Raw genomic sequence first — 71,643 nt, 5'->3', positions numbered from 1 at the left:
AGGAGGTGGAGCGGCTTCATCTTGCACGGAGCTTTCGGTGGAGATGTCAAGTCATGCCTGGCCGACAGGTGCTACGATGTGTCATGCCTGGTCGGCAGGTGCTACGCACGACAGATCTTCCAGAATCTTCGCGTCTGGATGGACAAGCGCGGGGTGGTGGCGTTGTTGGAAGCCGTGCTGGCGTCGACGGATGGATAAACTGGTAAGGATGATGCGGATATCTCTTCTGAAGATGGATTAGCGGTCCGATGAAGATGATGGCGCCTAGAATGTATGCATGTGGTGTACGTTTTAGGTCTGCTGCACCGCCTGTTGGTTCCGATATGTTACGTGGATGGATTGGCGACGACATCCGATTTAGATATGGGGAGTGAGAGCACTTTATATTATTGAGTTTGGTAGGTGTGAGTGATGACTTTGAGTGGTTTGATGTATATTCTTATTAGACCTTTGTGGAACGATAACCGTATACATCGATTGATGCAGAGGCTGGGGTCTTAACCTCCTTTTCCAAAAATATATAAAAAACATGATTTCATGGTGCTTAATTAATTGACGGATCGAATTGAGGTCGATGCATGCGCCATATATACTACTTCCATGGTCGACGACGAATTTCTTCGAAGATACTTGTACGCGTACAAAACACGGAGGATCGAAATATATACTAAATTTCACATACATGTGATGTGTAGTGCGCAAAAGTAACGCGGAAACTAAGCCGTCGATGCTGACACATCGCCTCCATCGATGCCAACATGTTGTCTTCCGTTCGCACATGTATATATACCCGGCCACGCGCGCCATATTATCATCAACTGCTTTCAGGGCATACATACAAATCAAGTTACCAGATCCCAATCAGCTAGTCAGCAGCAAACATCTATTTAGCGAAAAGGAAGCAAGATCGATGAATAGTCACTCGATCATGGCGGTGTCGTCGGTGTTCGCCGCCTTCGACAAGGACGGCGACGGCAAGGTCTCCGCGTCCGAACTGCGGCGCTGCATGGAGGCCACGCTGGGCGAGAGCGTGTCCGAGGAGGAAGCGGCGGCGGTCCTTGCGGCAATTGATGCCGACGGCGACGGGCTGCTAAACCAAGAAGAGTTCTCGAGGCTGGCCGCCGGCGCCCATGAAGAGGAGGACGATGCCGACGTGAAGAGAAGGTGCCTGAGGGAGGCGTTCGGGATGTACGCGGAAGACACGACGACAACGGTGATTACGCCGGCGAGCCTGAGGCGAACACTGAGCAGGCTGGGGTCGCACGAGCTGGGCGTGGAGGAGTGCCGGGCAATGATCTGCAGATTCGACCTTGACGGCGACGGCAAACTCTCGTTCGACGAGTTCCGGGTCATGATGATGGCCTGATCATCGATCTCTCTTCTTCGCATTCTTCTAGATACATATTTTGTTCACTCTTTTTTTTGCGGAGGCTAATAGTATTCACTTAATTCATTGATCGATCACATATGTATGTACAGTCATGTTTTCATTCATTGTTTTACTCGCGCGATGGCCAGTGTGTTATGTCTACATTTATTCATTGCTTTGCTCGCACGATCACTAGAATGCTAGTACATGGGAAGTTGTGGCTTTAGTTGACAAAAAGGTTTTTGTCCCGCTCTATATATAAAGCAGCAATACGACCTGCAGGGAAAATTCCATCGGACCTGCGGCAGCTACCTATGAAGGGTGTATTTTCTTATGTCGCAATTTTACTTTTGTTATTTTTGCTTATTGTCCTAGAGAAGCAAATATAGCAGCTCATGTGATAGCTAGTATGGTGGTTGATTCCCAAACGAGTGTGTGGACGGCAGATCCACCTGAGTTCTTAGTTGATGTACTATGCATCTTTTTCCCCCAAATCAATATAATCCACCGTGGTGGCATTCCCTCAAGAAAAAGCAATACGACCGAACCGACATAAGATGACGGGAAAAACCTCTTACAAGCAGACCAAGAGATAAACAACATGAATACAAGAGTGCCCACACCCTAACAAGAAGCACCCGAAGCTACAAACAAGAAAAATCAACTACTCCTTCATGAGAGAACACCCCGACCCACACTAGGTTCGACAAAACGGCCTCATGCCGTTGCGACTCCAGGCCGAATTGTTCCATACATTCAAGAACGACACCACCATATATAACGTGCAAACCGTCGGCCCCCTCCTGTTAGCCGGCCGAGCACCCTCTATTCAGTCGGCCGAGTGCCCTCTTTTTAGCCGGCTAAGTTGTTGCACGCAAGTACCCAGGTGGGACCAACGAACGTTGCTTCTGTCAGGCGGCGGAGGGCCCCTCCTATCAGTCGTCTGAGCACCCCTCCACACTCCCGGCTGATCACCCTCTGCATAGAGTAAATTAGGTGTTTTGACCTTTTTGTGAAAGTTGAGCCAGATCTGACCAATGTTTTTTTCAAGATCTGACATTTTTCCTACCGCCGGGGTCGATGGCATAAGGGTATAGCAACCTGCCGTCGATGCCCTCTTGGCGTTAGGGGTGCACGCCCTACCGTAAATAATTTATAAGTATCACATACAGTGCTTGTACACCTACCGCCAGGCATCTCAGCGGTATGGATAGATAAAGATCTCGTCAATTTGCAGTATCTTTTGGACGCACATATCATGTGGATTTAGAGCAACACGGAGTTGAACATAGGCGACCGACCCAACGGAGTTGATCATCCTAGTTCTCTTTTGGACGGGAACGTGTATCTTGGTCAACCTGAAAAACCTAGTCACAAGTCTAAATATTTACATGGAAACACCTAACGAAATTTACCGCTCTATTTAGGGGTCAACCTGAAAAACCTAGTCACAAGCCCAAATATTTACATGGAAACACCTAACGAAATTTACCGCTCTATTTAGGGTGAGAGAGAGAGAGAGAGAGAGAGAGAGAGAGAGATGTTTGTAATAGTAGTCTCACGCATTCACAAGTACTACTAACTACTTCTATTTAGGGACTACTAGTACAGCATCGATGTTCACAACAACCAACTTATGTACCTACTACCTCATCAAGTGGATATGAAACAATGATGATATAAAAATCCACATGATATGCACCTTCCCGCCCAAAAAGGAACTGAGAATAGGACGATGCCGCGTATTTTTATAGGCACTTATGTCCATGTGAGACCGATGATATGAAAATCTAACATAAGATTACTATAGTACGTTTCTCTTCACCAGAACCAGAAAGGACACGGAAGTAACACCGTGAAAGAAGAGAATGCTAACACCAGTTAGTACTTCTGTCACACATCATTTGACCTTGACCTTGTCCTTTCATAACATCATTTTACCTTGACCTTGCCTTTACCTAGTCAGTAGGATTTTCTACAATAACTTGCCATCGAACTAGTTAAGGTTTTAGACAGTGTAAAAGCTCTCAAAAATCCTGAAAAAATACAGAACCAACACATCTATAATATAACATGATCTAACAGAGGGATTGAAAAAGTATGAGTGCATGTGTCCTGGACAAAAAGAACAAATGTTTCAATACATATTGATCCTACAGTGAGCTGAAATGCTTGGTTTTTCCGCTGAGGACACATAAATGCATATTTTCATAATCACACCATTGGATCATCTTATTATATTAGAGCGAGGCCCCCCTATTTATTTTATATTTTTCACCTACTTTTAAACCATTAAATATTTAGCAATCCTTAACTAGTTCTGTGACAAGTTATGATAAACACAATTTTACATGTCGCAGCGGTGCTGGTCGGCCGGCCGTTGACGTCCGCGTTGCCGATCGAGCTTCATTATTCGCCATCTCATATCCATCAATCCACGTGCCGTCATTAACATATCGTGGTGCTTATAATTAATTGACGCAAGGAATTGAGGTCCACGCATGTGCCATATATACTATTACCTCCATCATCAACGGTAAACTTCTTCGAAGGGACTTGTACGCGTACAAAGCACGGAGGATCGAGATATATACTAATTTCACAAAAATGACGCGGAAACTAGGGCGTCGTTGCTGACACATCACCTCCATCGATGCCAACATGTTGTCTTCCGTTCGCACGCCCGTATATATACCCGGCCACACGCGCCATATTATCATCAGCTGCTTTCAAGGCATACACCTACAAATCAAGCTCCCAGCTCCCAATCAGCTAGTCAGCAGCAACACTTATTTAGCAGCCAATCATGGCGGTGCTGTCGGTGTTCGCCGCCTTCGACAAGGACGGCGACGGCAAGGTTTCTGTGTCCGAGCTACGGCGCTGCATGGAGGCGACGCTGGGCGAGGACGTGCCCGAGGAGGAGGCGGCGGTAATCCTTGCAGCGGTGGACGCGGACGGCGACGGGCTGCTAAACCAAGAAGAGTTCTCGAGACTGGCCGCCGCTGGCACCCATGAAGAGGACAATGCCGACATCAAGCTAAGGTGCCTGAGGGAGGTGTTCGGGATGTACGCGTCGTCGTCTGCGGAAGACATGATTACGCCAGCGAGCTTGAGGCGGACGCTGACCAGGCTGGGGTCGCACGAGCTGCGCGTGGAGGAGTGTAGGGCAATGATCTGCAGGTTCGACCTTGACGGCGACGGCAAACTCTCGTTCGACGAGTTCCGGGTCATGATGATGGTCTGATCACCGACTTGATCTCTTCTTGGCATTCTTCTAGATCACATACAATGTTAACTTAATTCGTTGATCGATCACATATGTATGTACAGTCATGTACTCGTGTTCATTCATTCATTGTTTTGCTCGCACGATCCTAGTATGTCATGTCATGTGTACATTTATTCATTGCTTTGCTCGCACGATCACTAGTATGCTATAGGGAAGTTGCTGCTTTAATTCAAGGGAATGGCTAGAAATCAGTCGGCTGACTTTTTCAGTTGAGGTCAGCTGATTTCTGGGCCATTGAATTCGAAATCAAAGGCCCAGATTGCTTCTCCAACCTTCAGCCCTTGAGCCGCCAGCCACCACCGGCCGAACCGCCACCCCCCGCCTCCCGTGGCCGGCGAAGCCGCCCCACCCTCCGTGGAACCACCCCCACCACCGGTCCTCCGCCGCCCCGGCCATCCTTGTAGCCCCCCCCCCCCCCCATCCAAATTTTCTCCGCCGAATCCCCACGCCACAGCGTCACCACCGCCGCGACCATCGCCCCCACCCTGAACCCTATAAAGATACCGGGTAGAGCCTCCTCCGGCGAGCCCCCGACCCCCCCTAAAAATCGACTGACCCAAAGTTGGATCAGTTGATTGAACTGTAGCTAAATCGTTAATTCAAATGTGGGTTAATCGGCTTCAGTTGTCCAAATGAAAGGATGGTTATATTTGCAATCTAATGCAACACTTGAGCATCTTATTGTGGCGAGTGAGGACTTGATGAGGTTTGGAGCCGGAGGCAAATTTGCATTTCATATATTAAGCTGAAAATAATTGTTAGATATTGTCGGAAAGGCAATTCGGCCTGTCGTCGTAGGTTGTGCGCCCTTTTCAGCTATAGAGTTGCCAGATAATTAAACCCAAGCGGCCTCGAGCCTAAATTATAACGCTTGCAACCAAGCCAAATTAGGCTTATATTACTGATCCATTTGACCACCAAGAAAGATCGATGCACCAGTGCTAAGGCTAGGACTTGAATCTTGATGAGCTGATTCCACCAGCAAGAAGCAAACCATCTGAGCTAGGCTCAATTTGCCCTAAGAGGGTTTTGAGCTCGGCCCAACAGCTACACCTAGTACAAGGGAGCCAAAGCATTCGTTGCTTGTGGTTCTCGGAGAAGAAGGTGAGACATTCACTCCCCCCCCCCTCCAACGGAGATTAGCACACCCCTCAAGTGTGTGAACTTCATATTACATAATCTTCTGTACCGCTTTTGGTTCTCTCTTTACCCTAGCTTTACTTGTTTCTACTTGCTTGTGTGTTACGTTGTGTAGCTTACTACTTGTTGTCATGCAGCATAAAGGGTTGTATCACTTAATTGCATTTGTAGATAACTTATATTTCCCCAGGTGACATTCGTCATCTTTACTCCTTCAAAGCGGCAGGGAGGTGTGAGGAAGACGGTTGTGGGGCACCAAGGACCGTGTGGGGTTGCCGACGAGCATAGGGGTGAGAGGCGTCGGTGGGCTGTCGCCTGGGAAGAACAAGGCAAAGAGGTGTTTTGTAGCCGGCTGGTGAGGGTTGGCGTTGCGGGCGTCGGGGATGGCGGCAATGCGGGTGTCGACGATTGCAGGGATGGGAGCGACGGTGGGAGTTTTGCGGCGCGATTGGATGTGAAAACCGTATGCACAAGTTCGTGGCATGATTGCTAATTGCAATGAAGTTGTCTTATGTATTCCCACTCTCAGCAGGAAACTTCCCTCCGCGGGCAAAGTGGTCCCCCTATTGTAATTGCTCGGCACACTGCCCCACTACACAAATGTCTTTGCAAAACAATTCATGTTGCATAGTCCTTGCAACATGGCTTCGCAGACGGGGTCTGTTGCGGACAGGTCAACCAGGGAGAGCGGCGGCTAGATGTGCAACATGGCACATGTTGCAGAAATGTTGAGCGCAGCAATGCTCGTGTCGCAATGGTGGAAGCAGTCGCATGTCGCAAGGCCAGAGCGCTACACGGCTCGTGTTGCAAACACCCAAGCACAACATGAGCCATGTTGCAAACCTGCTGGGACGCAACCTGCTGACACGGTAGGTATTGGACGACTATCGTGTGCATCGTCCAATTGATCTGGAGGCGGCGGATCCGGTCGTATCATCACCCTACCGACGCATACCGCATCAAATATACTTTGTACATAAGATATGCTCACTTTGATTTATTTATTTTAAATCTGGAACACACAGATTGCATTAACTTTGGCAAAGAGCTAAAAATCGTTGGTTACGAAATCATCATCAAATTTTTCTTGGGGGAAAAATCATCATCACTTAAGATCCTGACTAGTACAACCAATAGACTCATGCGAAGGTTATAAAGATGTTGTCAACAACCTACTTACGCACGAAAATTCACAGGGAACGCACTTGCCAAGTCCTGTCCGGCCGCTCAATTGCCTCGAGATTCGTGAATTAGTTGGATTCCGCACGAGAGCACAGTAGGGGCACACTAAGTAATAAGCTTCGGTCATCGAAACTTACGATGTTATCGCTCATTCATACCAAGTTTCATAGATAGAATTTTAAGGCATTTTTTTGTCATAGGCAAAATAATCGTGATTTTATTGGTCACTCATACTAAGTTTCAAGAGTTGAAACTTAAGGTTTATTTTTCAAATTTGTCAAAACGTATTTAAAATGAATCTATTTGAAAGCTCTTGTCACGAGAAACGCGAATATGAAAACATAACTTAATTTAAACTTTTTTATTCAAAAGATGAAAAATTTAAAAATCAAAAGCCAAAAGAAAAAAGCACACGTGAGAGACTCGATGCCCTGCACTTGCATGCACCAAATCCGCTCCCACTACCTATGTTTTCTTTAGAAAAGGAGGATGACCCCCGGTCTCTGCATCTGACCGATGCATACGACCACTTTATTAATTATTCTCACAAGACCTTACAAAGTAATATAACAGTAAGTCTAAAGCCGCCGTCTAAGCAACTCTATCCAATTGATAAAGGGGCGCAGATAGCCTGGGCAAACAGACATCGCAGCCAAATCTAACATCTAAGACCTGAGGTCCCGTCCAGGACGCCTGCCGGGCATGGGTCTCACCGGTCCGACGTGCACTTAGAGGCCGCCGCCGCCAACTGCCACCGCTCCATCTTTAGAACTGTACTGATGCATCAACCTTGCTCGGTCCAGCTATCGTCGACGCCACCACGGCGCCAAACGGCACCTCCTCCTTGCGCGCAAACAGCTGAGCACGTTGCGGTCGCCACTGATACACCTCAGCACCATGCTGCCAAGTATCACCAGCCGACATAGCTTGAAGTCTTCGGAAGATCTGTCGTGTGTAGCACCTGCCGACCAGGCATGACAAAGCGTAGCACCTGTCGGTCAGGAATGACTTGACATCTCCACCGAAGCTCCGTGCAAGATGAAGCCGCTCCACCTCCAGCCTCTCTGAACGGGACGGGAGCACCCTAGGAAGACACGGCGAAGAGTTGAGCACCACAATCACCACAAGAGCCGGACCAGCCGACCGCCATGGCGAAGCGACACCACTAAAGAGAACCGCCGCCATCAGGAACGCCAAGAACGCGCTGCAGCTGTCCCACCTCCCCGTGGACCCAAAGCGGCGCCTTCAAGAAGGTGACGGAGCCGGGCACCGCCGCCGCCCAATCAAAGTTGTGGGTTTTCACCCAGGTGCAGGGGGAGGACGAGGGAGAGGGAGCTGGATCTCGAAGCCGCCTTCAAGAAGGAAACAACGCCTGGAGCGCCGCCGGCGTCGTGGCCGCCGCAGCCGACCAAGAAATTACTCCGATCCAGAGCTCCCAACCCCACATCCGCGCAGTCCGTCACAGGATCCGGCCGGACTGACGAGGAGGAAGCAGCAACACGGGGGCGCCGTCTTCAGATCTGGCGAAGAAGAGCAGCCGGGGATCCCTCCACGCGGCGCCCGCGTCCATCGCCAACTCGCTGCCCGCGCGGCCGAGTAGACGCGGCCCTCAACTCCGGCGAGCGCCGCCCTCACTAGCAGAGGCCGCTGCCTCAAACCATAGGCCCGAGCCCAAGCGGCGTCGCTGCCGAAGGCCTCGCCGCCACCCTCATCGACGGCCGCGCGGGGGACCTGGCGCCCGTCTCCGGCAGCGGCGAGGACAGAAATCGAGAAGAGGAGGAAGCGGACCGGAGGGGGGGGGGAGGGGGTTGGTCGCCCCCGAGTCGCCCTCAAGAGGGCGACGCGAGGGAACGGGGAGGAAGCGAACTGGTGGCTGGTGGCTATCCCTTTTTTCGTTCACCCAAAGGAGCTTAAGCCTACCTACGTACCTACCTTATCAAGTGGATATGAAACCATGATGTTAAATCCACATGATATGCACGTTCCCATCCAAAAGAGAACTGAGAATAGGACAATGCCGCGTATGTAAGTATATGTATTTAACGTCCATGTGAGATCGATGGTTTGAGAATCTCATATAAGATTACTATAGTATGTTTCTCTTTGCCAGAACCAGAAAGGACACGGAAGTAACACCGTGAAAGAAGAGAAGACTAGTTAGTACTTCTGTCACACATCATTTGACCTTGACGGCTTGGCCTTGTCTTTCCATAACATAGAGATAGACAAAGGGGGTTTGAATAGCATCGAATTGTGTAGTAGGGCCTGACGTGCTATGCGCGTATGCATGACATCCCATCCGTGGTACTAACTGATTAGCAGTAGTTTTCTTGCGAGGCAGCTGAGAATGATATTAGGAGTAGTTAATTTCCTAAAAGTCACTAGAAATAACTGATTAGTAATTTTCTTGCTAGGCAGTTGAGCATCTGATTTTCTCTCTCCCCTGCTAGTTAATAAAGCTTTAGAGAACTATACTATATGTGGCTGCCATGCCGTGCACATCGTGGATTGCTGTTTTAGGCTCTTCCACTTACCGGTATAAGGTATTGGCTAGGTGCGACTTAGAGGAGAAAAAACTCAAATTTACTTTCTTACAGGCTTGCAAACTTTGAGCCCATCCTCCATTTTCTGTCTATATTCTCCACGGGCTGCAGGTGGGATGTAGCAGCAGCGTGGGCCTGCCAGACCAGCGCTACTACTATGTGGGCCCCATCGTGCCCCCACAGGCTGGCCATGCTAGCAGCGCGGATTACCGACCAGCGCTACTACTTAACCCATTAGCAGTACCGCTGGCCCACGACCCACACTGCTACTTTGGCTAGCTCGGGCCCAGCTCCCCTTCCCACTTAGCAGCAGCGCCGGCCTGGAACACGTGCTATATCCAATGGGGTTAGCAGTAGCGTGGGCCCATGACTAGCGTTGCTGCTAAACCGCCTTATCCTCTTCTCGCGCGGTCGCCCTCACTCCTCCTCTTGGTACTGCTGAGCTGCGTTGGGATTTTCCCCGAAGAGGAAGGGTGAAGTAGCATAGTAGAGATAAGTATTTCTCTGCCTAGTCCCCATCCCGATGGTGCGCTTATCATAGTCGGAGGGCGTGTGGGGGTGTTTCTCCGACGGATCTCGTAGGATTCAGTCAGGGGGTTGTCTTTGATGGATCAACTTGGATACGATCTCTGTTGTTTATGTCCGGGTGTTTTCAGGTTGGATCATTTCGATCTACGTGTCTCTTCATCAACGGCGGCTACTATTCTGGTGTGATGGTCTTATGAGGTCTTAGTACGACAACTTTCCAACTGTTTACTAAAACAAGTTTTGCCCCGTTCCAGCGAGGGACGGGTGATGATGGTGGCGCTCCTTCGGTTCGCTTAGTTGTCGCTAGGTGGTCTACAGATCTGAATGTAATTCTTATTATATCTGTTGTTTACTATACTGCCATGATTGAAAATGAATAGATCAAAAAAATTTCCGCCAAAGAAAATACAGCTCATATTGCAGAGTCCTTGCAGCACAGCTTTACATACGGGGATTGTTGCGGATAGGTCAACCAGAGAGAGTGGCAGGTGGACTGAGCTCAACACGGCTCGTGTCGCAATGGTGAAAGCAGCAGCAACATAGGATAGAGCGCAACATTAGCTCGTGTTGCAAACCCCCGAGCACAACATGAGCCGTGTTGCAAACTGCTGGGGGTGCAACTTGCTGACGTGGTAGGTATTGGGCAGCTTCCGTCTGCATCGTCCAACGGCTGTGGAGACAACGGATCCGATCGTATTGTCACTCTACCGTTGCGTAGCGCGTCAAATATAATTTGTATATAAGAATGTGCTCACTGTGATTTAGTATAGTTATTTAAATCTGGAACATGCAGATTGCATTAACTTTGGCAAACAGCTAAAAATCGCTGGTTACAAAATCATCATGAGTTTTTCTTTTCGACGAGGAAAAATCATCATAAGTTTGTTATGACCCTGACTAGCACAACTAATAGACTCGTGCAGAAAGCTGGTTATAAAGATGTTCTCAACGAAATTTCTCAACAACCTACTTACGTGCCTACCTTCTCAAGTGGATATGAAACAATGATGATATATACACCCACATGATTTGCACTTTCCTGTTCAAAAGATAACTGAGAATAGGACAATGCTGCGTATGCAAGTATAGGTTCTCATGTCAATGTGAGATCGATGACATGAGAAGAATCTCACATAAGATGAGCACGTAGAAATTTAATAGTATGGGTATGTTTCTCTTTGCCAGAACCAGAAAGGGCACGGAAGTAACACCATGAAAGAAGAGAAGACTAGTCGTCCAGTTGGTACTTCTGTCACACATCATTTGACCTTGACCTTGTCTTTTCATAACAGAAACAAAAGGGGTTTTGACTAGCGGGAAGATTGGTCATACCAAGGCTTACGTGCTACCATGATATGGACTTATGAAAGCGGTTGGATCCAACGGCTCCCGGGAGTTCTTGAACATTTTACAAAAAGATCATTCAAAAGTTTTAAAATTGCGCACATGTATAATAGCTCTTTAAATGCCGTTGGATTTGAGATCAAACGGCCCAGAGAGTTGTATCACGGTAGCACCTAAACTTAGTATCACCTGAAATTTTCCCTCTCACTAGCAGATACCTTATACCTCCATCGAATAGTGTAGTAGTATGGGAGTGCGGCGAATCTGCACCCAGGCTCAGCTGCACCCCGCTCACGGAAAAAATCAAAATAAATACAAAAAAAATTCAAAAAAATCCAAATTTTTTGTGTGTGATAGATAATTAGATGCGTGAGGTTCGCTGAAAAATTCAACTCGTTTGGACATTTGAGCAAGTCTGTGCAAAAAAGACAAAATCGGGGTCTGTAAAAAAGTTTACTGTTCATAAGCTGTTTTGACCCGATTTGTCTTTTTTGCCGAGACCTACTCAGATATCCAAATGAATTGAAATTTGAAGCGGGCCTCACGCATCAAATTATCTACCACACAAAAAAATTTGGATTTTTTTGAATTTTTCTAATATTTGTTTTGAATTTTTTTCTGACCGGGAGCAGCTGAGCCCAGGCTCCAGGATGAATTATCGAGTAGTATGGGCTGATGTGCTATGCGCCTGTGCATGACATCCTATCCGTCGGGAACGATATTAATTATTTTTTAAAGCTATTGCTGCCTTATAAAAATATAAGATGCTTTTTAAAGCTACTCCCTCCATTAATTAAACCCATTAAGGTGTGCATCAAGGGTGGCCGCTTGCGCGTGCCACGTCGGCAGAGACGCTACTGTTACACGTTGGCAAGGTTGTGTTGTTCGCTTCGTCGCGAAGAAAGCCCTCTCCTCTCCTCTCCTCCTCTCCTGACGCACGTGTCTCCTCTCTCTTCCTCTGCCCCAACCTCCGCCCCCCGCCGGGATTTGGCAACCCCGGCGAGCACCGAAGCAGCAGCCGCCCTCCGAAGCCCGCCCGCGTCCGCGCGCCACCCGCTGGAGCCTGGCCATGGCCACCGTCGTCTGCTTCTGCTCCGGCCATGGCCGCCGTCGTCCGCTGCTGCTCCGGCCATGGCCATCGTCTTCCGCTGCTTCTCCGGCCATGGCCACCATCGTCACACACACAACCTCTTCTCTCCCTAGCTAGGGTTGCCGCCGCTGCCACCGCCACCGCCCCATCGCTCCTCAGGCGTTCGCCACCGAAGGAAGGTGGTAGCAAGAGCTAGAAGGTGAGTGGCGTCGCGAGCTCTCGTCCTGAGGAAGCCGCGGAAGGACGAGTAGAACCCAGACGAGGTCGATGCGGTTGTCGGCCACAACACCTGTTCGACGGAACGCCGCTCTAGGGTGGGAAGCTTGGACTATGGCGCGCCTCTGGATTCCTGCGATTTCGACTTCGATTCCGACGGATTCATGTTGTTGCCCGCTAACCAGCGGCGTGCGAGCAACTGGCTCTGGAAGGCCCTGCCTCGTGTCCGGGCGCTCCGGCTCTGGCTTCGTATTCTCGAGGATCCGGGAGCCTCGCCAATATCTTACATGCATCTCTTCTCCCAGCATCTCCGTCATTGATTTTACAAGCTATTCAGCATTGGTGGAACTGAGTATGGATGCTTGCGACGTCTTTGTCATACAGTTGTTGTCTCCATCCTTGAAACACCTGCGAATTGCCCGCTCCTATACTCCTGAAAATTACCGCATTCTTATTTCTCTACCAAATCTTGTTTTGCTTGAGTTGATCGAATGGGGCCAAGGAAGGATTCCATTGCTTGGGAGCATGTCGTGGTTAGCAAGACCTGCTGCTGTGCTTAAGGAGAGTTGTGCCGATCAATGCTCTCAACGTCGGCTTGATAGTTGTTGTGCTGATAGTGATATGTGTGGTCGTTGTTGTTGTTGTTGTTGTTATTATTATTATTATTATTATTATTATTATGGGGATCCTGAACATGGGCCTCATTATGACCGCAACAACTGCATCTTTCTCAAAGGTTTGTCAGAAGCCAGAGATTTGGAGCTGTCGGCTAATTCTGATGTGGTATGGTATGCTTCCAGCCGCTTCTCTCTTATTATCATGCTATATATGTTTCATCATTTCTCATGTAGAAACTATATTCATCATCACAGATCGTAATTGCTTTACATATGACTTACTTCACACATCAGCTGATTGCACTTTGTCTTCAAAGGTCAAGTGGATCCTAATTTGATCTGGTTCTTTTGCACTTTCCTTGGACTGTTTTCCACAGGGATTTGAAGTGGTGTCCTACATTTACCAAGTTAAAGACTTTGCTACTCAATGATTGGTGTTTGGCGGCTGACCACAATGCACTAATTTGTTTTCTCCAACACTTGCCAATTTTGGAGAAGCTTACCCTTCAACTTTCTCAGGTATTGATTTTTTAGCTCGAGAGTTGCATATCATTTTGGGGATCCTGATTGATTTTTGTGTGCGTGCTAGGGACCTTCATATGTAACTGAAGCAGAAGGAATATACAAACCATTGGGACAGTCAATTGCATCCAACTGTCTTGAGATTGTTGAAATCAAATGTGCAAATATCGATAGTAGGGTTCACAAAATTCTGAAGATTCTGACTACGTATGGCATACACCTTGAGCAAATTAGTGTCCAAGAGACTTGCAAAATTCCTGGATCTGGATGTGAGTTAAACTGTTGGCACTCTTCATGCTACTTATATTTCCAGTTGTAACGTATTTATGCATTATAGAGCTATTGGGCATATGTTGAAAAATCTCAAACTAATTAGTAGAATATATTTGTTAGAAATCCGGGCGTATGTCGACAATTGTTCGAACAACCCATATTTGATGAAGAGAAAATGAGAGACAACAATGTACTGAATGTTTGTAGCTGGCTTTATTATTTGAAAACCTATACTATCAATTAGGATTTTGGATTGAACTACTCTGTAATGCCCAAATTAGTTAGTAACAATTATGCATCAAGCAGTTCCAACTTCCAAGTCTATTATATATCGGCATTATATAGCAGTTGAAGTTTATCGACATATGGAGAATGAATGGTTCCAGTACTCTTGGTAGACAGTATCCATATAGGTGAATGCAATGCTCTATCCAGCCATTTTGATTGAGAAAACTATCATCTAGATCCGTTACAGATAGCATGTGACTATCTTACTCTTCTTACGATACAAGTCACTTCTTTTTAGCGGACATCTCACAGCAAATGACATAAATGATTTAGGAAATTGTTAACTCCATACTGTTGCCATCTGTAATCGTGTATGAACCCTGTTATGTGCGGTGTTACATGTCAAATAACCAGAAAGAAGCCAAAATATTACCATCTTATTTTAGTAGTGTTAGTTCTTATACATGTTTCCATATTACTTATAAAGCATTGAAAACTCCCATTGTCTGTATTACGTTCTCTTTGAATTGATTCTGTGATTTTCTTGTCTTGCAGGTTTCAATTTTGTTTGCACTGGTTTCTACTTCCTCCGCCCGGAATTACTTGTCACGGAAATGGATTAAAATGGATGTATCTAGAACTAAAATAGGTCTAGATACATCCATTTCTCTGACAAGTTACTCGGGGTGGAAGGAGTACAATGCAACACTATTGGAATACTGGCAATATCTAGCGTAGATGTTCACTCATTCTGCTTCATACATGGACAAAACTTGTATACATATATAAATGAAGGAAAGGTAAATGCTTGCTTGGTTAAAGTTTGGATGTAAACCAGTAGATGAACAATTTCTCGTTATTCCTAGACCCAATGATGACAATGAAGGAAATATGCCCTAGAGGCAATAATAAAGTTATTATTTATTTCCTTATATCATGATAAATATTTATTATTCATGCTAGAATTGTATTAACCGGAAACATAATATATGTGTGAATACATAGACAAACAGAGTGTCACTAGTATGCCTCTACTTGACTAACTCGTTAATCAAAGATGGTTATGTTTCCTAACCATGGACAAAGAGTTGTTATTTGATTAACGGGATCACATCATTAGTTGAATGATCTGATTGACATGACCCATTCCATTAGTTTAGCACCCGATCGTTTAGTATGTTGCTATTGCTTTCTTCATTACTTATACATGTTCCTATGACTATGAGATTATGCAACTCCCGTTTGCCAGAGGAACACTTTGTGTGCTACCAAACGTCACAACGTAACTGGGTGATTATAAAGGAGCTCTACAGGTGTCTCCAAAGGTACATGTTGGGTTGGCGTATTTCGAGATTAGGATTTGTCACTCCAATTGTCGGAGAGGTATCTCTGGGCCCTCTCGGTAATGCACATCACTTAAGCCTTGCAAGCATTGCAACTAATGAGTTAGTTGCGGGATGATGTATTACAGAACGAGCAAAGAGACTTGCCGGTAACGAGATTGAACTAGGTATAGGATACCGACGATCGAATCTCGGGCAAGTAACATACCGATGACAAAGGGAACAACGTATATTGTTATGCGGTCTGACCGATAAAAGATCTTCGTAGAATATGTAGGAGCCAATATGAGCATCCAGGTTCCGCTATTGGTTATTGACCGGAGATGTGTCTCGGTCATGTCTACATTGTTCTCGAACCCGTAGGGTCCGCATGCTTAAGGTTACGATGACAGTTATATTATGAGTTTATGCATTTTGATGTACCGAAGGTTGTTCGGAGTCCCGGATGTGATCACGGACATGACGAGGAGTCTCGAAATGGTCGAGACATAAAGATTGATATATTGGAATCCTATGTTTGGATATCGAAAGTGTTCCGGGTGAAATCGGGATTTTACCGGAGTACCGGGAGGTTACCGGAACCCCCCGGGAGGTATATGGGCCTTAGTGGGCCTTAGTGGAAGAGAGGAGAGGTGGCCAGAGATGGGCCGCGCGCCCCTCCCCCCTTGGTCCGAATTGGACAAGGAGAGGGGGCCGGCCCCCCTTCCTCCTCTCTCTCCTCTCCCCCCCCCCTTCACGAATCCTATTCCAACTAGGAAAGGGGGGGAGTCCTACTCCCAGAAGGAGTAGGACTCCTCCTGGCACGCCACACCTTGGCCGGCCGCCCCCCTCCCTTGAACCTTTATATACGGAGGCAGGGGCACCCCTAGAGACACTAGTTGATCCACGTGATCATATTCTTAGCCGTGTGCGGTGCCCCCTTCCACTATAGGCCTCGATAATATTGTAGCGGTGCTTAGGCGAAGCCCTGCGACGGTAGTACATCAAGATCGTCACCATGCCGTCGTGCTGACGGAACTCTTCCCCGACACTTTGCTGGATCGGAGTCCGGGGATCGTCATCGAGCTGAACGTGTGCTAGAACTCGGAGGTGCCGTAGTTTCGGTGCTTGATCGGTCAGGCCGTGGAGACGTACGACTACATCAACCAAACGCTTCCGTTGTCGATCTACAAGGGTACGTAGATCATACTCTCCCCTCTCGTTGCTATGCATCACCATGATCTTGCGTGAGCGTAGGAATTTTTTTGAAATTACTACGAAACCCAACAGTGGCATCCGAACCTAGGTTTTATATGTTGATGTTATATGCACAAGTAGAACACAAGTGAGTTGTGGGCGATATAAGTCATATTACTTATCAGCATGTCATACTTTGGTTCGGCGGTATTGTTGGACGAAGCGGCCCGGACCAACATTACGCGTACGCTTACGCGAGACCAGTTCTCCCGACGTGCTTTGCACATAGGTGGCTTGCGGGTGACAGTTTCTCCAACTTTAGTTGAACCGAGTATGGCTACGCCCGGTCCTTGCGAAGGTTAAAACAGCACCAACTTGACAAACTATCGTTGTGGTTTTGATGCGCAGGTAAGATTGGTTCTTGCTTAAGCCTGTAGCAGCCACATAAAACATGCAACAACAAAGTAGAGGACGTCTAATTTGTTTTTGCAGGGCATGTTGTGATGTGATATGGTCAAGACATGATGCTAAATTTTACTGTATGAGATGATCATGTTTTGTAACCGAGTTATCGGCAACTGGCAGGAGCCATATGGTTGTCGCTTTATTGTATGCAATGCAATCGCGCTGTAATGCTTTACTTTATCACTAAGCGGTAGCGATAGTCGTGGAAGCATAAGATTGGCGAGACGACAACGATGCTACGATGGAGATCAAGGTGTCGCGCCGGTGACAATGGTGATCATGACGGTGCTTCGGAGATGGAGATCACAATCACAAGATGATGATGGCCATATCATATCACTTATATTGATTGCATGTGATGTTTATCTTTTATGCATCTTATCTTGCTTTGATTGACGGTAGCATTATAAGATGATCTCTCACTAAATTATCAAGAAGTGTTCTCCCTGAGTATGCACCGTTGCGAAAATTCTTCGTGCTGAGACACCACGTGATGATCTGGTGTGATAGGCTCTACGTTCAAATACAACGGGTGCAAAACAGTTGCACTCGCGGAATACTCAGGTTATACTTGACGAGCCAAGCATATACAGATATGGCCTCGGAACACGGAGACCGAAAGGTCGAGCGTGAATCATATAGTAGATATGATCAACATAGTGATGTTCAGCAATGAAACTACTCCATCTCACGTGATCGGACATGGTTTAGTTGATTTGGATCACGTAATCACTTAGATGATTAGAGGGTGTCTATCTAAGTGGGAGTTCTTTAAGTAATATGATTAACTGAACCTAAATTTATCATGAACTTAGTACCTGATAGTATCTTGCTTGTTTATGTATGATTGTAGATAAATGGCCCGTGCTGTTGTTCCGTTGAATTTTAATGCGTTCCTTGAGAAAGCAAAGTTGAAAGATGATGGTAGCAATTACACGGACTGGGTCCGTAACTTGAGGATTATCCTCATTGCTGCACAGAAGAATTACGTCCTGGAAGCACCGCTGGGTGCCAGGCCTGCTGCTGGAGCAACACCAGATGTTGTGAATGTCTGGCAGAGCAAAGCCGATGACTACTCGATAGTTCAGTGTGCCATGCTTTACGGCTTAGAACCGGGACTTCAACGACGTTTTGAACGTCATGGAGCATATGAGATGTTCCAGGAGTTGAAGTTAATATTTCAAGCAAATGCCCGGATTGAGAGATATGAAGTCTCCAATAAGTTCTATAGCTGCAAAATGGAGGAGAACAGTTCTGTCAGTGAGCATATACTCAAAATGTCTGGGTATAATAATCACTTGATTCAAATGGGAGTTAATCTTCCAGATGATTGCGTCATTGACAGAATTCTCCAATCACTGCCACCAAGCTACAAGAGCTTCGTGATGAACTATAATATGCAAGGGATGAATAAGACTATTCCCGAGCTCTTCGCAATGCTGAAAGCTGCGGAGGTAGAAATCAAAAGGGAGCATCAAGTGTTGATGGTCAACAAGACCACTAGTTTCAAGAAAAAGGGCAAAGGAAAGAAGAAGGGGAACTTCAAGAAGAACATCAAGCAAGTTGCTGCTCAAGAGAAGAAACCCAAGTCTGGACCTAAGCCTGAAACTGAGTGCTTCTACTGCAAGCAGACTGGTCACTGGAAGCGGAACTGCCCAAGTATTTGGCGGATAAGAAGGATGGCAAGGTGAACAAAGGTATATGTGATATATATGTTATTGATGTGTACCTTACTAATGCTCACAGTAGCACCTGGGTATTTGATACTGGTTCTGTTGCTAATATTTGCAACTCGAAACAGGGACTACGGATTAAGCGAAGATTGGCTAAGGACGAGGTGACGATGCGCGTGGGAAACGGTTCCAAAGTCGATGTGATCGCGATCGGCACGCTACCTCTACATCTACCTTCGGGATTAATATTAGACCTAAATAATCGTTATTTGGTGCCAGCGTTAAGCATGAACATTATATCTGGATCTTATTTGATGCGAGACGGTTATTCATTTAAATCAGAGAATAATGGTTGTTCTATTTATATGAGTAATATCTTTTATGGTCATGCACCCCTGAAGAGTGGTCTATTCTTATTGAATCTCGATAGTACTAACACACATATTCATAATGTTGAAACCAAAAGATGCAGAGTTGATAATGATAGTGTAACTTATTTGTGGTACTGCCGTTTAGGTCATATCGGTGTAAAGCGCATGAAGAAACTCCATACTGATGGACTTTTGGAACCACTTGATTATGAATCACTTGGTACTTGCGAACCGTGCCTCATGGGCAAGATGACTAAAACGCCGTTCTCCGGTACTATGGAGAGAGCAACAGATTTGTTAGAAATCATACATACAGATGTATGTGGTCCGATGAATATTGAGGCTCGTGGCGGATATCGTTATTTTCTCACCTTCACGGATGATTTAAGCAGATATGGGTATATCTACTTAATGAAACATAAGTCTGAAACGTTTGAAAAGTTCAAAGAATTTCAGAGTGAAGTTGAAAATCATCGTAACAAGAAAATAAAGTTTCTACGATCTGATCGTAGAGGAGAATGTTTGAGTTACGAGTTTGGTGTACATTTGAAACAATGCGGAATAGTTTTGCAACTCACGCCACCCGGAACACCACAGTGTAATGGTGTGTCCGAACGTCGTAATCGTACTTTACTAGATATGGTGCGATCTATGATGTCTCTTACTGATTTACCGCTATCGTTTTGGGGTTATGCTTTGGAGACGGCCGCATTCACGTTAAATAGGGCACCATCAAAATCCGTTGAGACGACGTCTTATGAACTATGGTTTGGCAAGAAACCAAAGTTGTCGTTTCTGAAAGTTTGGGGCTGCGATGCTTATGTGAAAAAGCTTCAACCTGATAAGCTCGAACCCAAATCGGAGAAATGTGTCTTCATAGGATATCCAAAGGAGACTATTTGATACACCTTCTATCACAGATCCGAAGGCAAGACTTTTGTTGCTAAGTTTGGAAACTTTCTGGAGAAGGAGTTTCTCTCGAAAGAAGTGAGTGGGAGGAAAGTAGAACTTGACGAGGTAACTGTACCTGCTCCCTTATTGGAAAGTAGTACATCACAGAAAACTGTTTCTGTGACACCTACACCAATTAGTGAGGAAGCTAATGATAATGATCATGAAACTTCAGAACAAGATACTACTAAACCTCGTAGATCAACCAAAGTGAGATCCGCACCAGAGTGGTACGGTAATCCTGTTCTGGAAGTCATGCTACTAGATCATGATGAACCTACGAACTATGAAGAAGCGATGGTGAGCCCAGATTCCGCAAAATGGCTTGAAGCCATGAAATCTGAGATGGGATCCATGTATGAGAACAAAGTATGGACTTTGGTTGACTTGCCCAATGATCGGCAAGCAATTGAGAATAAATGGATCTTCAAGAAGGAGACTGACGCCGACGGTAATATTACTGTCTACAAAGCTCGACTTGTCTCAAAAGGGTTTCGGCAAGTTCAAGGGATTGACTATGATGAGACCTTCTCACCTGTAGCGATGCTTAAGTCTGTCCAAATCATGTTAGCAATTGCCGCATTTTATGGTTATGAAATTTGGCAGATGGATGTCAAAACTGCATTCCTGAATGGATTTCTGGAACAAAGAGTTGTATATGATGCAACCGGAAGGTTTTGTAGATCCAAAGGGAGCTAACAAAGTGTGCAAGCTCCAGCGATCCATTTATGGACTGGTGCAAGCCTCTCGGAGTTGGAATAAACGCTTTGATAGTGTGATCAAAGCATTTGGTTTTATACAGACTTTTGGAGAAGTCTGTATTTACAAGAAAGTGAGTGGGAGCTTTGTAGCATTTCTGATATTATATGTGGATGACATATTACTGATTGGAAATGATATAGAATTTCTGGATAGCATAAATGGATACTTGAATAAGAGTTTTTCAATGAAAGACCTCGGTGAAGCTGCTTACATATTAGGCATAAAGATCTATAGAGATAGATCAAAACGTTTAATTGGAATTTCACAAAGCACATACCTTGACATGATTTTGAAGAAGTTCAAAATGGATCAAGCAAAGAAAGGGTTCTTGCCTGTGTTACAAGGTGTGAAATTGAGTAAGACTCAATGCCCGACCACTACAGAAGATAGAGAGAAGATGAAAGATGTTCCCTATGCTTCAGCCATAGGCTCTATCATGTATGAAATGTTGTGTACCAGATCTGATGTGTGCCTTGCTATAAGTCTAGCAGGGAGGTACCAAAGTAATTCAGGAGTGGATCACTGGACAGCGGTCAAGAACATCCTGAAGTACCTGAAAAGGACTAATGATATGTTTCTCGTATATGGAGGTGACAAAGAGCTCATCGTAAACGGTTACGTTGATGCAAGCTTTGACACTGATCCGGACGATTCTAAATCGCAAACCAGATACGTGTTTACATTAAACGGTGGAGCTGTCAGTTGGTGCAGTTATAAACAGAGCGTCATGGCGGGATCTACGTGTGAAGCGGAATACATAGCTGCTTCGGAAGCAGCGAATGAAGGAGTCTGGATGAAGGAGTTCATATCCGATCTAGGTGTCATACCTCGTGCATCGGGTCAAATGAAAATCTTTTGTGACAATACTGGTTCAATTGCCTTGGCGAAGGAATCCAGATTTCACAAGAGAACCAAGCACATCAAGAGACGCTTCAATTCCATCCGGGATCTAGTCCAGGTGGGAGACATAGAGATTTGCAAGATACATACGGATCTGAATGTTGTAGACCTGTTGACTAAGCCTCTTCCACGAGCAAAACATGATCAGCACCAAGGCTCCATGGGTGTTAGAATCATTACTGTGTAATCTAGATTATTGACTCTAGTGCAAGTGGGAGACTGAAGGAAATATGCCCTGGAGGCAATAATAAAGTTATTATTTATTTCCTTATATCATGATAAATATTTATTATTCATGCTAGAATTGTATTAACCGGAAACATAATACATGTGTGAATACATAGACAAACATAGTGTCACTAGTATGCCTCTACTTGACTAGCTCGTTGATCAAAGATGGTTATGTTTCCTAACCATAGACATGAGTTGTCATTTGATTAACGGGATCACATCATTAGGAGAATGATGTGATTGACTTGACCCATTTCGTTAGCTTAGCACTTCATCGTTTAGTATGTTGCTATTGCTTTCTTCATGACTTATACATGTTCCTATGACTATGAGATTATGCAACTCCCGTTTGCCAGAGGAACACTTTGTGTGCTACCAAACGTCACAACGTAACTGGGTGATTATAAAGGAGCTCTACAGGTGTCTCCAAAGGTACATGTTGGGTTGGCGTATTTTGAGATTAGGATTTGTCACTCCGATTGTCGGAGAGGTATCTCTGGGCCCTCTCGGTAATGCACATCACTTAAGCCTTGCAAGCATTGCAACTAATGAGTTAGTTGCGGGATGATGTATTACAGAACGAGCAAAGAGACTTGCCGGTAACGAGATTGAACTAGGTATAGGATACCGACGATCGAATCTCGGGCAAGTAACATACCGATGACAAAGGGAACAACGTATATTGTTATGCGGTCTGACCGATAAAAGATCTTCGTAGAATATGTAGGAGCCAATATGAGCATCCAGGTTCCGCTATTGGTTATTGACCGGAGATGTGTCTCGGTCATGTCTACATTGTTCTCGAACCCGTAGGGTCCGCACGCTTAAGGTTACGATGACAGTTATATTATGAGTTTATGCATTTTGATGTACCGAAGGTTGTTCGGAGTCCCGGATGTGATCACGGACATGACGAGGAGTCTCGAAATGGTAGAGACATAAAGATTGATATATTGGAAGCCTATGTTTGGATATCGAAAGTGTTCCGGGTGAAATCGGGATTTTACCGGAGTACCGGGAGGTTACCGGAACCCCCCGGGAGGTATATGGGCCTTAGTGGGCCTTAGTGGAAGAGAGGAGAGGTGGCCAGAGATGGGCCGCGCCCCCTCCCCCCTTGGTCCGAATTGGACAAGGAGAGGGGGCCGGCCCCCCTTCCTCCCCTCTCTCCTCTTCCCCCCCCCTTCACGAATCCTATTCCAACTAGGAAAGGGGGGAGTCCTACTCCCAGAAGGAGTAGGACTCCTCCTGGCGCGCCACACCTTGGCCGGCCGGCCCCCCTCCCTTGAACCTTTATATACGGAGGCAGGGGCACCCCTAGAGACACAAGTTGATCCACGTGATCATATTCTTAGCCGTGTGCGGTGCCCCCTTCCACTATAGGCCTCGATAATATTGTAGCGGTGCTTAGGCGAAGCCCTGTGATGGTAGTACATCAAGATCGTCACCACGCCGTCGTGCTGACGGAACTCTTCCCCGACACTTTGCTGGATCGGAGTCCGGGGATCGTCATCGAGCTGAACGTGTGCTAGAACTCGGAGGTGCCGTAGTTTCGGTGCTTGATCGGTCGGGCCGTGGAGACGTACGACTACATCAACCAAACGCTTCCGTTGTCGATCTACAAGGGTACGTAGATCATACTCTCCCCTCTTGTTGCTATGCATCACCTTGATCTTGCGTGAGCGTAGGAATTTTTTTGAAATTACTACGAAACCCAACAGACAATAGGGAAAATAATTCAAGTACATCACTACGAGACTCTCCTCAATGATAACCTAAGTGCCCTCATTTTTTGCATTTATGCTGCAATGTGGCATCATTATTTTCATTCAATAGTTTATACCAATAGTCAATCCAGTTACACGTTGTGAATAATACCAATACCAACTTGTAACACCCTCGATGCGGCTATATCTCCCACGTGTCGAAGTACGACTTAGAGGCATAACCGCATTGAAAGCAATGTCGCAAGTGAGGTAATCTTCACACAACCCATGTAATACATAAGGGAAAGAGATACATAGTTGGCTTACAATCGCAACTTCACACAATTACATGAATAAAACATTACATCATACAGATACAATCAAGGTCCGACTACGGAACCAAAATAAAAGAAGAACCCCAAATGCGACACGGTCCCCGATCGACCCCAACTGGGCACCACTACTGATCAACTAGAACGAAACAACACAAAGGACAAGATCTTCATCGAGCTCCTCCTGAGCTTGGTTGCGTCATCTGCACGGACTCATCGGCACCTGCAAGCTGGTTTTGGAAGTATCTGTGAGCCACAGGGACTCAGCAATCTCGCACCCTCGCGATCAAGACTATTTAAGCTTATGGGTAAGGTAAAGGTATGAGGTGGAGCTGCAGCAAGCGACTAGCATATATGGTGGCTAACATACGCAAGTGAGAGCGAGAAGAGAAGGCAAGGCACGGTCGATAAAATCTATGATCAAGAAGTGATCCTAAAGCAACCTACGTCAAACATACCTCCAACACCGTGTTCACTTCCCGGACTCCGCCGGAAAGAGACCATCACGGTTACACACGCGGTTGATGCATTTTAATTAAGGTCATCTTCAGGTTTTCTACAACCGGACGTTAACAAATTCCCATCTGCCCATAACCGCGGGCACGGCTTTCGAAAGTTCAAATCCCTGCAGGGGAGTCCCAACTTAGCCCATGACAAGCTCTCACAGTCAACGAAGAAATAGACCTTCTCCCGAGACATTCCGATCAGACTCGGTATCCCGGTTCTACAAGACACTTCAACAAGTTAAAACAAATCCAGCAACACCGCCCGAATGTGCCGACAAATCCTGATAGGAGCTGCACATATCTCGTTCTCAGGGCACACTCAGATGAGCCAGACGTCGGGTAGGCCAGCCCAGAGTTGCCCCTGGTAGCCCCGGACATCGCTCGGTTGGACCAACACTCAGAGGAGCACTGGCCCGGGGGGGTTAAAATAATGATGACCCTTGGGCGCGCGACCCCCAAGGGAAAAGAAAAGGCTAGGTGGCGAATGGTAAGACCAATGTTGGGCATTGCTGGAAGAGTTTTACTCAAGGCGAACTGTCAAGGGGTTCCCATTATTACCCAACCGCGTAAGGAACGCAAAATCCGGGAACATAACACCGATATGACGGAAACTAGGGCGGCAAGAGTGGAACAAAACATCAGGCATAAGGCCGAGCCTTCCACCCTTTACCAAGTATATAGATGCATTAATTAAATAAGATATATAGTGATATCCCAACAAGTAAACATGTTCCAATAAGGAACAACATCTCCATGTTCCAACAAGGAACAAACTTCAATCTTCACCTGCAACTAACAACGCTATAAGAGGGGCTGAGCAAAGCGGTAACATAGCCAAGCAACGGTTTGCTAGGACAAGGTGGGTTAGGGGCTTGGTTCAACAATATAGGAGGCATGATAAGCAAGTGGTAGGTATCGCAGCATAGGCATAGCAAAAGAGCGAGCGACTAGCAAGCAAAGATAGAAGTGATTTCAAGGGTATGGTCATCTTGCCTGAAATCCCGCAAGGAAGAAGAACGGGTCCATGAAGAAGACAAACAGACATAGTCGAATGGGTCCTCACAAACGCGACGTTACCGGAACCAACCCGAAGAAGCAAACACCGGAAAGAAGCACACAACATAGTAAACAACCAACAAGAACATGATATGATATGCGGGATGCGGTATACGATGCATATGCATGATTTGGCAATGAATGAATGAACCTGGCCTCAACTTGGAAATCCAAGGGTGCCACTGGAAAGGTGAGATGAAATCGCTTGAAAACGATATAAAGATCACCGGAATCGGATTACGGTTTGGAAATGGCAAGCAATGCAAATATGACACCGGTCTGCGATATACAACAAGTAGCCATCTAAATGCAACAAGATGAACATGCTACAGCACTCAAACATGGCAACAAAATACATGGCAGGGATCCATTCATGATGTTTAACAAAAGACTAGCACTGAGCTACGGCCAATTCATCCATTAACTGATTCAAACAAGCATGGCAAAAATGCAAACGGTAAACAGATTTCAGACTTAGTGAAATTAACACTTGTCTGGAATATCAGATCAGGTAGCACAATTTGGAGCATGAAATCTATATGCTACAGGGTCTGAACATGGCAAAGTAAAGCATGGCATGGAGCTACTCAAAGAGCTTAACAAAAGTCCCTTAGTGACCTTGAGCCAAAAGGGATCAGAAAATACAATTGCAAGCATATGAACATGGCAAAAATATAATCAGTTCTCAGACTTAGTGAAAACTGGAGCATGCTGAAACAGATATCAAGTAGGCATGTTTACGAGCTCGATGCACTCACTACAGAGCATGACATGACAATTTAAGCATGCACCCATCAAGAATACAAATTATACAAGCTAGACATGGCAAGAACAATAACATAGCATGCACGGATCAACTACAACATCCTCGGCAAAATCGCTAACAAGTAGACAATCTGCCCAGATTCACGAACTAGCAAAAGTAGAGCTCGATTGACTCAAGCTAGGGTGCTCCATAATTGCAAGCAAAGACATGGATGGATAGAGCACTACAGGATTAACAAAACATCCTTACTGATTATCCTCAAAAGAGGCACGGATCACTAGGAAACAACATGAACATATGGCATATTGATAAAAACAGATCAAGGACTTAGTGGAATTGCTAAGTCCCTGAAATCAGCATTAACGAATGCACCACTTTGCAAGCTTGTGCTAGTCACCACACACATCACAAAAATACATGGATGGCACCTCTGGAAATATGGCAAAACATATAACAAAACTCATGAAGAGCTCATGGGCATATCATGCACACAATAATCATGGCAAAAATGACAAATAGCTAATTGGAGCAGCAAATCTGACAATTAACTCAAATAGCTCTCTTCCAACAGCATTTCGGGCATCAAGATGAGCTCAAATGAAAATGATGCAATGAGATGAAATAATGTGCTCTTTGAGACGAACATTTTGATATGCTATATGCATGAATCGGAGCTATGGATGCAAAGTTACGATGTGATGAACATGAGCATTTGAAACATGGAAAACTCGGGGACTTCAAGGCGGCGCGGATCTGGCCGGACTTCGTCGGAAGCTCGCCGGAAAAGAGACGGAGGGGGGTCGCCGGAGGACGGGGACGGCACCGGCGAAGGGCGAGGCGATGGAGGGGCACTGGCGACGATGCGCGGCGGCGGCACGGTGCCCGGGGCGCACCGGCTCGGCGGAGGAGGAGTGGAGCATCGGCGAGCAGCGGACGGGCGGCGCGGGATCCGGCTCGGTGGCGCGGGCGCCAACGGGAGAAGCGCGCGGCGGTGGGGAACGGCGTGTGGCGGCGGAGGCGCGCGGGCTCGGTGGCGCGGATCTGGCCCAGGGCGGCTTGGGCGGGCCGGCCGCGGGCCCGGCCGCGCGGGAGGAGAGAGAGAGGGCGGCGGGAGGTGAGGTGGCGGCGTCCGGTTGGTTGGCGGCGGCGGCGGGGTGACGTGGCGCGACGCCACTGGCCGGAGCGAGGTGGAGGGCGGACATGTCCGGCGGCGGGGATTTTTGTCCGGTGACGCGAGGTAGGGGAAGGCTAGGGTTAGACCGCAAATTTCGGAGGGGATCACTTATTTATAGGTAGAGGGAGCTAGGAGAGTCCAAATGAGATGCGGTTTTCGGCCATGCGATCGTGATCGAACGACCGAGATAATGGAGGAGGTTTAGGTGGATTTTGGGCCAAATTGGAAGGGTGTTGGGCTGCAACACACACGAGGCCTTCTCGGTCCCTCGGTTAACCGTTGGAGTATCAAACGAAGTTCAAATGGTACGAAACTTGACAGGCGGTCTACCGGTAGTAAAATAAGGCCGCTTGGCAAGTCTCGGTCCAATCCGGAAATGTTTAACCCCCACACACGAAAGAAAGGTAGAAAGGACCACCGGAGGAGAACGTAGCGCCGGAATGCAAAACGGACAACGGGGAAAATGCTCGGATGCATGAGACGAACACGTATGCAAATGAAATGCGCATGATGACATGATATGAAATGCAAGACACGCAAGCAATGACAAGGCAACAACAGCGAATAACTGGACGACACCTGGCATATCGGTCTCGGAGTGTTACAAAGGGTCAGGTGATCTTATATGCTGAAAATATGCCGCATTCTGGTGGCCAACCTTTTACTATTTTGTTGGAATGAACTCGACAAACTACCAAATGGTTGATCGACATATTAAGTTGTCCGGAAGGTATAATTCCCATTCCAGAAGCACAACCACAAATTTGACCAAATAGATGTAGGTAGGAAAGTCAATAAATCAATAACAGGTGATCGACAGATTCTGCGACATGCACCACAAAATTCACAGGCATTGCTACCTTTCCATCCGTTTTAAGCTTATTATTCTTAGTTAACTCTCCATTCCTCAAAATTGTCCAAAGAACAAATTAATTTTCAGGGGCAGTGAAAGTTCATACATGGTTTTGAATAGGTAAAAGACGGATTTGAGTTGTCAGAGCTGGATAAGAGGAATGTACTGAAAGCTTAATCCCAAACTCTCGTTTCTCTTATTTAAATGCACTAAACACATTCCTTATATAACTGCTGGATTGTTAATTAGAGATATCTGTCTTCTGATTATCTCAATATATATGCTTGTCCAGGTACAAATGACGTAGTGCCGGCCAACGGCAAGAAGTTAGCCACGTTCTCAAGGCGGCCAGCTCCACCGGAGGAGAGGGACTCCACTGCATTCAACGAGCTGTTCATCATCGCTCACGAGGCCCTTGTTGTTGCTCACCATCGTCCCAATGCTCTATCCCTCATGAACTTAGTTGAGAGGTATCCCAAGTCTCTGATCTAGCATGTGATAAAATGGATGCATCAATCTCAACAATAGGTTCAGTCGCAGACTGTCCATTCAAGCAAAATTAATAACACGTCTCCGAAAAGGCAAAAGCTCACCACTAAAAATTTAGAAGTCATGCACATAACAAACTTCTCATTTTGTACCTATGCCGTTGCTTATGTAAAGTGCACTGTTCACAGTCAGATTATTCATGTAAAGATCCATAATGGGGCTTCTATGCATATATGTATCTATTTCTGCAGCTATTCTCTGCTTGAAATCTTAATTTTTTTAATTAAGACAATCATCACATATGCTAATCAGAACATAAAAGTGTGTTAAAGGGTCGACCACTAGCTGGCACCGTCCAGCTCCCCCTCAAGAGGCGCGCAACGGGCGCGCACAACACCTAGTCACAGTTTAAGGGCGCCTCTTCAAAACCAGATTTTTTTCACAATCCCACGGAAATAGGGCGCAGCTCCTTAACTATCCTATTAATTGGGGCGCATTAGGCTGCTTCCGTTTTTCTTCCTCAACTGCATGCAAGTGGGAACATGAATGGTTTGTGCAGCGCATGCAAGTGTGAACATGAGTGCAAGTGGGAATCGGTTTCTCGTTAGGTGCCTCGTTAGGTGCCGGAGGGCGAGATGGGCGTGAGAGGCCGATGCGCCGTCGAGGCAAAGTAGTCGGAGGAGGAAGATGCTCGAAACCAGCCGTGCCGATGGAGAAGGAAGGAGCACCCGCGCGTCCGGTGAGACCAAGAGGAGGAAGACCTCCGGGCGGCGGTGCTCTCGGCTGGAAAGCGACCCTAGAAAGCCCACGGAGGCCAAGAGGAGGAGGCCGGCGATCTTTTGCACCTTGTTGCGGCGGCGCCATTGGAGAGAGGAGAGAGGAGAGAAGATGGAGCCGTCTGTTCGTGTTCCTCCATCGTTGCAGCTACTTATAGAGCGAAACACCGGCGGGAACATAGGCGGGTGCTTTCAACTCTGAAATTTTCGTTTTAGATTTGGTAGCGCAGATCGGCGGGAGATTTGGATGGAAACCGAGCGGGGGAGAAAGGAAAGTGCGCGGGGAAAAAGGAGGGCGCGGGAGGAAGAAGGAAACTCGCTAAAATTTTGCTCTAAACCGTCTCCACCAATGCATGCGATCGGTTGCTTCTTTTACTGGACGGGGAGGTTACAAAGCGTTGGTTTAGCGATTCATTAGGCGCATCTTCTTCAATAACGCAGCTCCAGTGCCTCCTTTTTCCTGCCAATCACACCGCACCTTGGGCCCGGAGCAACACGAGATACGCCCAACAAACTGTGATGGAGGGAGTACTACTTATACTGTAACGGATTAGAAGTACTCCCTCCATTTACTTATATAAGGCCACTATGGAAAATACACTTTGCATTTATACAAGGCCGCCAATGCAATAGTTAATGATATTTCCTCGAACTAGCAACCTATTTAATACTTGCATGCACACAGTCATAATGACACTTCAATCAGCTTTCTATCCCTTTCGTGTATACATGATGCGTATTAATGATCTCACTAAACGAAAAGAAAAGTCGATTTACAAAGCAAGGCATTAAATTTTACCTTGATACATGTAATATGAGTTTGTGACCTTGTATATAAAAATGGAGGGAATAATTTTCTTGTTAGGCAGTTGAGAATATGACTTCTTTCTCCCCTGCTAATTAATCAATTAAGCGCTAGACAACTATTACCATGGCTGCCATGCCGTGTACATATCGCCCAGCGCGTTGGCGTCGTCGGCCGTGTTGGCCGTTGACGGCCGCGTTGCCACGGAGCTTCATTATTCGTCATATCCATCAATCCACGTGCTGTCATAAACATTTGGCCCTTGGATATAGAACATGGTTTCATAGTGCTTAATTAATTGACGCAAGGACCGCGAGGCAGGCGTGGTGAGCAATCTTCAAATCATTCGAATTCGAATGAATTGACGCAAGAATTGAGGTCCACGCATGCGCCACATTTACTAGTACCTCCATGATCGATGTTAGACTTCTTCAAAGGGACTTGTACGCGTACAAAACACGGATATACTTAATTTCACATATGCATGTGCGCTGCACAAAAATGACGCGGAAACTAATGAAGCTGACACATCATCTCCATCGATGCCAACATCTTGTCCTCCATTCGCACGCGTATATATACCCCCGCCACGCGCGCCATACTATCATCAACTCCTTTCAAGGCATACAAATCAAGTTAATTACCAGCTCCCAATCAGCTAGCCAGCAGATCATCTAGTGAAAAGGAAGCAAGATCGATGAATAGTCGCCCGATCATGGCGGTGCCGTCGGTGTTCGCCGCCTTCGACGAGGACGGCGACGGCAAGGTGTCCGCGTCCGAGCTGCGACGCTGCATGGAGGCGACACTGGGCGAGGACGTGTCTGAGGAGGAGGCGGCGGCGGTCCTCGCGACGGTGGACGTCGACGGCGACGGACTGCTAAACCAAAAAGAGTTCTCGAGGCTGACAGCCGGCGCCGGTGCTCAGGAAGAGGACGATGCCGACGTGAAGCGAAGGTGCCTGAGGGAGGCGTTCGGGATGTACGCGTCGTCGCCCACGGAAGACACGATTACGCCGGCGAGCCTGAGGCGGACGCTGAGCAGGTTGGGGTCGCACGAGCTGGGCGTGGAGGAGTGCCGGGCAATGATCTGCAGATTCGACCTCGACGGCGACGGCAAACTCTCCTTCGACGAGTTCCGGGTCATGATGATGGCCTGATCATGGACTCTCTTCGTCGCATTCTTCTAGTAGATACATGTAATGTTCACTTAATTCATTGGTCGATCACATATGTGACATGTGATATATATGTACAGTCATGTGTTCATTCATTCATTGTTTTGCTCGCACGATCTGTATATGTTACCAGGGAAGTTGTGGCCTTAGTTCAAATGTGGACTACATTAAACAGAACCACATAACTGTTGCATGACATGCAGAAAAGGCTCATTCTCAAATTTGTTGCAAAAAACACGGCACGTAAATTTTTGCAAATCGCACTAATAGCTCGTTTTGGCCCGGATAATCCCAAACTGACAAAGGGGCCCACATGTAAGGACGACATGGCATGACACAACGGTTCATGGCTGTGCTCGCAAACAGTACTTTTTTATTATCCACGTAACCAGAAAACTAGTCGCCTATATGTCCACCCGAAAATTCCATGACGGTTCTAGAGAACTGAAATATTGGAATACATGTCCATCTAAAAAGAAGGCTAGTCGCCCGCATCCCCTGTGTTTTGATCTAACTCCATGCAAATGATGATGTCATGCATGCTATTTTTCAAATTGCCTTTAGTTCTTCTTATTTTAAGTTATAACTTTCAAACCGCATATTGGAATCAAGATCAATACTACTTTATTCCAAATGGGTAGGGCTACAAGCCGGCGACAAGAGTTCCTCAATGCATGGGGTCCTCTGTCGAGCCACACATCTGTAACCCGCTCAGAACGACTATATCTTGCCAGACAATCTGCAACACTATTCTAAGACCTATGAAGTTTCTGAGGAATAAACACCGTATCGATCATTAAGGACTTAACCTCAGCAATGAAATGACCATAAACCGAGCGAAAGCATCTTGACGGAGCACGTCTTTCTTCCCCTGTGGCAAGGTGACTTCGCCGGTGGCTCCGGCGACTGGTGGCGAGAAAGGGAATTCTGGTGCCTTGGCTCCCGCTAGTTGAAATGCTATGGTTTTTCGTCCTCGCAATGGTGGTGTTCGGATGGATGGCGTCGCTTCTTCTTCGAGTCAGTCTTTCGGGTTCCAGTCCTCTTCAAGTTTGTTCATTTGGATGGATTAGACGGAGGCCCGAAATAGATTTCTACCAGATCCACATGGCGGCAATGTTAGGTTTCTTGTCGTGCGTACGCGACGGCGAGATTCGATGTTACATTCTTTGGACTCATTCAAGGGTTCAACAACGACGATTGCGGCTTCTGGGTGTTGTTCCTTAGGGATACATGTGCACGAAGACTTCTCGCCTGTCATCGATATGGCCAGACTGACTCCGATATGGAAGTGGCAACAACGACGCCGGCGTCCTTCTCATAAAAAAATATTATAATATAATAAGTGTCTTAAATAAAGCTTGTCTACTGACGGAGTATTGGCGAGTTCTATATGGTCGATCTAGACGAAATGTCACAAATCGATCTAGCTGAGATATCTGGACTTTTGCTTTGGTAGATCACCTGCCTTCCTCCTGACGCAGGGTGCCTTTATATGTGGGGCCCAGGTTGGTTGTTTTGGCTTTCCTTATGGTACTTTAGGTGCTCCTATGGATAGGGATGTAAGAGCATCTACAACCGGGCACTCTAAACCATCCTCATACACCTAGGGGGCGCCTCGGTCAGTGACCGGTCAAAAAGGACCGACCTAGACGGGCGCCTCAAACGGTCCTTAAATGCGCAGGCTGATCGTCGGCCCTCATATTCAACCCAAATGTAGGGCGGATATGGCGAGGCCCGGGCGCGACCGGGCGTGTCTACCACGTCGGTATGATAGCTAGGCCCCACACGGAATCGCTCAGAAACCCAGCAGTCGGACTCTGACGGGCATCTCCTCCGATGGGGGTGTGAACGCCGCATGGCGCCGCTCCGGCTTGTCGCCGGAGGCCAAACTCCGCCTGTTTAACCACTCGGCGTCCCCAACCCTCGCTACAACCTCTTCCTCCCTCTCTGTGCCGCCAGCCCAAACACATCTCTCTCCATCTCCACCTTTTCCCTCGCCGTCCGGCATGGCCCGACAAAAGAAGACTGCCTATGCTATGCTAATGCCAGAGCACCCCTTCTAGATCAAGGACGAGATCCGGGTGAGGCGCGTCACCCGCATCACAGCTGGCCTGCCTTCGGACTCATGGGAGCCAGAGGAGGAGGAGCTGGTTCCGATGGAGGTGGCGGATCTGATGGAGGACGAGGCGAAGCAACCAGAGGAGGAGTTGGTGCCGGCTAGGAGCTTCGACATGGAGGACGCCATGGCGGAGTATGTGTTCGCCCACGCGGCGGAGATGGCAAAGTAGCAGGTTATCCTAAAATCCATCCACGTTGAGGCCGATGTCGAGGTTAATTGGCAGTTCATCCGACAGGAACGGGCGGCGATCGGCAGGCTTTATTGGCCATATTCCTGGAGGCATAGGGTCCCCCCTTATTGCCCCTGCGGCCGATGTCCAGCTCCCCCTTCCCCACTCTCCCCTCGTTATTGGCCATATTCCTGGGAAGCGTAGGTCCCCCTTAGTGCCCCTGAGGCCCGGCTATCTAGCTCCTCCCTCCCCCATACCCCCGCTACCCAGCTCTCCTACCCAGCATAGCCCCAGCCCACTCCTACCCCCTGCCCCGACTCTCTCATCGGAGCATAGCTCTCACTGATAGTCCGCCCCAAGCTCTCCCCCTTCACCGTGCGTGCAAGCCTACTCCCCAGTTGTCGGCAGCCTCCTCCCCCGTCTCCTGCGTCGAAGGCCTCCACAAAGTCAAACAGTCCCCCGACCTATCGGCTACTCCATGGTGGATCCAAGTAAAGATATCGCATAGTGGGAACAGATGGAGAGAGGGCAAACTGGTGGCGAGGATGGCTCCGAATCTTGCGAGGGGTTGGGAATCGACTCTGCTTTTTTCTTTCTTTTGAGATCAGGGATCGGCTCCGTTGTGTGAGGGAGACGAAGAGGAATATCCTATCAGCCGCATTCTATGGCAGATTGTCAACTTAAAGCATACACAAGGATTGATTTGGGCGGACCCATCGCATAGATTTCACGTTTTGATTTTGGGTTTCCAATCAGTTTTTCCGGTTTTATCAAAGATTCCTGAATCGGGTTTTATTTTTTGTTTTCCTATTTCAATTTAGTTTTTAGATTTTCCCTTTTCCTTTATTCCAGTTTCCTTTTCTGTTTTTCTCTTTTTCTGATTTTGTTTTATTTCATTTTTTCTTTGTCAAGTTTGTTTCATTTTACAAAAAATATTTGTAAATTTCAAAAAACATGTTCCTATTTTTCAAAAAAATTGAAGAAAAAAAATCACATATTTGATTATTTTTGTGAATTTCAAATTTTGTTCACGGCTTTCAAATAGGGTTAGGGATTTTCAAAAAATGTTCAAAAGTCAATTAAATGATCTTGTTTTATAAATGTGTTCATAATTTTTTAATATATTCCCTTTATTAATTTATTAAAAAATTCAAAACTTGCTCATATTTTCTGAAAACTTGATTGTGTTTGTTAAAAATTGTTCGGAATTTGAAAATATGTTCCTGTTTCCAAAATTTGTAGAGAAATATAAAAATGCTCCCATTTTAAAATTTTGTTCAAAGTTTAATACATTGTTTATGCTATAAAAAATTGTTCAGTTTGTACAAGTTCTGTAAATGTTCCTGTTTTTAAAATTTGTGCACACATTAAAACATGTTCGCATATTTCATAAACTTCTTGGGCTTTTCAAAATTTGTTCCGATTTTTTAATAAATATTCAGAATTTTCAAGAAATGTTTGAAAACATAAAAAATCAGAGCTGCGAACATAGGTAGTTTTAAATAATCCGCACTGCATATTTGCCGCGAACACTGTCCAGCACCAATGGCTAGCTGCTTGCGTGCATTAGAGAGGGGGTCGTGAGTTTGATGCGTGGCTAAGGCACCGCATTTTTTGCAATTTTTACACCGCTGGCTGCTCCTTTGTAGGCTGGCTCAGCCTGGGGAGTCTCTGTGCAAAGCCCCGCCGTTCTGCCGCTTAATGCGACACATAGGGGGTTCCGCTGTGTATATCGCTGCAGGCTCCAGCATACGAGAGCAATTAGTTGAAGAACGCTTTTTCGGAAATTGGAAGCCTCACAACGATCAGCGGCACTTGCCGCGCTTTCAGCCGCCGTCACGTATCGCGCTCTGGACGATCTCTTCGGATTTATTTTTATTTTTCCGCACACATTTTCTGCTTTTTAAATGGCTTTTTTAGTTTTCTTTGACTTTTTTATTTTTCATCGGTCTTACTTAGCTTTTGGACCTAATCTTTTTTAAAATTGCCCAAAAAATTGTATTTTTTTTCTTCCGCGAAAGGCATGGTTTTGCTTTGCGAGAGGCACTGGCGCACAACCATGCCTCTCGAAAACGAAAAAATATGTGTGTATTGTTTTTTTCCTTCTGCGAGAGGTACAGTTTTTGCTTCCGCAAGAGTCACGGTTTTGCTTTTTGCGAGAGGCACGACCATGCCTCTCGGGAAACCGAAAAAATGTGTTTTCTATTTTTTTTCTTCCGTGAGAGGCATGGTTTTGCTTCCGCAAGAGACACGGTTGTGCTTTTGTGAGAGGCACGGGCGTGCCTCTCAAAAACGGAAAAAACACGTTTTATGTTTTTTTTTCCTTTCGCCAGAGGGAAGGTTTTGCTTCCGCGAGAAGCACGGTTGTGCTTTCGCGAGAGGCACGAACATGCCTCTCGGAAACGAAAAAAAACACGTTTTCTGTTTTTTTTGCGAGAACAGTTTTGCTTTCATGAGAGGCACGATTGTGGTTTCGCGAGAGGCACGGCCGTGTCTCTTTCAAAAAAGGAAAAAACCATGCTTCCGGTTTGGTTTTTTCGTTCAGTTTTTTGACCAGTTTTTTTTAAATCGTCAAAATCTATTAACATGGGATCTAGTTTAATCTCGACGCAAAGAATCCAATGATGAAAATGGTTCGAGATTTGAACGCACGGTTTAAGAGATGTAACGTTTTAAATAAACGAATCTACGAAAAAATGGGAACCTCCGGGTTGTGACAAGTGGCGCACGTGCAGCGTGTCATTTGCCACAACCTGAGAGGTGGGAGTGACCTTTGCAAGGAGTACTCCTCAATTAGTGATTTTGTCAGAACGCAGCCGCACAAATCTTGCATGGGCCTAGGTCAGTTCTGAAGATGCGGCCCACTCTACGTGTTCAGTGGACTAGGCTGGAGATGAGATTAGGTTTGTTTCTAGGCCGGCCCAATCAAACTAGCCTTTTTCTTTTTCAAATTAGTAACCACACCTTTTTTTTTAACTACTAGTAGTTTCTTTGTTCACTAAAAAACCTAGTAGTTTCTTTGTTCTGAAAAAAGAACTAGTTTCTTTAGATGCATTAGCAACTATTCCTCCTGTGTGACTGAAACATCTATTGTGTTTTCCTACATAACTTTGTTAATATTTTTCAATTTTTTTATTTTACAACTACTTTCGTCATAATAGAATCCATTTCCGCACGACACAAGTTGCAACACACATATCGCATAAAAATAGAACCACCACTCTAAGATGTGTGAACCAGTAATGTTAAGAAAAAGGAACATTTAGAGTCCCCAGCTTTATTATCATAATTTCTGTGGATTTTTCAGAATATCTACTTTTCGTGGCTTTTGATGTTAGCTTGATTATCAGTTCGCTTTTGTAATCCTGAATCCTGAGAATGAAAAGGCTGACTTTGTGGTTAATTGCGGAAAGAGGAAATACATGACAAAAAAAAATGCTAAAAACAGGTTCGGTATGAAGAAGAAAAAAGTACACTTAATTCTAGTGAGTTTGTACACAGAACTAAGGGAAAGTAGTGGCATTTTTAATAAGGATCATATACCTGCCGCAACTCTAGTGAGACAGGACAGACACTGCATGGCGGTGTTCTCCACACTAGCACCTTCCTCCTCGACGTCTTCCCGCCGTGCTGCCGCCGCCGCCCTTGTCGAGCTCGAGACGCAGATGATAAAGAGCGCGCAGAGAAAGCAGCCTGCGAGGAACGAGACCAGCACGCAGAGGAGCCCGACCCTGGTGACATGAATGTAGTAGTAGTAGTAGTACGGGGCTGCGGCCGGGCCCTGCTGCCGGTCGGCTGGTGGCTGCTGAAGAATCGCCGAGGCCGCAGCGGCCACCGGAGGCGGCGGCGGTGTCTGGAGTCCCGGCCCCGCTGCAGGGGAAGGTGGCGGCGTGAAAAATGTTGCCGCTGCAGGGTTTATATGGTGGTGTGTCGCCGATATCAGTACCTACCTTTCCATGCACCGCTAGCTGTTGCTGCCGGCATAGGGACAATCTCTACGAAAATGCTAAATGGAGGACTAGCTCCACTTTTAAAAAATAACCTCTTAATTTAAAAAAAAACATCCATATGAACGTGTATGATTTTTTGAGGTTTTTTTGAAACTTACAAAAAATGTGATTTTTGAATTTTAAGAAAACCGATCTTCATGGAGCTCGTCCTCCAAATTGCCCTACTCCAGTTTCTTCTTATAGTGAAGCAAACAAAATGTAGCATGTATGGCATACGAGATACTGAGGTAACGTTTGGTTCACTTGCTATCTTTTTTTTCTTTGCGGGTATGGTTCAGTTACTATCCTTCATGTTGAAGTATATTCCCTGGCTCCCTCTATCAGTACGAAATTTTGGAGTAATTGGTTGGGACATAAATTCAATATGTTGTCAGAGCCAAAAGGTTTTGAGAAACTCTGCAAACACAATATTTTTAAAAAAAATGCATCCTAAGGAGTAAAAAAACTAAGATGTGAGGGGGGGGGGGGGGGGGGGGGTTAAAATATATCGAACCCTTTCTCTACCAGTTCAAGTTTTTAAAGTAACTGGTTGAAGCATGAGTTCAATACATCAATGAGATATGATAGTCAATTTCTTTTTTGCGACGCCACTCATTTGGTTTAAGAGTAGCAATGCAAAATGATAGGATAACTAGAAGCTTTTAATATTCCTCTAAAAACAGATTGGTGAGAGCCGGTAAACTAAACTATGGCGGATAAAGGCAACCACATGCGCTTCACCTCGCACTAATTTTTTTTCTCAGTCACATCCCCCGAACGAGTTGGCTACGACGGTTGGTTTCTTTGCGGCAGCACATGCCCTCTCCTCACTCCCTATCTATCCATGAAACCTTCTCGTTTAACCATCACTGACCTATTAAACTTTGGGGCATACACCTTTATGTAGGAGAAACAACCGAATTGGACATTTCCAAGTATGAGGTCAAATAGAAAGTAAAAAATACCTAGAAATATGAGAACAAAATATGTTATTTAGACTAAAGTAGGCACCCAACCTTGAACAATGCACCAAGTAACCAATTCATGCAGTAGTTAGGCTTTTTATAACAAAACCCATTGAATAATATGCACCTGCACCTTGCTTCCCTTTCCGATTACTCTTCCTTCCTCACCTGCCATGCATTACACCCTCTATGTGCAAGGCAAATTCGAACAATTTGTACTAGACATTCGTTAATACGTTTCACAACTCCCTTTCACATGTTTGTTGTCTGCAATCAGTATGTTTTAAGAAAAAGGAAAGGGCCTCTCCTCAACTAACTTATCGTTGGCGCACGTCAACCACCTCCGCAGCCGTCGATCAATCTTTGATTGATCGGCGCACAACACCCTCTCCCATCGGACACATGTGCTTGCAACATGGGTCGTGTTGCAGACAGCCGAGCGACATGAGGCATGTTGTGGTGGGTAACACGACCAACTACAAAGGGGTTTGGTGATGTTGCAATAGTTAGGTGGATGGATGGCGAGTGTTTGCAACATGGGGCATGTTGCAATCTCCCAAGCGCAACATGGGGCCCATTACGGTGGGCAATGTAGGTCGTGTTGTAGATAGCTAAGCACAACGTCAAGATGTCACCATTAGTAAAGGGATTTATTGCGACGGCAACATGGGGCACGTTGCAATCTCCTGAGCGAAACATGCATGGGGCCCATTACGGTGGGCATCATGGACAGTGTTACAAACAACCAAGCGCAACGTCAAGACGCGACCACCATTGACGGGATTTGTTGCGACAGCAACATAAGACATATTTGCAATCTCTTGAGTGCAACATGGGGCACATTACAATGGGAAACGTGGGTTGTGTTGTAGACAATCGAGTGAACGTCAAGACGAGAGCACCATAGAAGGGATTTGTTGTGGTGACAACATAAGACACGTTGCAGTCAACTAAGCGCAACATGGGGCACATTACAGTGTGCAACATCGTGCGTGTTGCAGACAACCGAGCGAACGTCACGACGAGAGCACCATAGAAGGAATTTGTTGCGGTGACATCATAAGAAATGCTGCAATGAACGCAACATGGCGGGCAACGTGTTGCGTGTTGCAGGCGACCGAGCAAACGTCAAGACGCGGCAATCGGCGAAGGGATTTGTTGTGGCGGCAACATAAGACACGTTGCAATCTCCCGAGCACAACATGAGGCACATTATGGTGGGCAACGTGGGTTGTGTTGCGAAGAACCAACCGCAACATCAAGATGCGGCCATCAACGAAGGGGTTTGTTGCGGCAGCAACATAAGACAGGTTGCAACGATCAAACAACAGCCGACGATACTCTCGCATGCACAATCCATTGGCTCTGGAGGCTACCGACCGGATCCAGGTGTCAACTGACCGATGCGTACCCAAAAAAGAGGGTTCAGTAGGAAGAAAGAAAGAAAGCACACTTAATTACACCGATTCCTGAATCAATGTCCCCAACAAACGATGACAATTAGTACGAGCTATAGTATCACAGTCCACATAAGTACTACTTCAACTACCTGAGTCCACAGACTAGTACTCCAACCACACCTCAAACTAGCTAAACCATCTTCTAGTAAGAATCATACACATGCCACGATTCTAGCTAGGCAGGACAGACATTGCAGAGCGGTGTTCTCCATAGTAGGACCTTCCTCGACGTCCTGGCTCCCCGTCGCCGCCGTTGTAGAGCGCGCGACGCAGAAGATGAAGAGGGCGCAGAGAAAGCAGCCTGCGAGGAACGAGACCAGCACGCACAGAAACCCGATCCCAGTGACATGAATGCAGTAGCAGTAAGGGATTGCGGGCGGCTGCTGATCTGCCGCCGGTGGCTGCTGAACGATCCTCGAGGACGCGGCAGGTACCGAAGGTGGCAGTGGTGTTTGGAGCATCGTCGCCGCTGCAGGGGGAGGTGGCGGACGGACCTTGTCGAGGGCCCGGCCGGTAGCGACGGGGACGGGGACGGTGACACTAATAGAAAATGGGGCAACGGTCTAGGCCGGGTCAGCCCATTAGTCCCGGTTCAGTCCAGAACCGGGACCAATGGGGGCGTTGGACCCGGTTCGTGAGCCCAGGGGCCGGCCGGGCCACGTTGGCCAACCGATTGAACCCCTCCGGACAAAGAGCGCATTTGTTGCTCAGTGCGGGGTTTTGGTTAGGGACAAGATCCCGATCAGCATCCAGCAATGGTTAAAGCCGGCTACAGAAGACCCTGAGGTGTCTTATGTCAATGATATGCAGAAAAATGATCTTTGGACTGAGCTGAAGTCAAATTTCACCCTACCGCCAGAGGATGATCCGGAGAAGCCAGTTAAAGAGCAATTAATCAAGTCTTTTGCTCTTAAGAGGATGGCAGAACTATTCAGGAGGTGGAAGAAAGAGCTGAATAAGTTTGTCGAAAATAAAGAGACACCAGAATTCAAGGGCAGATATGAGAAGATCAGAGATCACTGGCCCGCATTTGTGGCCCACAAGACATCGGAAAAGAGTAAGAAAATGTCGACGACAAATAAGCAAAATGCTGCGAAGAAGAAGCATCACCATCGAACGGGGTCAGGTGGCTACCTCGCAGCCCGGCCTAAGTGGGCCAAGATTGAGAATGATCTGGTTGATAAAGGGATCGAACCAGAGACAATTAACTGGCCAGACCGTTGCGGACTTGGTTCTTCGGGGCTGGTGGAACCTTGGACCCTGTATCAGGGAAGTGCATTTGGACGGACGAGCAAATGGAAATACCAGTCAAGAGGCTTAAGCACTATATCGAAGCAGCGCGGCAAGGGACGTTCGTTCCAGATAGAGAGAACGACGAGCTCACAATGGCCCTCGGGAATCCTGAGCACCCTGGACAGACATGAGGCACGCCAGGCTCCATTCCGTGGAAGGCTGGGTTTCCGGACGCAGGCGGTTACAAATGCCACGAGAGGAGGAAGAAAGTGGAGCAGACCCAACTGCAGGCGCTACACACTAGGGTACAAGCGATAGAGGAACGAGAAGCAAATCGCAGCAAACGAACTGTCGAAGCTTCCCCCGAAGCTACCCCGCCATCTCAGCGGAGAAGCAGCGTGGCTTCCACCGAGCTGCTTCAGCCGGAGCATGTCTTGACGGCTCCTGCCAGCTATCCCATGGATGCTATCACGGAGTCTCAAAATTGCCACCTTATAACGCAATGGATTAATATGAAGGTCAAGGCGGCTGTTGGCTCTGTTTTTCCTACTGAACCCGGCGTAACTTTTCACTGCCGGCCGATTCCAGAAGGATATGCTAGGGTGATGGTGGATGAAATAACGGAGGGATTTGAGGACCTCCAACTTGACCACCCTACCGGTGAAGAGGAGACTCGGCTGGGTTCTGCTCTGAAGACTCCATGCCTATGGCGGAAGGAGCTCATCAACCTTCCGAACTGGATGCCTCCGCCTCCTCCTCCTCCTCCTCCGGCGAGTCAGGGCACTCCGCCTCCTCCACCGCCTCCTCCTCCGGCGAGTGACGATCAGGGCACTCGGCCGGCTCCTTCTCCGGCGCATGGCGGCACTCCGCCTCCTTCTCCGCTTGTGTCGGCGCGCCCGAGCAGCCAGCCTCCTCCTTCTCCGCCTCGTCAGCAAGGGCGGAAGAGACCTGCCGCCGCTACGGCTGCTCCGGCGCGTCGTAGTCCTTCTCCTCCGCCTCGTAAGCAAGTAAAGAAGACAACCGCTCCGTCTGCTCTGCCGGCGTCTAGCAGTATAGCTAGAGGCGGGAGGACGTACATATTCGGTCCTTCTCTGAAGACTCCAGAGAAGTTACCATACGAGAGGACCCCGGAGGAGAACGCCGAGATCGCGCGAGAAGAAGTGAGGAACTTATTTGAAGGGGTGAAAGAAAAGAAACATCCACCTCCGGAGGAGAATGTAGATCCGGTGAAAGCGAAGCGCACTCTGGCTGCCCTGACAAAACCAGCCAAGTCTCCGCCGAAAGGAAACTATGAGCACATTATTGGAAAGGAATTTGCCGAAGCGGAGCGGTCGGGAAGTACTGTCAGTGATCAAAGGTTGAAAGAACGACGAGCTGGGAAACAAATTGCCCAGCTCGGCGAACAAGCGAAGCAATCGTGCCCCCCGCTCAAGGTGCCTAGCGACATCATCGCTAATGATCCAAGGATGGTGCCCGGTTATAGCAATCTTGGAGATTACCTGCCCGACGATGTACATTATGATTTCATGGAGGTGCAGATACAAAGATACGAGTACGGGAAGCCTCTCGTCAAAGATGAAGATCTCTATCAACGATGATGCGAAGATTGCATGATTGATACTTGAAAATCTGCAGAGAGTCTAGGGGGAGGAGTATTTTGTATGTGAGAGTTAAAAAGGAGTATGACCTCGTTGGAATTGATCTGTTGCCTGTTCCATTTGAGGAGTTCTTTCAGTTTTCAATCAATTGGCCCTCGATAAAGCAACGGTCACCTGCTACTGTCTGTAAGTAGTACTACTTCTGTCATTAAGTCTCTCTATATAGCTCAGCTCTTTCATTGCATGTATTTATAATTATCCTCACTATATTATGCAGATTGAAGATCGTCGAATTAAAGAAAAGACAAATCGGTGATATTGGGTTCATTAACACAAATATCATAGATGCAACTTAGGTTAAATTTCATGCCGCAGATACCGAGGCCAACTTGCTACGATCGTTGGTAATAAATGAAAACAAAGATATAATACTCTTTTCTTACAACTTCAAGTGAGTGTTACTGTCTTGTGCGTATTCGGTTTCCCTTATATATTAGTCAAGGTTATAGTAATGTAATTGATGAGTTATGCATGCGTGTGCAGTTTCCACTATATTCAACTTGCTACGATCGTTGGTAATAAATGAAAACAAAGATATAATACTCTTTTCTTACAACTTGAAGTGAGTGTTACTGTCTTGTGCGTATTCGGTTTCCCTTATATATTAGTCAAGGTTATAGTAATGTAATTGATGAGTTATGCATGCGTGTGCAGTTTCCACTATATTCAACTTGCTACGATCGTTGGTAATAAATGAAAACAAAGATATAATACTCTTTTCTTACAACTTGAAGTGAGTGTTACTGTCTTGTGCGTATTCGGTTTCCCTTATATATTAGTCAAGGTTATAGTAATGTAATTGATGAGTTATGCATGCGTGTGCAGTTTCCACTATATTCTCCTAGAGATTAAGCTTGAGCAGGGACTAGTAACCGTCTTAGACTCAAGACGAAAAGATCCCCAGGACTATGCGGACATGACTCAAATGCTCGAGAAGTAAGTTAAATCGATCATTATCCACCATATCAGCAACTTTGTTCATTTCCTGATATATCAAGTAATTGTTTTCTTTGTCTGGCAGGGTTTGGAAAAAATTCTCCAAAAAAGCTCCGGGACTCCCGAAGAAGCTGCAATTTAGACACCCGAAAGTAAGTACTATAGTAGCATGTTCCGCGCATCTCCTATTGATTCAAGCGCTAGTTTCATCAATACCATTTGGCATTCTTGCTTATCAGTTTGATTGACCTCTATTTCTTGTAAAGTGGTTGTGGCAGGAACAAGGGAATGATTTCTGTGGATACTACGTTTGCGAGTCCATCCGTCACACGACCTGTGAGCGGGGCTACTCTGACGAACAATATGAAGTGCGTAAATAACAACATTCACAATTTTATTTTATTATCATCATTTGTGTTGAGTTTCATTCATTCATATATATATGTATTGACCCCCTTCTTCAAATTAGATGTTTCGGAAGCGGGATGAACTCCTAGCACCAGCTCGCATGCGAGCAATTCAAGAGGAATTGGCGGCATTCTTTCTTAACCACGTGATCGCTGAAGACGGAGAATACTATGTGGACCATGAGTCCGTATGTTAGGAGATTATATTTGTAAGAGATAATTATTGTATATATGTAGCCGGTAGTGTCGGATAGATATACGAGAACTTGTTGTTCGACCAATCTTTCGGAGAAGGAGAGGTGGTCGATATCACTTCTCTCTGTATGCATATATGTTCATGATGATCTTCTGTTTCCTTTGTTTGCTTACTAGCTAGCTAGCGTGTCTAGTCCTCTCTATACGTATGTATAGTACGTAGCGTCGACCAAGCACGAACATAAGAGAGGACACTTCTCTCTATTAATTATAGCTAGTTAACACAATATATGAAACACCTAAATTAACTCCCCAAGCCCCCCCCTCCCTAAATAAAAACAAAAACTCCAGCCACAGAAAAGTTGACGCGTGGATGCCTATTGGTCCCGGTTAATGCCACCAACCGGGACCAAAGGCCCTTCTGCCTGGGCTCCGCGCACAGGCCACGTGAAGGCACATCTGTCCTGGTTCTGGATTGAACCGAGACTAAAGGTACAGGGCATTAGTACCGGCCCTTTAGTCCCGGTTCAGGAACCGGGACAAAAGGCCCTTACGAACCGGAACAACAGGCCCTTTTTCTACTAGTGTGAGGAGGATGATGATGATGCACAGGATCGCAGCTGGCTGCTGTGCCATTGTGGATCAAGAGAAGCAACGAGTTAATTAGCTAGCACCGGGGGAGAGTGTGGTGCTGTGGTAACGAGTAGATCATGCTGTGTCCAAGTTTTAAGCAATGGTGCGGGCAGATACGTTGGGGCCCTCATCATATAGTAGCCGTGGTAACCAATTGTGATTTCGTGTGGTCGGCCCCGTACACGTCTTGCTGATTTGTTTAGTGCAGTCCGCCCGCTTTTGACTTGCCCGCCCGCCCGCTAGCGCCGCAAAGGTTTGCAGCACCGAAAACTAAAGAAACTGTTTTCATGTCTTCTCCCGGCGTGGGAACGTGTGGGGTGGCTGCCGGCAGGCCGGACACAGGCGGTGATGGGGTAGTGCCATGTCATCAACTGACGATTCAATCACTAGTAGCAAGGTGTCCGTGCATTGCACGGAACATCAAGATTTATTTTTTTACAAAACACCTGTTGTAAGTCACTCATGCAGAAGTAATTTCATGTGTAAAAACTAATGATATTTCGAGAATTTTATCGAAAAAATGGTATCTCAAGAATTTTATCGAAAAAAAATAAAAGATTGAAGATAAGGTGAGGAGGAGTGGAGCGTGGTGGTGACTGGTGGTCAGACTGGGCGGAGGCATGAGGATGGACGGTGCCGGCAGGCGGCAGCGGCCACCATGCTAGATTGTTCCAGAGACTTCATTTTTTAATTGCTCAAAATGAGGTTGTGGGATATAAGGATGAACGAGGCAAGGCCTTATCTGTAAATATAGAGAGAGGTGCGGGTATCTTTTGTAAAATTATTATAGTTTGCTTTCTATCCGTCAGATATAGATCGGATGGTCTATAATACAAGATGGCAGGCACACTATCATCACCAACTCAGTTTTTTATAAAAAGTAGAGATTTTGGGAAATCTCCAAGGACCCCTAAAACTAATAACATGGTATCTGTACACGAACGCGGTGTGTCTACGGATAGTGATGAAGCCGGTCATCCAACCATGCCCACATACATGTCAAAGCAGTTGAACAAACCAGATAAATTTTATGCAAACCGGATAGTTTTCATTCAAAATAGACCAAGTTCATTATATTTTCAACATATTTCAACTAAACCAAAGCGGACAAGACTTTTTTTAACCTAGTCTAAAGATCGCCATCCGTGGCGGGTCCGTGTCCCACGTCCTGTCTTCCCATGTCCGGCAAGCTCATTAGCCGTGAGCCACGGGAAGTGAAGTTGCGGGAGAAGAAGAGTAGGAGTGGCCTTCCTGGGACCCAAGCTAGTCGGCGCAACCGACGTGGAGCTGGAGTTGTCCACCGCACGCGACTCCTCTTTTGCCACCTCTACACCGACCTCCGCCCGCAGGTCGCACTCTAGTTTTCTGCCTCTTATGGGCTAGGTTGCTCGATTAGAATTAATAGATGAGCTGAGGTGGTAAAAAAAATATTGTCACATAAAGAAGAAATATGTGTTGTGCTATACTAACGATTTCAATGAGCTATTCATGAAACTCGTTAGCTCGTCCGTTAAGCCAATTTTTTTGGAACCTTCTAGAAGGTATCTGAACCCTTTTTTCTATTTCTTTTTCATTCTTCCTCTCTTTTTCCGTTTTCCTTTTCCCATTTCAAGATTTTTCATTTCTTTCCTTTTTATTTTCTTTCATATTTTTTCAAGTCTATTTTTCTTTTTCAACAAATGTTCACATTTTTAATTTGTGTTCACAAATTCACAAACTTTGTAGGAATTTTCAAAAAATGTTCCCATTTTCCAAATTCTGTTTAAAAATTTAAAATAAATTAAGATTTTGAAAAAAAATGCAAATTCAAAAAAGTTTGGAAATTTCAAAAAATGTTCCCACTTTCTAATTTTGTTCAAAAATTTGAAAAAAATTCATGTTTTGTCATTTGTTCTCAAATTCAAAATAAAGTTCTAGGAATTTTAAAAATGTTTGCATTTTCCTTTTTTGTTCAGAAAAATTCAAATAATGTTCATGTTTTCAAATTTTGTACATAAACCCAAGAAATGATCCAGAGAATTTTCAAAAATGTTTGTGTTTCAGAAAAATTTCTCTTAATATTGAAAAATATTCTCATTTTCAATTTTTGTTAATGTTTGCATTTTTTTACAAAATGTTCTTGCTTCCAATTTGTTCCTTTTTTGCAAAAAAATGTTTGAGAATCACAAACAATGTTCGTGTTTCCGTGAATTGTTTGAGGTTTCAAAAAAATTCACAATATTGAAAATGTTCGTTTTTCAAAAATTATTTACTTTTTCGAAAAATAAAATCATGTCCAAAATTTCAAAATTGTTTTAATCTGTTGTGACTTATAGTTCATATACGATGGACTGCCATATTATACACAAATTCCCATGAATTACAGTGGGTAGCGACCTGGTTTCCAAGTAGGGGGTGCTCGGTGTTCGATCCCTCGCTGGGAATTTAGTTGTTGGTGTTTTTTGCGACGTTTAAAGTTTTGCCTTTTCGTTTGTTTCTTTTTAGTCTTGCGCTGCTAATCAAGCATAAGAGTTAGCCGGTAACAACGGCTACCACAGCGTGCGCAACACTATGAAGTCACGGGTTCGAATCCTTAGCGCTAGTGTGCTCCTCTTTTTGTGTTTTTTCACCTCGTGAACGCCAAGCCCAGGCATGCCACCCCTGTGCGAAACGTCGACTCTTTGACGCAAGGGGCGTCACATAGGAGCTCCTTGATGCCTGTGCAACAGGGGTGCCCATCGGGCTCGATAGCTCCTATTCAGCGTGTACGTCGCTCGCGAGCGGGAGCGCGCGCACCCCGCTGCTCCCCGTGCGAACAATTGGGCTGACCGTATTTGCAACCGGTTCTTTCTTTTCTTAATTTTTTCTTTCGGTTTTTTCCGTCTTCTTTTTTCTCTTTTTCTTTCTCTTCAAATCCTCTTTTTTTATTTATTTTTTATTTTTATCTTTTTAACTTCTTCTTATTCGGTTTTTCAAAATCCGCGAGCATTTTGCTGAAATCTAGGAACATCATGTTTCAAATTAGTAAACACTTTACAAAATCGGTGAACATTTTCTTAAATTCAATTGTTCTTCATCAAATTCAAAAATAATTCATCATATGTTCAAAAAATTGATGAAACTTTTAAATATGTTAAACATATTCAAAATTAATCATCAAATTCAAAATTTTCGTCAAATTCTAAATTAGTTCATCAACCTAAAAAATTTCATAATATCAAAAAATGTTTATGAAATTTATAAAATTTTCATCATATTAAAAAAATCATCAACTTCGAAAAATGTTCTCAAATTCAAAAAAATGTTCATTGAATTTAAACGTAAAAATTTTTTGAATCCGCAAACATTTTTTGAATGAACGGTTTGGTAAAATTCATGAATATTTATTTAATCCGCCAAACATTTTTTAAACACGAAGCTTTTATGATTTCTGCAAGATTTTTCCAAAATGCAGTTTTAAAAAAAACTGTTTATAAATTTGGAATTCATTATAAATTTCCAATATTTTCCAAAATTCTGGGCATGTTTGCCAGCGCCTCAGGCGCCAAGTAGGGGCTCCCATTGGGCTTCAGCTCATAAAGCGGATTTAATCCAGATGCACCAAGCTCCCCTTGCTCTAGCAACTATAAGAGCCCAGGTTATCAAGCTCAGATTTTATATACCTAAAGATGCAATGATGGTTGATGAGTGATGACCCATGTACTTCTTCAAAGACAAGTGTTGCTAAGAAGCTGTATGAGTTCTTATTTTTATTTTAGAGATCCAAAATCAAATTATATTTTTTTGTACAGCAAAAATCAAACTATATCTTAGTTTTACTGTAGTGATAATTAAATCCATAAAATGATGATACTATCAAAAGGGAATCAGAGATCAGTAGTGATACTTTTTCCTGCTGTGTGCTCATAGATCACACTCGAAATCACCAAAACACTGCAGCCATTTCCCCTACTATCGCTCACGAGCAACATACGCAACACCGCAATTACCAAAGACGAGCTTCCTGAGCACGCGTTCCTCATAGATGGATCGAAATCGTCATCAGGCTCAGGATCGGTGGTTCTTTGAAGAAAAGTGTAAGGCTATGGCCCTGTTTGGTTCAGCTATGGATTTCTAAAAGCAGTTGTGAAAAATCTGCTGTGGAAAAACAGCTATGAAAAATCTGATGCGAAAAAGATGTAGGTTATTTGGCAAACCAGCTGATACAGCTTTTTTAGATTTTGGCCCACAACGGAATCAGATTTTGGAAAACACGTCCTGAGCTGCTTCAGCTTTTGGTTTAGATTTTGGCAGTGGATTTCTAGAATCGGATTCTACTGGATTCGCCTTTTAGTTTAGATTCTGCTGCGCGGCAGCGGAATCTGTCGATAAAAGCTGAACCAAACAGGGCCTATATGTGTTGTGTAGCTAACTTCAACAGCTTCCTCCCCCGCAAAAAAAAAAGAACTTCAACAACTTACTGTTTTTTGAATCACTGGCACCTCTAAACAGGGCACATAGCTCTTCATTTCCCTATAAACCGAGCAAACCCGGGTAGAAGCTGGAGTAGAATACATTCGACGAGGCATGTCACTGCTGTTATTTATTCCAAACAATAGTAAACCGTTTCGACAGCGTTCGTTCATCAGTATCCAAAATCCAGTCTGCCCTTACTGACGAAACAGTTAAGCACAACACAACACAATTATAGTACATAGGGCCAACTATCAGCCTATGCAGACAAGAGCCTCCTCGCGAGTCTGTCATGTATGTATGTATTCCTACGATAGTATGCCACTGCTCTAGCGGTCACAGGTTCGTGCACGGCCGGGAACTTACACCGAGCGTAGGGCGATTCTGTCCGCAAGAGATGATCAGATCACTTGATCTGGGAACAGACCGCCCACCCGGCTGGTGTTCAGCAACAAAAACGTCGCTGAATTCATTCCTTCCCAGCGTGCATAAGAAGGCACTGCCTCGGTAAAACCTGCAACGACAAGGGCCTGTAAGTTTCCTCAACGCGCCGCTTGCATGCAATCCACATGCCCTAGCTAGACAGAGATGATCTGAAATGGTCTGTGTTGAGGGAAAGAGCAGAGGGTTTACCTTTACTGTGTTTGTAACAATGAAACTTCTATCTCCTGCAAAGTTTTTCCTTTGGTTTCGACTACGTGTCGCCGCACAAATATTGCTCCTACCACACACGCTGATGAGAACATTGTGTACAGAACCTGTGGACCAAGTTGCTCCAGAAGTCGCAAGAATAACAAACTGACGAAGAAGTTGACGCCCTGCCCATTACAATCAAGCATCGTGTGTAAGCAAAAGAGGAAACAATTTATAACTCAAGGAAATTCGACATGGAATAGAACTATAATCAAGGATATCTAGTGCATTCTTGTCTACTGATATTCCAGCTCTTCATTGGAAAAATCTACAGAAGCTGTCTGCATCGATTTAGCCGCTGGTTAAATTATACATACAGTAGCAACCATATTTGGGTATAAATTAAAACCATGGTTGCATGATGAGGATTGACTGCATAAACATTTCACGGTTACTTCTGTTTCTCTTCTTAATAGCACGCGAGAGATGCATTAATTCTGCTAGATAGAAAAAGACTTCAGCCTACAACATCTAACACTTCATGACCACAACAAAAGTGCTTTCAATCTTCATAACATGCAGAGGGTCAGTATACCAGTTTGGCACCCTCTTGCAGTCTTGCAACGTAACACTGCTTGGCTACTTGCAAGTTATAAAATCATACGAACAACCTGGCTAACTCATAACTGACAGAAACTAGTCAATTCTTCAATTGCTTACAACAGTATAACTGGATATACGACCATAACCTCTGTCTGTTTTCCCTATTCCATTCAAAGGGTGTGCATGTCTAGACTTTTACCCAAATTTGAGCACTACTGAGCACTAAGGTATTTTTGTTGTTTTCTAGTTTATGCATTTACTCTCAGCTGAACCAAAGCCCATGACAAAGTAGCGTACAAATTTAAAATGCATATTTTTTTTCCATATTGGCAGATTTTGTTTGATCTGATGAAAAACATTTAGCTTGATCCAATGGTTGCTTCATGCTGAAAATAGAACTCTTACCCAGTGCACTGACATACACAGAGCCATAGCTTTGGCCCGAATTTTGTTTGGGAAAATCTCAGGCAAAAGAAGTCCTGGAACTGGGCCTGCTCCCAACGAAAATGCCAAGACAAACCTGCCAACAAAATGTCCAACTATAAGTACCATATGTACCATAGTTATCTTATAATTATAAGAAAGAAAAATATAACTGGCAAAAAAGTTAAGGAGTCCTACCATGAGAACATAGGCAAAAATGCTTCATATGTTGGTTAACTGAATAGAAAGTAACTACCATAGCGGCTCAGCGGTGGCCTAGCCAGATTCCTTGACCTCTACGGGTGCAAATATCGAATGTAGCTATGGGTTTGGGGAGGGCAGGTGGGTAGGGGGGAGATCATAGATCAATCCCCACACCCCTGTCACATGTGCTGCTCACTTGGCAAGTCCTTTAGCCACCTCAGAGCTAACAGGTGACCCTAGCCTTGTCAGAATTTTGTGAACGTGCTAAGCCGGCAATCAAGGTTATGTTTGGCTATCTGAATCGCGGTGGTTTTGCTCAAAACTATCGATGTGGTAGTTGTGAGCAACAGTGACAGTTAAAGTGGTGGTTTGAGGGAACTTATTCAACATAGATGATTTGAAGAACCAAAACTAAGGTTGAGAAACTTGCATGGTAGAACCAAGCTACTAAATGGTATAAATCTGCATGACTTACAGCAGTATCCCACCAACCGAAAGATACACACTTGCAGAACCAAGGTGACGATTCGCTCCAATAGCCTGAAGTCCCATTGAGAAGGCCTATACGTTACACCAGTAAGGAAGTGCAGTCAGTAATATTCCATATATCTTACAATTACAGTAATTGCTCACCATGAAAAAGAAGCTTCCTACAAGAAGCATTTTCCTGCCTAGTTTGTCCATTAGAAGCATAGCTATAATAGAACCTGGCAGCGAACACAGCAAAATAAGATCAGCAGCTGAATATAGCAGAGCAGTACAAGAACAAACAGCTTTAATGGGCTTACCTAACAAATTTGCAATCCCCATGCATATATTGGCAAGGCTAGAGGGCACCCCCACACTTCTGAACACAGTTGATGAGAAATAGAACACAGAATTTATGCCCGATAACTGTTGTAAAGCAAAGAGCGTTGTGCCAATAAAAACAACTGTAGCAAAAAAGGGACTTGTAATGAACAAACTTCAAGGAAGAACAGAGATAAGGTCACACTGAAGCAGAAAAATGCGACACAATCGACAGCTTGTACCATTGAAGTGGCGGCCATAAAACAACTCTGAGAACTTCACACTTTCCCCATCATCTCCTCTCTCCGATCGAGAAAGTTCTGCCATAGCAGATTTTACGTGAAGAGGGCCTAGAAGCTTCTCAAACTGCATTTCTGCTTCGTTTGTTCTTCCACACTGCATAGAAGAACAGGACTCTTTAAATTGTTTAGAAGACTGCTAAATATGTTACTTCCTAGATGTAAGTTGTGTGTGAGCACGCACGCGTTGGAACTGAAGAAACAAAATAATACACCCTGGACCATAGTCAGAGATGTATACATATCGCAATACAAACAAAATGTGAGGTACCTAGAATTTCATTGATCTGCACCAGGAATATATATGTGTTGTATCTGACCTATATGTGTCAATGGATTCATCTTCCTTCATATTTTCGAGCAGATAAATTATAAATATACCTAATATTACTTAAGTAGCAGTAGGCAATAATTTCCTGAAGGGACAAAAGGCTGTAGGGTGGTGGATAAAGATTGTAGCCAACGGCCCAATGTACAGATTGTTCGATTCAACACATACCCAATTTAGAGAACAACCTTCATAAACTAGTGAAAACTGGAAAGACCTGCACATCTATATTGCAGACAGTTTACCAAAACTTGTGCTGTTTCTAAAAGATAACTCCGAAGTTCGGTGCAGTAAAATGATATCCAAGGTTCTGCTCAGAAAATCAACGCCCTATTTTATGACTAGCAAAGGCACATAACATCAAACTATAGAAGCCCATTCAGAGAGCAGTGGGTATTTCCATGGGTTTGAATCTTTGAATTGATAAATGGGAAGGGTGACATGAGAAAACAAGCAATATCCAGGCGTGTTCAAGAAAAGAAAAAGGAAAAGGCAATATTCCTAAGTGAAGGCACCTTATATAGCCACTGGGGGCTCTCAACACAGAACTCCATAGCAATAGCTTGTAAAACTGCTGGGACAGCTGAAACCCAGAAACACACTCTCCACCTGCCATTGGAAGGATAATGTCAGTAAATATCAGTTTTGTACACATCAATTGTAACACACAAGTAAAGATTGAAGAAGTAGAGCACAAGCTTCTGACCATCTATCAATGTCCTTGACAGGGGTACCGACTAGAAGAGAAAATAAGATTCCCAGACAGGTCGCAATCTGAACAAAGCTGCCATACATGCCCCTCACAGAGGGGGGAGAGACCTAGATTCAAGCAGGTAGGTGATAGTGAGCACCGGCGAAGTATGTTGATATCTGCTGTTAGCAATCGTGCATTGACAAAAATACGAGATGCATACCTCCGTTATATAGAGCGAAGCCACCGGTGGACCCAACCCCATTCCTGCTCCAACCAATAATCTTCCAAATAGCATTCCTTCCAGGCTGTTGGTGAGAGCACTGCAAAATGTTTTTCTCTTCTTCAGTATGGTCTAGCAAAACATAGTTGCACGAATGGTTTGTATACAAATCATATAAAAACAAATCGAGAGCAGCCATGGTTCCTTCCTAGATCAGATTAAGTAGTAATATTTGCAAAACAAAGCATACTAAAAATGATTGTAGACGGCACAGGCTGCTGGTATTTTAGTTCCTGGTCTAATTGTATTTTGCTGGTGCAAGTAAATCCCACATAATGACCAGATCAGCAGTCAGCAGTCAGCAGCCAGCAGTCAATGTGTATATTCATTTAAAACACCCAGCAATCAATTACTAGTATACTTGCAATAAAAAAGAAGGAATACTCGCAGGTGGCAATTAAACAAAATTAACTAGACTGGAGAGAGACAAGTATTGATTTAACAGGCTTATGGCTTGTGAATGAAATGGTGTCATACTACAAATAGATGGTACCTTAAGGCGGCTCCCACGATCATGGGCAGGGTGCTGAGCTGAAAAGCGCGGCGCCGGCCGATTCCGTCGGCGACTGAGCCGCTGAAGAGGCACCCGACGAACGCTCCCCCCAAGCATATGCTCACCACGAGCCCTGCGTCCACGGAACCACACACGCAAATCTCATGACCGGGCCCCAAACAAAGCAACCAAGGCCGTGCATACGGAGGGAGGGCTCGTGTGCCGCGTACCTTCGGCCAGCGTGTTGCCGGCGAATCCGAGGTCGGCGGAGATGCTCTCGAGCGGCTCGTTCACCACCCTGCACCAACCACCATGGCATCAGCACGAAACAGACATGCGGGACATGCGTGAGATGAGATCCCTCTAGCAGAAAAACGAGGGGGGCGTGCGCGTGAGGTGGAGCCCGTGGGGACGGGGGTGACCGGGCACGGGACGATGAGCGAGCGAGCGCAGGCACGCACCCTGTGTGGTAGCCGAAGAGGAAGGAGGTGACGGTGGCGACGCACACGTGCGGCAGCGACCGGCGCCACGACGGGCCCGCCCCTGCTCCGCCTCCTCCTGCTCCGTCGGGCGTCTTCTCTGCTGTCGGATCTAAGACGTCACGGAGATTCGACCGGCGGCAGATTAAAGCGAAATGCGAAGGGGATCGGTGGAGGGGCGCACGGACCTGGCGTCTCGAGGTCGGGATCCATGGCGGCGTCGCGGGACGGCACGCGCTTGTACGCCGCGGTGCCGAGCTTCCACCGCATCGCCCCGCAGGAGGAGATTGGGGGATCGGGGGCGAGGGGAGGGAGAGAGAGAGAAAGGGATCTGGGAGAGGGAGCGCGCGCCTATATTGGGGCTGGGCGCGTGTCGCTGGGCTGAGTGGCACGGAGGAGGAGGGAGATTTGACTGCCTTTTGAGTCGCAGCACGGGGACCGACCAGCGCCGAGAAGAAGGACGGAGAAGGTGGTGGTGGTGGTGGTGGTGGGGAGAAAGAGAAATGCCTTTGCTTCTTTTCTCCGTTGGTTGGCGAGGCGAGATGCGTGCGGGTGGCGCTCGCGCCGCCGCGTGGCCGCCCGCGGGGATCCAGGACCGTCGCCACCGGGCCGGGCCCACCGCGCTCCGTCGGCGGGCTGAACACCGTCGGTTCCCCACTTGCAAATCCGAGACAATGACCAGAGCATCCCCAACATCAACCCGCAAAAGTCTTGTTCGTTTTTATATCCGGATGCGGTTCGCAAAAATAATATCAGCGTGAGTCATCCAATGCTAATCACAAAGTGTCCGATTGAAAGGGAAGATAAGAGGAGAACAATTCATGTGAAGAGATAAAAAAATGAGGACGACCATGCGGAGGCTTTTGGTGGGTCAAAGTGAATGTCGAGACTTCGGTATAGCTCTCTCCCCATTTTTGTCTCCAATTTTTGCTGAAAAATGGGCGTCCGGACCACTTTATAGACCGATGCAGGCCCGTGTTAGATTGCAAAAGTGAACAAAAGTGCCCGCTCGTACATATACCGGGGTTTTGCAGCTCCCCTTTGAACTTTGGAGATGCGCTCACGCGTCAAATAATTCATTTCACAACCGAATACCTCAAAACCATACTATTACATGCAACGTAAAACCTAGCCTCGGCAGAGCTCGTCCGACTCCACCATGCCCAAATCCCCTGGCCGACTGCGTTCCCCAAAGTGTTAGTCCGGTTGCGGTTGGGCATAAGACACAAGCTGACTTACAGGACTCAAGACTTCGCCGTCTTCTATGCCCTATTCCACCGGTGGGCAAGCAAAGCGCGGTCAGCTGTTTTGTTTTGTTCCTCGCGCTCTCTGCCAACTAGTGAAATGCAGGACAGGAGGACCCGACGGCGGACGGAGGGAGAGGCATAGATCAGCAGGTTTGCACGGTGACATGGCTCTTTCAATTTTGGACTTGGGTACAGTTCGGCCTATTTTACATGACACACCGGAAAACTTGAATTACCTATAACTTTACAGCTTTTGTTGAATCTCAACAAAAAACAACTTTACAACATGCCTTGTAAAGATACTCTTTTTTACACGAAAGGAACCAAAACTGCCCCGACTTCACCTCTAAGGGCATGAACAAACGAAGCATCACCTAGTAATGCCTCGGCCCATCCAGCTAGGTAGAAAAGAAAACGAGGCATCGACTTTGTACTTATCGCCCAACACGCTAAACCGAGCCAACCATTGCCATGCCCCCACACTGGCGTCATCTTCTACCTCCCATGTGAGCACCCAGTTCCATCTCTCACCTCCTTTTCCTCTCTTTCTCCTCTCTCTTTTCCCTTCTCCCATGAAGTGGCCGCCTCCTCTGCAAGCCACTCTAATACACTGCGAGGCTACCATACCAGCTCCACCTGGCATCCGAGCCTAGTTGAACACCGAGGCATCCGGTTTGAAGCATACCATTGGCCATGCCCTAAATGCCGGTAATCATGAGCAAACTCTCACAGTTATTAATGCTGAGGATACCGTTGTCTGGCCTCATGATGAACTTCTTTTTTAAAATGAAGTGATTATGGTGATGAATGATGACGTGAAAGGGTATAGGTATGCTAAGGTCAACTACAACACCACACCGTATTTGGTCCGCCCTGTCCATTTGGATCGAAATGAACAAATATCACGGGCCAACACACAGCCTCAGTCGCAAAAATATGTTTGCCTTGTGTCCACCTAGACCCATTTATATATGACGTAAATTTGAGATTAATTTGTATTCAGACGAACACTAGACTGACATGCGCATGTCGTCTAGGCCTCAGGCCCACATGTCTGCCGTCCAACCACTTCCCACTGGCCCCATTAAATCCGAACACGTCAATGGGTCCGCATGTCAGCCATCCAGCCGCCCACACCGAGGTTCTTTTTCATGGCTAGTCCGTGCGCGTGGACCGGCCAGTCCACTTCCAAAGCACATCCACACTATTTCCCTTCCCGACAAGCTCTAGCCCGCGTCGCCCATGCTCGCGCCGGCGGCCGTCACCCGTCGGCCAACAATGGGGATGTGGAAGTGGGGATCCCTGACGCGTCGGAAAAGCGCGACCATGAAGCGGGGTCGTCTTCTAGATTGTCGGGGCCAAGGAGCGCCGCCGGCTTTTCCATCTCGGCGACCTCCGCGGCGCCGGCCCTACATCATTGTGGAGTTCTGGCGAGCTCAAGCAGTCTGGAGGATAGAGTTAGCCAATGTACTGGCATGGCATGCTGATCCTCTTTGGAAACAGTTAACAGAATGTGTTGTCTGAGGAGAAGAATATGTGCAACTTCTGAAAAAAAAGCAGATTCCATTATCTTCTAAAAATCACCGGCATGAAACAACGACAGGAGATAAAGTTGCCCGCCCAAACAAATTACATGGTCATCACCATTCACCAATCCCAGCCCTGAGTCTCTGACTACTGAATCAACAATATATGCTGCACGGCATGTATGTTGCAGAGCCTGGTCGAGCTTCAGGACAATTGATCCACATGTGCCGATCAAAGCCCCCCGCTTGCTCCAGCAAACAACCATACCAGGAGCTGGCAGGAACGGGCATATGGATTTTTTTACCATCAGACGATGTTAACTGAATTCAGAGAAAGTGTTTTGTATCTGAAAAGTCTTGGACTGAATCGACTGCGTCCCCGAGTTGCGGGTCAGACCGCTGAAGCCACATGGAAGTGGCCAGCTTCATTCGTAGCCACACCTGCCTCTTTTTTTCCAAAATGTGATTGGCAGTCTGTTTAACTGAGATGCACCTCGTGAGAGATTCTGCCTTTCTTCTTCAAGGAGCACTGCATTTCGACATGATTACATTTCAAGAACAGGTGAGGTGCTCCACCATATTCGTTCTGTCTTCGGCATACAGAGCATAAGGGATCATCATCAATGCCTCACATTCAAACATTCTTCTGGGTCAATGGACTGTCCCATGCAAGCCTCCAAATAAAATGGTTTACTTTACCTGGACAAGGCAAGCTCCAAATTAACTTCCAGGCTTGATTCTTTGTACCATCCGCATGCATCACTTGAGCTTTCCACAGCTGCACATGTCCTGCATGAGCCAAACACATGACAGTTCTCAACAACATTGCTTATGGAAATATACCAAGATAATGTGGTTCCTATGAGAAGAACATAAAAGATAAGGGCTCCGCTGAACAACAGCCTCCCTGTATTCGACTATTAGCTGGAAACAGTTAAAATAAAGGCTATTAGTTCGAACTTATGTGTCACACCTAATCAGCTGATTAGTATGCCTAGGTGCTGGCTGGCGGGCCCAGCCAGCTGGCCTGCCAAGTGGAGGCGTGGGTGCGTTAAGGGTGGCCGCCTGTGGCCGTGTGGAGGCATGCGTGTGTAGATCATTCTCTGTATCCAAACCTTCCTCTACAATCCTAACCCCTTCTCCAAGCTCATCCCCCTTCCTCACCTGCTCCCTCTCACCTACTCTAGATCGCCGATCCCCTCTCCGATCAGGGGCGTTACATTGGTATTCAGAGCCAAAAAAAATTTCCCCCTCGCCGCCGCTGCACCTTCTGAAGCTTGGGAGGTGGATCGGTAACATCCACCGCGCACGGTGCGAGTCCGCTCGTCGGATCTCGCCCAAAATCCGTCGCGGGGTTCGATCCCCTTTCAGGCAGGAGCAACGGCGCCCTCGAAGCCCTCCGTTGCGACGCGGCAAGTCCTGGAAGCCATGGAGGAAGGGAACGCCCACATCGCGAAGATGCTCGACTCCCTCCTCACCAAGCTCGACGAGCAAACCGCTCTCCGCGACAAGCAACTCGAGGTGCAGATCGCCTTCAACAACCAGATCTCGGCGGAGCTGCGGGGCCTCTCGCGGCAGCTCGATCTGACGCAGGCAGACATCGATGCGACCTGCAAGACCGTCGACGGCTCGACCTCACCAGCGGGCTCTGTCACCACGCTGGTACCACCACCACCACCGCCGCCGCCGCCACCACCGCCTCCGCGCCATCAGCCCCCTCACGCGGAGCCCCATCGTCCCGCCTCTGCTCACGCTCGTCTGGGGGACAACCGACCACCACTCAATCCGGTTCCCCCTCTCGGTGCGCCCATGGCTGGGGTCACCGCGCCGCCACCCAGCCCCAGCCACCCAGAGAGCTCCTACCACAAACCCCCAAAACACGATTTCCCCCGTTTCGACGGATCCGCACCCTACCTATGGCTGGATCGTTGCTTGGCATACTTTGAGCTCTACAAGGTGGGTCAGCAATTTTGGGTGCCTACCGCTGCTCTGTACATCGAGGGGCAGGCGGCACACTGGCTCCAGGCGTTTCGCCAGAGTCACCGCAACCTGACATGGGACATGTTCTGCGCCGCCGTGCTCGAAGAGTTTGGTGCGGACGAGTTCGAGCTCACTATGCATCGTCTCCTTCAGCTACGGCAGACGGGCAGCGTCGCCGATTATCGCACGGCGTTTGATGAACTCATGTATCACCTTCTGGCGTTGGATCCCTCCATCAACAACAAGTTCTTCATCACCCAGTTTTTGTTGGGACTGAAGGACGAGCTGCGCGCTGCAGTTCGTCTACAAGCCTCGTCGAGCATCATCCGCGCATCCGTGCTGGCGCGCATTCAGGAGGAAGAGCTGGGCACGACACGTCCACGGGGCCGACCAGTTCCTCCATGGCGTCCTCCTCCACCAACAAACGCGGCTCAAGCCAAGCGGCAGCCCCGCGCGTTGTCGGCGACGAATTCGCTCGGGAGCGCCAGTTGCGGGATTACAGGTGCGCCAACAACCACTGCTTCAAGTGCGGCGACAAATACTCACGGGAGCACCGCTGCGCGCAGCCGGCACAGTTGCTCACCATACACGTGGGGGAGCATGGGGAGGTTCTCTCCGACGACGCGATCCATGCTCTCCAGCTCTTGGACGAGCCCGCTCCACCAGATCGGCCTGCGGAGTGCTGCGTTCTGTCAGCCCAGGCGCTGGACGGCTCCGACTCGCCGAGCACTATTCGCCTGCGCGCCTTGGTCGGGAACCAAGTCATGCTGCTCCTCCTCGACTCGGGCAGCACCCACAGCTTCGTCAAGAAGAGCTTCGTCGACCGCATCGGCGCACAAACCCAACCTCTGCCGCCGGTGGAAATACGGGTTGCCAACGGCGATCGCCTCACCTGTGATCGCATCATACCCGACCTGAAGTGGTGGATGCTGTTGGGTTTCGTAGTAATTTCAAAAAATTTCCTACGCACATGCAAGATCATGTGATGCATAGCAACGAGGGGGAGAGTGTTGTCTACGTACCCAATGCAGACCGACTGCGGAAGCGATGACACGACGTAGAGGAAGTAGTCGTACGTCTTCACGATCCAACCGATCAAGCACCGAAACTATGGCACCTCCGAGTTCGAGCACACGTTCAGCTCGATGACGATCCCCGGACTCCGATCCAGCAAAGTGTCGGGAAAGAGTTCCGTCAGCACGACGGCGTGGTGACGATCTTGATGAACTACAGCAGCAGGGCTTCGCCTAAACTCCGCTACAGTATTATCGAGGAATATGGTGGCAGGGGGCACCGCACACGGCTAAGGAATAGATCACGTGGATCAACTTGTGTGTCTAGAGGTGCCCCCTGCCTCCGTATATAAAGGAGTAGAGGGGGGAGGCTGGCCGGCCAAGGAGGAGGCGCCAGGAGAGTCCTACTCCCTCTGGGAGTAGGATTCCCCCCCCCCCAATCCTAGTTGGAATAGGATTCGCGGAGGGGGAAAAGAGGAAGAGGGGGCCGGCCACCTCTCCTAGTCCTAATAGGACTAGGGGAAGGGGGAGGCGCGCAGCCCATCTAGGGCAGCCCCTTCTCTTTTCCACTAAGGCCCACTATGGCCCATTTAGCTCCCGGGGGGTTCCGGTAACCCTCCCGGTACTCCGGTAAAATCCCGATTTCACCCGGAACACTTCCGATGTCCAAACATAGGCTTCCAATATATCAATCTTTACGTCTCGACCATTTCGAGACTCCTCGTCATGTCCGTGATCACATCCGGGACTCCGAACAACCTTCGGTACATCAAAATGCATAAACTCATAATGTAACTATCATCGTAACCTTAAGCGTGCGGACCCTACGGGTTCGAGAACAATGTAGACATGACCGAGACATGTCTCCGGTCAATAACCAATAGCGGGACCTGGATGCCCATATTGGCTCCTACATATTCTACGAAGATCTTTATCGGTCAGACCGCATAACAACATACGTTGTTCCCTTTGTCATCGGTATGTTACTTGCCCGAGATTCGATCGTCGGTATCCAATACCTAGTTCAATCTCGTTACCGGCAAGTCTCTTTACTCGTTCCGTAATACATCATCTCACAACTAACATATTAGTTGCAGTGCTTGCAAGGCTTATGTGATGTGCATTACCGAGAGGGCCCAGAGATACCTCTCCGACAATCGGAGTGACAAATCCTAATCTCGAAATACACCAACCCAACATCTACCTTTGGAGACACCTGTAATGCTCCTTTATAATCACCCAGTTACGTTCTGACGTTTGGTAGCACCCAAAGTGTTCCTCCGGTAAACGGGAGTTGCATAATCTCATAGTCATAGGAACATGTATAAGTCATGAAGAAAGCAATAGCAACATACTAAACGGTCGGGTGCTAAGCTAATGGAATGGGTCATGTCAATCAGATCATTCAACTAATGATGTGACCTCGTTAATCAAATAACAACTCATTGTTTATGGTCAGGAAACATAACCATCTTTGATTAACGAGCTAGTCAAGTAGAGGCATACTAGTGACACTCTGTTTGTCTATGTATTCACACATGTATTATGTTTCCGGTTAATACAATTCTAGCATGAATAATAAACATTTATCATGAAATAAGGAAATAAATAATAACTTTATTATTGCCTCTAGGGCATATTTCCTTCAGATGCAGGGGCACACCTTCTCGACACCAATGCGCGAGCTCGACATCGATGCTTACGATGGCATCCTTGGCATGGACTGGCTGGCGCAGCACAACCCCATGACCTGCCACTGGCAAGACAAGTTCGTCTCATTCCTCCACGACGGCGAGCAAGTCACGCTGCGCAGCGTCAAACCCAAGGCCACCGAGACCCTGACGGCGGTGGAGCCAGCAGAACTTCGCAAGTTGATCGCCGACAACGAGGTTTGGGCAATGGCCATGGTGGATGCTTGTCCGCCCGTGCAGACCAAGCGCAAGTCACCGAGCCAGACCCCACTCGCCGACCTCCTCGACGAGTACACCGATGTCTTCGCCGCGCCCCAAGGACTGCCGCCGCACCGTCAGTACGACCACGCCGTCACATTGGTGGAAGGGGCGATTCCGGCCAATACTCGCCCCTACCGCTACTCTCCCCTGCAGAAAGACGAGATCGAGCTGCAGGTCCGCGAGATGCTGGACTCGGGGATCATTACTCACAGCGTGAGCCCCTACGCGGCACTGGTGCTGCTCGTCAAGAAGAAGGATGGCACCTGGAGGTTTTGCATCGACTACCGCCGGCTCAACGACACGACGATCAAAAACAAGTTTCCCCTGCCAATCATGGACGAACTGCTCGATGAACTGGCGGGCGCTACGGTCTTCTCCAAGCTTGATCTACGGTCTGGCTATCACCAGATTCGAATGCGTGAAGAAGATGGGGCCAAGACGGCGTTCAAAACCCATCACGGCCATTTTCAGTTCCGCGTCATGCCGTTCGGCCTCACCAACGCACCGGCAACATTTCAGTGCCTGATGAATGCAATCTTCAGTAAGTACATTCGCAAGTTCGTCATCATTTTCCTTGACGATATTCTGGTCTTCAGTGAAACGATGGAGGAGCACCTGGAACATGTGCGCACGGTGCTGGAGTTGCTCTGGCAACACCAACTCTATGTCAAGGCCTCCAAGTGCGAGTTTGCCACCGACCACATCGACTACCTCGGGCATGTGATTTCACGCGAGGGCGTCGCCACCGATGCGGAGAAGACCCAAGCCATGGTGCAGTGGCCTACGCCTACGACGCCGACTGAACTTCGCGGTTTCCTCGGCCTTACAGGCTACTATCGCAAGTTTGTGCCGCACTACGGCATCATCGCCAAGCCACTCACGCAGCTCCTCACCAAGAAAGGCTTCGAGTGGTCCGAGCACGCCCAAGCTGCGTTCAACCTGCTCAAGCAGGCCATGGTCACCACACCGGTGCTCGCGCTTCCCAACTTCGACAAGCCGTTCGCCATCCAGACGGATGCCTGCGACACGGGCATCGGCGCGGTGCTCACTCAAGAGGGGCACCCCGTGGCCTATTTTAGCAAGGCGCTGGGTGCGCGCAACCAGAAACTCTCCACTTACGAGAAGGAGTTCCTCGCGGTTATGATGGCTGTGGACAAGTGGCGACAGTATCTACAACGCGGGTCGTTCGTGTTGGGTTTCATAGTAATTTCAAAAAAATTCCTACGCACACGCAAGATCATGTGATGCATAGCAACGAGAGGGGAGAGTGTTGTCTACGTACCCACGCAGACCGACTGCGGAAGCGATGACACAACGTAGAGGAAGTAGTCGTACGTCTTCACGATCCAACCGATCAAGCACCGAAACTACGGCACCTCCGAGTTCGAGCACACGTTCAGCTCGATGACGATCCCCGGACTCCGATCCAGCAATGTCGGGGAAGAGTTTCGTCAGCACGACGGCGTGGTGACGATTTTGATGTACTACAGCAGCAGGGCTTCGCCTAAACTCCGCTACAGTATTATCGAGGACTATGGTGGCTGGGCGCGCCGCACACGGCTAAGGAATAGATCACGTGGATCAACTTGTGTTTCTTGATCTCTCTTTGGTGCTAGCCCTGCCCCTCCATTTATATGTTGAGCCCTCGGGTCGAAACTTGGAGTAAAAGCCTCCACAAAGTCGGTTTCACCCGAAAGGCAAGAGTCCTTCTCGGACTCCAGGGCCAGACGCCAGGGTTCCCGGCGTCTGGACCCAGACGCCAGGGACCCTGGCGTCTGGCCCCTGGACTCCGCAAAACTTCCTTTTGCGCTTTCCAAAAACCTTGTGGGCTTTCCCCTTTGCACAAATAAAGTGTTCTCGTACCCAAACATTTCGGGAAACATCCGGAACCCCTTCTGGTGATTTCCGGAACCCTTCCGGTGACCAAACACTATTATCATATATATCAAACTTTATCTCCGGACCATTCCGGAGTTCCTCGTCATGTCCATGATCTCATCTCGGACTCCGAACAACATTCGGTACATCAAAATGCATAAAACTCATAACAACTGTCATCGTAACTTTAAGCGTGCGGACCCTACGGGTTCGAGAACAATGTAGACATGACCGAGACACGTCTCCGTTCAATAACCAATAGCGGGACCTGGATGCCCATATTGGCTCCTACATATTCTACGAAGATCTTTATCGGTCAGACCGCATAACAACATACGTTGTTCCCTTTGTCATCGGTATGTTACTTGCCCGAGATTCGATCGTCGGTATCCAATACCTAGTTCAATCTCGTTACCGAAAAGTCTCTTTACTCGTTCCGTAATACATCATCTCACAATTAACATATTAGTTGTAATGCTTGCAAGGCTTATGTGATGTGCATTACCGAGAGGGCCCAGAGATACCTCTCCGACAATCGGAGTGACAAAACCTAATCTCGAAATACGCCAACCCAACATGTACCTTTGGAGACACTTGTAGTACTCCTTTATAATCACCCAGTTACGTTGTGACGTTTGGTAGTACCCAAAGTGTTCCTCCGGTAAACGGGAGTTGCATAATCTCATAGTTATAGGAACATGTATAAGTCATGAAGAAAGCAATAGCAACATACTAAACGATCGGGTGCTAAGCAAATGGAATGGGTCATGTCAATCAGATCATTCTCTTAATGATGTGATCCCGTTAATCAAATAACAACTCATTGTTCATGGTTAGGAAACATAACCATCTTCGATTAACGAGCTAGTCAAGTAGAGGCATACTAGTGACACTTTGTTTGTCTATGTATTCACACATGTATTATGTTTCCGGTTAATACAATTCTAGCATGAATAATAAACCTTTTATCATGATTATAAGGAAATAAATAATAACTTTATTATTGCCTCTAAGGCATATTTCCTTCAGTTCGACATCCTCATGGATCATAAGAGTCTCTGCAATTTGGGCGAGCAACACCTCGAGACAGACGTCCAGCGCAAGGCCATGTCCAAGCTCGTCGGCCTTCAGTTTCGCTTCCTGTACAAGCGCGGCCTCGACAACGGAGCCGCGGATGCGCTCTCCCGGGTGCGCAAGCTCATGGACGTGGCCGTGCTCTCGATCTGCCAGCCGGCGTGGTTGCAAGAGGTGGCTAACTCCTATCCAACGAACGCGGAGGCTCAAGAGCACCTCCAACATCTAGCCGTGTCCAGCCCGGATGCAAACGGGTACGAGCTCCACCGTGGCGTCATTCGTCGTCAAGGCCGGCTCTGGATTGGGGCGAACACGACCCTGCGCACCAAGCTGATCGCCGCGCTCCACAACAGCGCGGTGGGCGGCCACTCGGGCGTCACGGCGACTTATCACCGTGTCAAGAAGCACTTCGAGTGGCGTGGCCTGAAGAGAGACGTGGAGGAGTTCGTGCATCAATGCGTCGTCTGTCAACATGCCAAGCACGAGCACACCAGGCCGGCCGGCCTCCTCGCGCCTCTGCCCATTCCTTCGGCGCCATGGGAGGACCTGACGATGGATTTTATCGAGGGCCTGCCGGCGTCCGAGAGCTGCAATTCCATCATGGTGGTCGTCGACCGCTTCACCAAGTTCGCGCACTTCGTGCCACTCCGCCACCCCTTCACCGCCGCGACTGTCGCCCGCGCGTTCTGGGACAACATTGTGAAGCTGCACGGCATCCCTTCGTCCATCATCTCCGACCGCGACAAGATATTCATGAGCAACCTCTGGCGCGAACTGCTTGAGAGCGCGGGCACCAAGCTCTTGTACTCAACGGCGTACCACCCGCAGACTGATGGCCAGAGCGAGCGGGTGAACCAGTGCCTGGAGATGTACCTGCGCCGCGCCGTCCACGATTCCCCCAGCAAGTGGCGCCGCTGGCTACCGATGGCTGAGTTCTGGTACAACTCGACCTTCCATTCATCTCTCCAGTGCACACCCTTCAAGGCCCTGTATGGCAGAGAAGCCAACTTGGGCGCAATGGCAACCTGGGCGGAGGCGACACCGGCCGGCGACGACCTGGACTGGGTAGAGCATACAGATGCCATACGCGCCCAGCTGGCGCGTGCCCAGCACCGCTTCAAGAAGCAGGCGGACAAGCACCGCGTCGAGCGCTCATTCCAAGTGGGAGAACATGTCTTGCTGAAACTGCAGTCTTATGTGCAACGCTCCGTGGTCTCGCGCCCATGCGCCAAGCTCGCCTACAAGTTCTTCGGCCCCTACACCGTGCTTGAGAAGATTGGACCTCTGGCTTACAAGCTGGATCTGCCGCCGGACAGCCGCGTGCACCCGGTCTTCCACGTCTCCCAGCTGAAGCCGTTCACGCCGGACTACTCACCGATTTTCGCCGAGCTTCCCCGAGTCGAAGACCTGTCTGCGTCGACGACAGAGCCCGTCAAGATCCTGGAGAGGCGTATGATGAAGCATGGCGACGCGCCCGTGGTGCAGCTCAAGATACAATGGTCGTCGTCGTCCCCAGACTCGGCCACCTGGGAGGACTACGACGTGCTATGTCGGCGTTTTCCCACGGCACCCATTTGGGAGGGGGAGGCCTCTTCTTAAGGAGGGGAGAATGTCACACCTAATCAGCTGATTAGTGTGCCTAGGTGCTGGCTGGCGGGCCCAGCCAGCTGGCCTGCCAAGTGGAGGCGTGGGTGCGTTAAGGGTGGCTGTGGAGGCATGCGTGTGTAGATCATTCTGTGTATCCAAACCTTCCTCTACAATCCTAACCCCTTCTCCAAGCTCATCCCCCTTCCTCACCTGCTCCCTCTCACCTACTCTAGATCGCCGATCCCCTCTCCGATCAGGGGCGTTACATTATGTAGTAAGTACTCCCTCCGTAAATAAATACTTAACATATATGGTGACCTCTTTATAAATTAAGTGGAAACCGCGGTACACCATCATGTACTGAAATTAGATGTGCATATCTTCAACAGATTAACCAAGCATTTATACATATCTTCAATTAGATGTGCTGTTCATCTTGTACGCTAACAGAAGAACTGAGCTTCTTGCTGCACCTGTACCGCCGGCTCTCCTGCCGGTCACACACCTCCCCCCTGTACCCCCCACCCCCCGCCGGTCAGGCGGTCATACACCTTCCCCCTGTAGCAAGTACAGTTGAGGGTCTTACCACAGTGACCGCCGGATTTCTCCTCCTCCCGCTTCCTCATTGAGCGGTGGCCGTGGCGGGAAGCTACGACGCCAACGCATCTATCGATGCGCGCACGGTCATCTTGCCCGGTCGCATAGTGGGGAGGAAGAGAGATGGGGGAAATAGGCGGAGGAGGGCGAGGGCTCCGGCGCCGGCGAGGGATTGGGATCACGAACATGAGGCCTTCGGTGCGCCTGTGTATATCGCTATGGGCTCCAGTACGCAGCAGCAAAAATCTTGCTTGGGCCTGGGTCAGTCGTGAATAGGCGGCCCACTTAAGCGTGTTCGGCGGACCAGGCTCGATCAAGCCAGCATTTTTTTCAATTATCAACATTTTTTTGCCCTAGAAAAAAATTATCAACATTTTTTTAGGTGAACTGGTAACTAGTTTGGTGATCTATGGAAACATACTTTGGTTAATATTTATCTTTTTCGTCAGGTTTATCATTTATGTTATGCTATGGCTATTTCTTTTCATAGAATCCACTTTCCGCATGACCCAAGTTGTGACACACATATCGCACAAAAGTAGAATCAACCACCGTAACATGAATGATAATCTTAAGAAAATAAAACTAGGATCACTGGATTTATTATCATATTTTATGTGGCTATGGATGTTAGCTTGATTGTGTGTTCATTTTTGTAATTCTGAGAATGAAAAGGCTGTATTTGTTTCTTTTTCCTTTTTTTTCTCGTCAGTTTTTCCCATTGTATATTTTATTTATAAAATATATGAAAAATACATTTGTGCAGTTACGCATGGCCGGTGGACATGGATTGCGCACGAATCGGCGGCATATGCAACTCCGGTTGCACGAGACCGGTCAACAAGCAATTGCAGTTGCATGCCGGTGCGGGAGCGGACAATTCTAGTTGTGTGTGGCGTTGCCTAAAAAAATAAGTTGGGTGTGGCTTGTAAACACGGAAAATACATAAATCTATTAAACCAAAAATTGAAAAGAAACAAAAAAGTAGACAAATATCTGAATCTTCGTGTAAAATCCGACAACACATGAGCTAGGTGGAATTTAGTTAATGAAAACTAACATATTCGTGAAATCTTTTCTAAGAAATATAGGATTGGATTTTAGGAAGAAGAACAAAAAATGGAAACCCATTTTTTTCTAAGTTCCCATAACATTTTTTGTATTTCTGTATTAAAAATTAGAAAACAGGAATATTTTAAAAAAATTGAATGCGTGAACATTATTTGAAACTCCCTGAACATTTTTTGAATTGTTAAAAAATCTAATGGTCTTCTATGACCAATTTAAGGCACCATGCCAAGTTGTTTGAGTTTTAAACAAGTTTTGTATTTTTTGGAGTTTTCTCAGTGAATATAAATGGCCGAACATTTTGCAATATGTATACAATGTCAAAAGTCATTCAAACCTGACGTGGATGCCTACCATGGACATGCCCACCTGCTTGCCAAATTTGGAATCATTCTAAGGATGTTCAAAAATAGACCATGTTTAACGTAGTGTGTCCGGGTAGGCCTTTCAAAAAGCAACAAATTTATTTTTGACATTATGTTAGCTCTTTCCATGTTCAAATTTTGTTAGCTCTTTTTTGAAAATGTTCATGTTTTGACATTATGAACTATTTTTGAAGACACGAACATTCTTTTGAAATTTGTACAACTTTTAAAAATGCGAATATTTGTATTTTATGAACAAAATTTGAAAATACGAACAATTTTTTAAAATAAACAATTTGATTCAAGAGCGAGCATTTTTTGAAAAGGAAAAGCAACGAAAAAGGTAAAACAAAAAAATGAAAAAGAAACAAAAAAATTGAAAAAAGAAATAGTGGAAAAAAGACTGGTTCGACAATGGGCGGGCCCAGCGAAACCGGAGGAGAAGAAAAGGAAATTAAGAAGTAAATAGGCACGAGCATTTAGATCTTGTAGTTGGTTAGTGAAGTTCTCTCTGAAATAAGATCGCTGGGTCATCCGTGAGCGTCTTGATCCTGGAGAGATGTCCGGTGCGCCGCTGAGGGAACCCCTCTTGGCTCTTGCATACTGGCAGGAGCTATCCGAGCGTGCCCTCGTGTGAGCGGCGAACATCTCTGTCATTGCCGCTTCAGAGCTAAGACCTTGGCAGCGGGAATTTCTCACGAGACTGAGGCCATGGAAGTAGCCGAGGACCTGCTGCTCCTGGGCCACGGCCACCCACAGGTTGAACGACGGCGACAGTGCGTGGCGGTGCCATGTTGGCCTCCTCCTCGAGGAATTGCTCTCGCTGGACTCCTCAGAATTCTTGGAGCACGGTGGCGCTCCGCAGCAGGTAATTATTCTGGTGAGTTCTTTGTGGATGCGGTGCTGGACATGGTGGGGAAAAAAAGTAACTAGTAGATGTGATCTATAGAAGAAAAGATGGAACACGCGCAAGAAACACCGAGATCAGCTAGCATCACACGAGTTTTGGAACGGGCCGATAAGCGATTGGTCCAATGATTCCTTATCTTTCAGCTGATATATTGCATTCCAGTATTCGGCACTGATGTAATTGTACAATGGGATACACCTGCTGAAGGGTCGCTATTGCTTTGCTGCTACTTCTACTTCTATAATTTAACTCGCCTCTTATGTACAAGTACTACCTGCCGACACCATTGTGGCACAGCACAATCACAGACCCAAAACCAAAAAGTATATCTTTGCTTCAAACACCATCCATGGAATGGAAGGACGGATCCATCCATGGAGCGAGGGAGTCAGTCGTGCCAGCGGAGGAGCATGACGACGCAGCGCTGGATGATGTAGAGCCTGGCCCTGTGTTCCTTGAGGCTCCTGCTCAAGCCTCCTCCACTCCTCTGGCTCTTCCCCATAAGCTTCATCTTTGCTTCAACACACACACACTCTCTCTCCCTCTCTCTGTGGTGTGGAGAACTGGAGATCGTTGGAAGTGAACGAGGTGTAGTGAAGGAGTGTTGCTGAACTCTCACTCTGGCCAATGATTTCTCCTCGGCAACGGGTGGGCTTATATATAGGGACGGAGGAGGGGGCTAGATTCAGATCCAGATGGCGCACACGAGCTAGGTAGCTGGTAGGGATGAAAGAGGTAGAAGGAAGAAGACGACCGCGGCTTAGCAGTTGATAATGCGGGGCGAGCGTGGGGAGGGAGGGAGGGCCACATGGGCGTGCAACGGCAGACAGCGCAGCGCGGATTCCTGCTGCCCCCGGGACCGCCGGGCAAGGTGGCTCGGCCGTCGTGCTCCGCGTCAGAGGGCGTGCATGCGTGCGGTGCGCTGCCCCGGCCTGGCCCCGGTGGAAAATGTGTCGGGGCACGGCGGCGAAGGGGTCGCTGCCATGCCCACGCACGCCCTCTCGTGCGTCGACCGCTAGCTCCACGCTTGGTCCTCGTGCGCTCCAGCTCAGGCCAGTGCAGGCCACAACCTCTCCCACCTCCGCTGTCTCGTTCCCATGGTGGTTCATGACTCGGATCTGATCGATCGGACCGTGCGCGGGTCACCGTTTTCCTCCTTTCTTTTTCTTTCACCTGTCG

General features: G+C 47.1%; 5 protein-coding genes across 6 annotated transcripts; 3 read left to right on the top strand and 2 right to left on the bottom strand.

Annotated features, from left to right (window-relative positions):
- The first annotated feature begins 811 nt into the window (after positions 1–811).
- LOC125522465 (probable calcium-binding protein CML25/26) lies at positions 812–1,502 on the top strand. Its single transcript, XM_048687522.1, has one exon. It carries the CDS (start codon positions 911–913, stop codon positions 1,364–1,366), a length of 456 nt encoding a protein of 151 aa, XP_048543479.1. The 5' UTR covers positions 812–910; the 3' UTR covers positions 1,367–1,502.
- A 2,578-nt stretch (positions 1,503–4,080) lies between these two features.
- LOC125523518 (probable calcium-binding protein CML25/26) lies at positions 4,081–4,849 on the top strand. Its single transcript, XM_048688549.1, has one exon. The coding sequence runs from the start codon at positions 4,176–4,178 to the stop codon at positions 4,611–4,613; it is 438 nt and encodes a 145-aa protein (XP_048544506.1). The 5' UTR covers positions 4,081–4,175; the 3' UTR covers positions 4,614–4,849.
- Positions 4,850–31,275: 26,426 nt separating this feature from the next.
- LOC125522437 (probable calcium-binding protein CML25/26) lies at positions 31,276–31,946 on the top strand. Its single transcript, XM_048687499.1, has one exon. The coding sequence runs from the start codon at positions 31,371–31,373 to the stop codon at positions 31,827–31,829; it is 459 nt and encodes a 152-aa protein (XP_048543456.1). The 5' UTR covers positions 31,276–31,370; the 3' UTR covers positions 31,830–31,946.
- An 18,195-nt stretch (positions 31,947–50,141) lies between these two features.
- Positions 50,142–55,763, bottom strand: LOC125519715 (probable plastidic glucose transporter 2). 2 transcript variants are annotated; one of them, XM_048684457.1, is made up of 14 exons: positions 55,456–55,763; positions 55,250–55,367; positions 55,019–55,086; positions 54,789–54,921; positions 54,236–54,335; positions 54,028–54,140; positions 53,837–53,930; positions 52,937–53,090; positions 52,694–52,837; positions 52,539–52,612; positions 52,381–52,466; positions 51,684–51,798; positions 50,676–50,860; positions 50,142–50,556 (listed from the first exon to the last, which is right to left on the bottom strand). In XM_048684457.1, the coding sequence occupies exons 1-13, from the start codon at positions 55,535–55,537 to the stop codon at positions 50,678–50,680; spliced, it is 1,464 nt and encodes a 487-aa protein (XP_048540414.1). In that variant the 5' UTR covers positions 55,538–55,763; the 3' UTR covers positions 50,142–50,556; positions 50,676–50,677. The 2 variants fall into 2 exon arrangements, with proteins under 2 accessions (XP_048540414.1, XP_048540413.1); XM_048684456.1 differs by having other exon boundaries at positions 55,250–55,370; positions 55,456–55,753.
- A 14,817-nt stretch (positions 55,764–70,580) lies between these two features.
- Positions 70,581–71,215, bottom strand: LOC125521185 (small polypeptide DEVIL 4-like). Its single transcript, XM_048686238.1, has one exon. The coding sequence runs from the start codon at positions 70,973–70,975 to the stop codon at positions 70,853–70,855; it is 123 nt and encodes a 40-aa protein (XP_048542195.1). The 5' UTR covers positions 70,976–71,215; the 3' UTR covers positions 70,581–70,852.
- Positions 71,216–71,643: the final 428 nt, after the last annotated feature.

Source organism: Triticum urartu, chromosome 7 (assembly GCF_003073215.2).
Source record: "Triticum urartu cultivar G1812 chromosome 7, Tu2.1, whole genome shotgun sequence".
NCBI classification, from domain to species: Eukaryota; Viridiplantae; Streptophyta; class Magnoliopsida; order Poales; family Poaceae; genus Triticum; species Triticum urartu.
Note: the sequence above shows the minus strand (reverse complement) of the source record. Positions and strands in the feature narration are given on the sequence as shown.

What these genes read in the sequence shown, in the direction of transcription:
- LOC125523518 (XM_048688549.1), top strand. Translation starts at nt 4,176, where the DNA reads ATGGCGGTGCTGTCGGTGTTCGCCGCCTTCGACAAGGACGGCGACGGC.
- LOC125519715 (XM_048684456.1), bottom strand. Translation starts at nt 55,537, where the DNA reads ATGCGGTGGAAGCTCGGCACCGCGGCGTACAAGCGCGTGCCGTCCCGC. An exon ending in CGGCAACACGCTGGCCGAAG is followed by an intron (nt 54,922 to 55,018) that starts GTACGCGGCACA and finishes CCGTGGACGCAG; the next exon opens with GGCTCGTGGTGAGCATATGC. An exon ending in TTATGGCCGCCACTTCAATG is followed by an intron (nt 52,838 to 52,936) that starts GTACAAGCTGTC and finishes TTTTTGCTACAG; the next exon opens with TTGTTTTTATTGGCACAACG.
- LOC125522465 (XM_048687522.1), top strand. Translation starts at nt 911, where the DNA reads ATGAATAGTCACTCGATCATGGCGGTGTCGTCGGTGTTCGCCGCCTTC.
- LOC125521185 (XM_048686238.1), bottom strand. Translation starts at nt 70,975, where the DNA reads ATGAAGCTTATGGGGAAGAGCCAGAGGAGTGGAGGAGGCTTGAGCAGG.
- LOC125522437 (XM_048687499.1), top strand. Translation starts at nt 31,371, where the DNA reads ATGAATAGTCGCCCGATCATGGCGGTGCCGTCGGTGTTCGCCGCCTTC.